The 72,089-nt window shown below is 38.1% G+C and overlaps 4 protein-coding genes and 2 pseudogenes across 6 annotated transcripts in view; 4 read left to right on the top strand and 2 right to left on the bottom strand.

Annotated features, from left to right (window-relative positions):
* Nucleotides 1–4,291: 4,291 nt before the first annotated feature.
* On the bottom strand, nucleotides 4,292–10,397 carry LOC133881973 (fructose-1,6-bisphosphatase, chloroplastic). Of its 2 annotated transcripts, XM_062321054.1 has the most exons (4): nucleotides 9,833–10,397; nucleotides 5,563–5,959; nucleotides 4,947–5,354; nucleotides 4,292–4,570 (listed from the first exon to the last, which is right to left on the bottom strand). In XM_062321054.1, exons 1-3 carry the CDS (start codon nucleotides 10,250–10,252, stop codon nucleotides 4,954–4,956), a joined length of 1,218 nt encoding a protein of 405 aa, XP_062177038.1. In that variant the 5' UTR covers nucleotides 10,253–10,397; the 3' UTR covers nucleotides 4,292–4,570; nucleotides 4,947–4,953. The 2 variants fall into 2 exon arrangements, with proteins under 2 accessions (XP_062177038.1, XP_062177037.1); XM_062321053.1 differs by lacking the exon at nucleotides 4,292–4,570 and having other exon boundaries at nucleotides 4,824–5,354.
* Nucleotides 10,398–32,020: 21,623 nt separating this feature from the next.
* LOC133882254 (putative UDP-rhamnose:rhamnosyltransferase 1) lies at nucleotides 32,021–35,020 on the top strand. Its single transcript, XM_062321380.1, has 2 exons — nucleotides 32,021–33,105; nucleotides 34,503–35,020. Exons 1-2 carry the CDS (start codon nucleotides 32,080–32,082, stop codon nucleotides 34,620–34,622), a joined length of 1,146 nt encoding a protein of 381 aa, XP_062177364.1. The 5' UTR covers nucleotides 32,021–32,079; the 3' UTR covers nucleotides 34,623–35,020.
* Nucleotides 35,021–44,003: 8,983 nt separating this feature from the next.
* LOC133881182 (uncharacterized) lies at nucleotides 44,004–44,678 on the top strand. The gene has a single exon (XM_062320131.1). The coding sequence runs from the start codon at nucleotides 44,004–44,006 to the stop codon at nucleotides 44,676–44,678; it is 675 nt and encodes a 224-aa protein (XP_062176115.1).
* A 4,694-nt stretch (nucleotides 44,679–49,372) lies between these two features.
* LOC133880970 (nicotinamidase 1-like) lies at nucleotides 49,373–52,555 on the top strand (annotated as a pseudogene).
* Nucleotides 52,556–59,167: 6,612 nt separating this feature from the next.
* LOC133882472 (large ribosomal subunit protein uL11x-like) lies at nucleotides 59,168–60,547 on the top strand (annotated as a pseudogene).
* An 11,472-nt stretch (nucleotides 60,548–72,019) lies between these two features.
* LOC133881628 (protein EXECUTER 1, chloroplastic) overlaps nucleotides 72,020–72,089 on the bottom strand; it is a 12,915-nt gene continuing 12,845 nt past the window's right edge. For both annotated transcript variants that reach the window (XM_062320594.1, XM_062320595.1), the window contains one exon: nucleotides 72,020–72,089. This exon is cut by the window's right edge. The gene's annotated coding sequence lies outside the window, so the exon portion shown is untranslated.

The raw sequence follows: 72,089 nt of genomic DNA, 5'->3' as shown, positions 1-72,089 counted from the left end.
GGATTCACTTGGGGTCTGTCTCTAGCCATTAATTGGAGTTCACTATCATCTTTCCATTCCATTTCTACATTCATCCCTATTTTTCATACATACAATCAGAAATCTCGCATCAATTGGTATCAGAGCCAACCGCCACGTTCCTTCTGCCATGGACAACCATCGTTGGGAACGATTAGAGAAGCAACTAAGATCTATGAAATCTGATCAAGAAGAGATGTTGACCCATATGCGTGTGGGACAAGAGAGTATGATGAAGCGAATGAAGGAGATATGTGTTGCAATGAAAAAATGTTTGAAGCGCACGCTATCACACGATGACCATTACTCCATCAAACCTCATGACCCAACCATTAAATCCTCACCATCACCACAAGCAGTCACGTTACCACACCCTTCCCTACTAGAAACTTTCATTGATTCTAGTTACCAACTAGTCAATCCGTCATCTTCACCACCCCGTAGCATCACACTCCTCCCCAGCAAGCCATTCACCACTTGCAGAACCAGCCTACCAAGACCCAAAGAACTACCCACGATCCAGTCACCTAGCACTAATCGCAGCTATCTGAAACCAGTGGAGCAGATTCCATGGCCACGATCAAGGATGTTGGATCAAAAAGACAAGATTTGTGCAGCGAGAACTGCTACACACTGGTCTATGATACACGTTCGGGTGTGCCATACATTCACCAAACTCATGGGCGTAAAAATGCATCCATCGGGTGAACGACCGCCTAGGAAGAGGATAAAGTATATTCAAGACATCTCCAAGTTCAAATCCACTTCTTGAGATTTCAAGATTTACTAGGACCTTGAGGACAAGGTCCAATTTAAGGGGAATAGAATGTTATGTAGGCAGGCCATCGACTGAAGGCAGTGGGAGCTCCACCATTTTTATGTTGTCTGCTAAATCTGGAGGTATGGAAGGCAACCTCTGAACGTTTCTTTGGGTGGAAAAGAAGGAAATCCGAATACCCTTTGCTGCTAACTTCTTGGATAACTCAAGAAATGGGATCATATGTCCAAATGCCATCCATGGGAACATCATAACATGGAATTGTTTGGAAGCCATGGAGAAGAGAAGAGGAGGAGAAAAGAAAACACAAGGCTGAACAAACACCCGCTACAATATTATATCGCAATTAAATTCTAAAAATTATTGGGCGTGTGAGATCAGACAGTACGGCATAGTGGAGATCCAAAGTAGCTATCATCTATCATTCGAGATGGGAATGGTGTTGGCTAAGTGCAAGATCAGACAGTATAGTGGAGATCCAAAGTAGGCTTTCGGAAGTTGTTACTGGGAGTGAGGACTTGCCTCTTTGAATGTCCAGAAATTTGGAAGCAATTAAGGATTAAGGACCCAGTTGTGGGTTGGTATAAAATTGTGTGGTTCTCCTTTGCTATTCCTCGTCACTCCTTTATTCTTTGGTTGGTTCTTAGAGATGCACTCAGTACCAAAGAAAGGATGTGCATGTGGGGTTTTGAGTGCCCTAGTGTTTGTTTGTTTTGCCAGGGACGACACGAAAACAGGGCACCATTGTTCTTCAACTGCAGTTTTAGTTGGCGGATTTGGAGAGCTTTAATGACTTATTGCTTGGTTCATGGTAACATCTCTAGATTAGAGGAAGTAATTGTACCCCAGATCAAATGGGAAGTGAGGTCAAGAATTCTGACCAAGTGTTCATGGCTGGAGTTTGCAGCCTTTAATGAGCATGTAGTTCTTGTTGAACGGAAGTTCAAAGTTCGGCTCAAGTTCCAACCAAGCATGAACACTCGTATGATTTAAAGGAGTCGAGTTTGAAAATGTGAAACTCGGCTCATCTCAACTCGACTACAGTTCTAAATGCGATCTTTTGCTTTCAACTACCAACCAAAAGTCAAAAGTTTGTGATCCAACGTTCAACTATACCCTCAAGGGGTGTATCATGTATGGATGTGGATAGTCCTCCAGGATCCTAAAAGATTACCTGTCTGGTTGCACTTGAGTTGAGGGAATCCAGATACTCAAGAGAATAACCACATTCCCTTGACCTTGAAAAGTTTTCTTTCTTTTAAATGACAAAAAGGCCCATATTTCCTTATTGATATGTTTTTATTAATAAGGCACTAAACATCTTCTCGTGCGTGCTAAGTGATTATTATTATTATTATTATTATTTTTTTTAACTTTACTTAAAAATTTCTAAGGATTTTGATCGTTGGATTTGTCGATGAAAAAGTATACGATAAGTCATGTTGTAGAAAATTGCAACTTCATGGATAATAGAAAGCTAAAAAGTAAGAATCTATGGACTTCCAATTTGACTAATTAAAAGGTAAAATAAGATTCCATTTTACGATTTGAGCGATAGATGATGATCAAATGCGAGTTACAGTTTTAGAATAACTACTATAAATCAAAAAGAATATATCAATAGAAAAATAATGTTAGTGATATACCAAAATGTTTTTACACATAATTAAGTCCGATTTTTTTTTTTTTTTTTTTCACTTTAAATATGATTATATGTTTATTCAATTTCTCACATACACAGGGTTAACTCTATTAATTAATATGTAATAGGTGACATTAGTCTCTAGGTGACGAAATTTTTAACTTTTTGATGCCACTACTTGTTTTTTTAAAAAAATTATTGAATATTGTTATGGTAATATATACGAGAAGAATTAGACTATGTAATAATTTTGTCATATATGATTATATTTTTTAATGCTACTTTTTGGGTTTAATTTTGACAATTTGTATACAAAAGTGAGGAACCATTTTATTCCGTAAAAAGGGAAATGAACCTGGTTTTATTTGGTTATAGATGAAAAACAAAGAAAAAAAAATCAAATAGTATAAACCGTTAATATATTGGGAAATTGAGGAAAAACTATGGTTTATTTATAGTTTTTTTTTTTTTTTTAATAAAATTTCAAATAATTTAATATAAAAGAGTCTTATGCACTTGAAGAAAGCAACTTAAGGATATTTTGGAAATAATAAATAATTTCTTCATGATGCCTATGAATAAACCAAACACGAAAATATCATATTTAGGAAAATGTAAACGCTCAAAGAAATGTTTGATTCTGCAAACCAAACGTTAAAATGTAGAAGGATTATGTTCCGAAACAATGTTGTGTAGGCCCCGAAATAAAATTAATAGTGAAAGTAACCACATAATTAAAGGTACGGATGCCAGGAACCCAAGCCACCATTAAAGGTAGTCAAAGGTGTGTACAGAGACCAGAAGACCTGAACACCAAATGTGTAACAAATACAAGCACAGAGACAACAGAGAGGGGTTACAAAAATAAAAGCGCAGAAATACACCAGATGAAAAATAAAAGCAAAAACAATAACACAACAACAATATCTAAATGGCGGGGGAGTAGGAGTTGGGTGTCCCTAGAGGCCGAAGGTGGCGTGTGTAGGCCACGCGCTTACTTTGGTGGACCTCTCTCCAACTGCAATTGCCACGGACAGCCGCGGACCACTAACGGCGGATGCGGGGGAAGGGAGAGACCCAGTTCAGTGCATGGAAGGGAACACCAAGCAGCTGTTTGTTGGAATCACAAAAGCCAAATCATTGACATAGTTTCTTAGACTAATCTTCACTGTTCTCCAAATATGGGTGAAGCCTTAGCTGCCCATTTGGCTATTTTGTTAGCATCCTCCTTACATCTTAAGAGATTCATCCTTGGGGTTGACTCACAAACAGTTATATTAGCCTTACAACAGCTAACTGTAGCAGGATTGGCACATCTCTAATACCATATATAAATCTATTGACTCTATCCCAACAGGTTCTTCATGGTCAGCCTGGAAGCTCTAACAGAAATGCAAACTTTTGTGCTCATTACGCAGCACTTTGGGCTGCAACCAAGTTCATTCCTGGCAACATTCCCACCTATCATTCTCCTATTTCCTCCGTTCCAATTGTTAGTGGCAAGGGCCCACCTTAGGCTTGTTTTTATTCCAATAAGATTTAGCTTCGGCTTTAGTTTAAACTCTAGCTTTGCTGAAGTTTCTTTTAAGTTTATATCTGCATTTGCTTCAGCTTTAGCTTCGGTATGTTTCCAACTTATCTATAAAAAAAATAATAAAAAAATAATAAAATAATAATAAAAAAAAAATTATATATAATTTTCAACTTTGGCATGGTTTTTCTTCTCATATTCTTAATATTGTTCAACAAACATAGCCTTAATCCCAAACACAATTAAAAATCAGGATCAAAACCATTAAATCTAAAAGCCCGAAAATTAATATAAAAACATAAAAAATTAACAAACAACAAAATTGGCCCCATATGATGTCCTATATAATCATGGCTCCTGTTTGATAATGGACAAAGCTTGCAAATATATGTCCAATTAGAATACTTTTACCACAGAAAACAAATCACATAGATCACAAGAGCACACTGTACACAATCTTCACATGCTCCTACTGCTCAGATGCTCTAAAACGAACAAGAAAATAGAGAGAAGACCATTATTTGACCATTAGAAGAAGCAGAAAGACATCTTCTAGGCTTCTATTGTTTCAAGTCTAAACTCTTCACGCTACTTCTAGTTCCTGGGAAGATGGGTATGAAGAATAGGGAAAAAAAAAAAAGAAAAAGAAAAAAGGGAAGATAGGAATTTCACTACTCTTGATAGTTTGGGTGGCGAGATATAAACATAATTGAAGATATACTATATTTTACATTTTTATCTTACAACTATTTCATAATGCTGACATGACAATTTAAACCAACTCTTGATTTTTTTTAACAAGGACTTATTTAAGGATTCGTTTGGATTGCCACATCACCATTGCGAGATAACTGTGAAACTAAAATGTAGTTTCTAGGATTACTTGTAAATTCTCTTTTCGAAAGATGGAGATCTTTAGCAACACAAAAGAACCCAAAGTTGATTTTTACCAAAAGCAATGGAATTTGGAGATTTACCACAGCGTCAAACTTCATAACCAGGATTTACTTTCTGTTGAACATCTCCATAGCTCTCCAACTCTTCCATATCTTCCAAACTTCCAAGAAATAGAGGAAGTCTTTGATGCAGCTTAACTGGTTGAATTGAAAGAATCCTTCTTTTACCATCAGAACCTCTGCCCCCAGCTTGCTCCACAAGAAAACTAAGAGGGTTTGCCTCATAAACTAAACGAAGATGATCCCTGGGATTCATTGCTACCCCTCCATACATTAGAGTTCGATGGAGATCAGCTACAAGAGAACATATATAACGGGCTGAGTACTTCTTGGGGTATCTACCTTTCCCTTGTCTCACAGTGTCAATATACCGCTTTAATCCTTCGGGCCAGTCAAAATATCGTGCATCATTTACTGAATAGATTTGTCCTGAAAATATTTCCAAGACAAGAGTAAAATCCACCAGATAATGCCATGTATTAAAAGAGTTTACCACACTAATGCAAATCAAATGGGTCACTCTAATAATTTCTATTATGTGCAAAGAAAAGTCATGGTTAATAGATACACTCAGGCTATGATAGCATATATTCATGCATTAGTAGCATGCACTTCACATGAACTTATTCATCATTACCTCGAGGAGGAATTTTAATGCTCGGATGTGTGAGGATGAAATCTCCGGTTGAATGATCCAAAGTAAATGCATGTGTTCCTGAACCAAAGCTGATGCAGAGTATTGTAGCTGATGAATACAAAACATACCCAGCAGCGACAAGCCTCGCTCCAGTTTGGAGAGAATTCAGCAAAGCCTTCTCCTCCTTGGGGAGATGATCCAGTTCCACAAGGCGGTTATAGATTCCAAAAATTGTTCCAGTTGGAATGGATGCATCAATATTTCGAGAACCATCAAGGGGATCCGTTACCACCACAAATGAACCATCATCAGTTAACCAGATCGGAGCATCATCTTCTTCTGAAGCCATGGCTGCAACTTTTCCAGAACTGCGAAGAGATGACAAAATGATTTCATTCTGCACAATGCAAAACAAGAAATATTGGCCTGTCATAGTTGTTTCTTCCTTTTTTTACCATTACTGGTGGTAGAAAACCTACTTGCTGTAGACAAGAGTTTTCTTTTTTGATAAGTAAATAGTACATTGAAAGGGCATAACAAGCAAAACAGGAAATATACAACAGGTTCCTTAGAAGTTACAGTCTATAATCTAAAAAATCCAAAAAAAGAGGTAAAAAAAGAAAAGAAAAGAAGAATACCGCCTATATCAGTCATCAAATCATACAAGAATATTAGGAAAATAAGCTTAAGCTTATTCCAGCAAAGCTCAATGCCATGACAAGTCTGGTTATCCCTTTCCTGGCAAATCCAGACAAGGAAAGCTGGACATTGGCAGATATTACTGCTTCCATGTTACCAAACCTCCCTTTCTGAGGTAAGCATTGTCAGAATATTTTCTTAATTGAGCTTCCATTGATTGTGAATTTTGGTTTGCTAAAAAAGGCTGGACACAACCTATAATGATAGGCCCAAGTGTTATTGAGTGATCACTGAGTTTTTTTTTTATCACTGAGTGATCTTTGAGTGATCACTGAGTTATTGGGCTTTATGCACCTTAGCTGAGTAGAATATCATTGTGAGCCATGAGTTGGTAAAATTCTTCAGTGTAATCTATCACACTTTTTGAATCATGGCGAAGGTTGTTAAATTGAGAATAGGCCATTTGAGCAAAGTACACTAGATGGAATATCTCTTTAAGCCAAGACTTCATTTTCACCCAAGAAGAAATCTTACGCTTGCCTTTGCAAAGTCTCATCTCATGGACTTTATCCCACCATGTCGAAGCATAACCATGAAGCCATTTTGCTACTAGCTTCACACGTTGATTCTTTGGTGTCACCTTGTAGTCAAATAATTTCTCAATGGCACTAAGCCACTCAAGAAACTCTCCGGGTTGAAGGAGACCATGGAACTCCGGTAAGTCAATCTTCAAAAAGTGCCAGAATCTCAATAGAATGTCCTTTCACCACAATCGGCAAAGGGATTCACATTGGGTTCGTCACTAGAAGACCCACGACTTGCTTCACCATGCTCACAATGAGCTGCTTGGCGTTCAAGTTGCAATGCAAGTTGCTCAACTTGTCTTCAAAGTGCTCGAAGTTCATCATCTCTTTCATCTATCAAGTCTCCCCTTCCTCTACCCCCTTGTGCAGCCATGAGAAAAAGTAAGGCAAGATGACCGAAAAGTGTAATTGGAAGCTTTGATACTAAATGATGAGGATTAGGTTTAGGAGGGAGAAAGGGCCAATGTATAACAGCAATCCACAAGCGAAAGAGAGGGAAAAGGGAGAAATGCTCAACTAAATTTCTATTACATAAAAAGAGAATGTTGATTTTCAATGTTGTTTTCCACTCTTCCTTCACATAGGGTATATATAATATTTCTAATATAAATTTTACTAAAACTTCCAAAACGTTCAATCTACTAGATAGTCTAAATTCACTCCAAAGATTTTGAAGGCCAATTTATGAGGTAGTTCAAAAACACAACCTACTAGGAGACAATACAATGTACTAATTTGCAAACATGAATCTAGATTTTTTTTTATAAGTAATTTTTAGTCTTCTTCCTCAAACCAAAGAAAGCTTTTAGTTTTCAATTTTATCCAACTAAACATCCACGTGACATGGTTGCCATGTTGTCACTAGATCAGATTTTAGGTGTCTTTGCATTATACTTTTGGAACTGGTTTGTTAAGCTATGAAATTTCCATAAGAAGCGGTTTTCTAGAAAGTACCCCTGATTCTAGGTAAATGATCCACCATACTTAGGGTGCCTTCTTCCTTTTAGTTTATGTAACGACCTAGAAAAAATGTTAGTCACATTTATGCTATCACTCCAAAAGGACTAGTCAATTTAGAGCTCCATAGAATCAATTATAAAGCTTAATCTCACCTAGTAAAGAACCAATGTAGGAATTAGCACCCATGAGTGCCTTTTATAATCCACTCACTCTATGCGGGTTACCAGTACCCCATATGTTTGTGGTCATGTATTGTGCAGTTATAGAATATGGTTGTGGCCACCTCTTATGTGACATAAGTGCACAATATATATATATATATATATATATATATATATATATATATATATATATATATATATATATATATATATATATATATATATATATATAAAGAGATGATGTTCTTGCAAAGGCTGAACCTGGATAATGATATTCTTTATTTATTTACACACCATTTTCCATGCTTAAGAAGTTATGGTAGTGTAGAAGTGCCCCTTCCCGGCTACTGCATCACTCCAATGCTTTGGGTACTATGGACCCTCTACTATCCATTGCAGCAAAGCCGTTTCACGAGCCCAAGGGGCGGGGGGGGGAGGGGGGGGGTTGGATAAAAATCTAAATTGGAACGCACAAGGCTTTCTAAAGCTCAATCCATTGCTAATCACAAAAGAGAATAGTAGGCCCATAGAAAGTGACTCCCATATCTCTAAGTAACCATCGCAACAAAATAATCTCTAATGTAGTATCAGCAAGAGCCCTTTATTGTATAATTCTTATATATACTTCGAATAATGAAGTGCCACATGAGTCTTATAGGGAACCATAGGATGTAAAAGAATAATTCTGTTGAAACTAATAGAAGTAGAATGCCCTCACATCCATCCATAGGAAGATAAACTGTCAATCTTGGGGTACAAAAGAGGGAGGCTAAGTCCTCTGACTCTCGTATTAAATCCTGCTTATTGGACTCAAGGAAGTCGAGAAGCTAAACCACTTAGACCGATCCAAGCAAAAGACACCCTCACAAGAACTAGAATATGGGAGCTATCAATTGAATGCCTACCTTCCCAACAAGCAATGGTTGAGCAGCAAGAAAATGGATACGCTAACAAGCAACGGATTGACATACTGCATGTTCCCATATCTGCCTGTAACTCCTCATGAACCTAAGAAACAACTTAACCAATCTAGAAATTGAGCGGCTAGCGCAGGTTATCATTCCAAGCACCAACAAGCCGATGCACATACAAACGAAAGACCAGACCAATGAACCGAAAGACTGCCTTTCCTACGTGTGCATGCTGTTGACTCCTCTACTTAATGGCATATTTCATTTTGAAACCTACTTAGCTATAATTTCTATTTCGTTTATACTCCCATGGGATATATAAACTGAAAAGCCCCTGCTTCTTCAGGCGGAACTCCTGGTTGTAGATAATTGGAGTTTCTGTCAGAACAACAAGCATGATTGGCTGATCTGGGCCAAACTCCATTACCATGTAACATCTTAAATACTCTATATGTATGTATCAAGAAACTTTTGAGTCTCCCAAGTCTATCATTCTTCTAAGCCAAACCGCAAAGTGTGACACAATAATGCAATCAGTCAATTTTTTTTATGATAAAAAACTCACTTTCTTGCATAGCTGAGTCCATGGGAGAAGCTTTCCAATATTTTCACAAGGGCATCAGTGTCTAATACAGGTTGATCCTGGAGACGCATTCCTTTTTGCTATGAGGGGAGCTATTCTAAATATAAAATCACTATGACGCTTACACAATTCATGTAGAAGCTATAGCTCGTCCAATCCTAGACGTCTAATTTCGTAATTATCAAATAGAAGATTTAATTAGCACCAAATCCAATTAGAGTGCGTATTTCATTAGGTACAAGAGATACCCAAACCCCTAAAGACCCTTAGCATAAAATAAAAAGCACTTCTTCCCAACTGAAATCCCAAATCGAAAACAAAATTCAAGCATCTATAAGACTACCAACCAATTGACCAAGCACATTAGACAATGTAAATAAAGAAGGATTAAAAAAAAAAAAAAAAAAAACCAAGAACAGTAAGTCAACTTACTGAGACGATATCAAGCGGTTTCGGAGCATCCCTACCAGAGCCACTGCTGCCGGCAACACTGGCCTGTTTCCCAAGACTGGAACTGAGAGGAGACGCCACCAGAGCTGCAATTCTCTTGCAAGCATACTGTATGTGATCAAGCAAGACCACCAGATCATCTCCCACGTCGATTCCTCCCTTACCCACATACTCTAGAAAAGTACAGAACCCATCATCAACCCCACTTGAAGCGCTACCCCCGACTTGTGATCTGACACCAAAACCAAATCCCCCAAGATGAGCCATTCTTCGTCTTCTACAGAAGAAGCTGTGTGGAAGAAGATGAGCTTTTGGTGGTAAAGGATGGATCTTTGGCAGGATGTAGCGGGATTTAGGCGGGAATATTTGAGATGAGTATAGAGGTATTGTGGGGATTTGCATGTTATTGGTATAAGCGGTTCGAAGGTTGGAAATTTAGAGACCGTGTCATTTGAGATGCAGGCCTGTTTGGGAGAGATTGGACTTTGAAAACAAACAAACACAACGGATAAGCTGATAGTCCCCCTCCCCCTGTAAAAAGTGGTTTTATATATATATATATATATATATATATATATATATATATATATATATATATATATAATTTCTTTTTTTAAAAAAAAAAAATATTTTGAGAAAGAATAGTAAGAAATAAAAATAATAATAATGTTTGTTCTGCTAGGCCAGAACGCTCGCTTCTCTCTCCAGACCAAAACTCATAGTTCTTTTCCGAGTGCTGACGACTCCCTCCCTTTCTACAACCCCTTTCTACTCTCCTTTGAAGCTCAAACTGCCTCTTCAAAGGTCCTTTATGCATTCCTGGAGGCATTATCCATCGTCTTTGGCAATTTTACCTTACTCCTCGGCCTCATCACTTCCATCTACCACTCGTCTCGTCTTTGTCCAGCTAGCACGCGTGGCCCACATGCACCTATGAGTAGATCTCACTCGCAAGCATGTGTCTCACACATGTCGACGCATGGAAAGCCTTTTGCTGCGCATGTTGCCTCCTGTCACCTCATTCGTTGTCTTCTGCCACTGCTACAAGTCTCTTTGGGTGGTCTTCTCTCATCTGGCCACTTTGAGTTGGAGCATGACCTCCATGCGCTAATGCGTGGGATCAAAGATAGCGGACTACCGTCGGTACCCCTTGCTGGTCTTGCTGTGTTGCTTTTCTTTTCTTTTTATTATTATTATTTTTTTTTTTGGGGGGGGTGGCTTTTTTATGTTATATTGTTGTTCTTAAATTTATGGCTTTCCCTTTCTTTATTTGTTTTTGCTTTCTCTGTTTCCCTTCAGGCGTTTAGGTAGGGTTGAAGGGTATCATAAGAGTTCAAATAGAGTTGAAGGGTCTTGTGACAGTCATGCCTCTATCCACGCCTTGTTTGACCTCTTTTTTGGCAGTCTAGTTTCTTGGTATTCGTGCCAAGAATCAATAGGGCCGCATTATTCATTTTATGCATTACCTTTCACTTTCTATTTTCTCTTATTGATTTGGTGCTTTTTGTTGGGTTGCCCAATTCTAATGTGTTGTTCTTAATTGTAATTTCTCTTTATTTACCAATATAAAAAATAACAAAAAAATAAAAAAAAGGAATAATAATAATGAAAAGAAATAAAGAAATAAAGGAAAAATAGCAATCAATCACAATTTTTTAAAGCATCTAGTTTAGCTCTTTATTGTTAGTTTTCTTTTCAAAATCATGTACAAAGCTCACAATAAAATCCCCTATTTGGTCGGCCTATGATGTCTTCTTCCATGTAAGTAGGGGTGGAAATGGGGCGGGGTGGATTTCTGCCATTTTTGCCCTCGCCTTGCAACCATGCGGGTTTAGAAAATCCCACCCGTGAACCACAAAAAATGAGTTATATCCGTGCAGGGTGGGTTGGTGCGGGGCGGATTGATGCCGCAGGGGGGGGGGGGGGGGTTCTACTAAACGCCAAGTAGAAAACCCTAGAATAACTTAAATCGCTTTGTTCACCTGGCTACCATTTTCAAAGTTATTTCTAGAAGTTAAACAACTGAAACTAAATGAGGAATTGGGGTTTTGAATTGCTACAAATGGAAACAGAGACACCCTAGAAATCAAGAGGAGAAGCTACAAATCAAATTCACTAAAACCATAGCATTTACAAAGCAATCCTCCAATCAAAAACCAGAACAAAACCACTAAACTCAAAGAGAAAAAAAAATCAAAGAACCATGAACGAAACATAAAATCAATGAGGAAAAAGAAGAGAAAAGAAGTTGACAACTTCTCAACGATTGATAAATCAGAAAGCACCAACAATTCCTCAGAAAGCACAGGGAAGGCAAGAGTGACTCACTCTGAGTGAGGGAGGGTGAAGATTGAAGAAGATGAAGAGCGGCGGGGTGAAGAAGACTCTGAACTTCAAAGGAGAAAAATGAAAACAAAGGGAGAGAACGACTGGGGCACAGGAGGTAAGGGCAATATGTTAGATTGTTAGGGTTTTTTTTTTTTTTTTTTTTTTTTTTTTCATACTTATAAGGATTGATGCAAGGCGAGGCGCCAGGGTTTTTTAAAAACACAACACGCGCCCCGTCCCGCCCTGCACGGGTTTACAAAAACCCAACCCATGCTCGCAAGTCTAAACAAAAAACCTTACCTGTGCGGATCGGATCAGGGCGGGGCATGCAGGTCGGATCGAGTCTTGTGATTTTTACTCACCCCTACATGTAAGATCACATAACCCAAGGAAGACTTGAAAATAAGAACGAGAGACACAGAGAATTAAGGTTGTTCGGCTTATGGCCTATGTCTACGCGTCAAAGCCTTTTGGCTACATTTTCCTTTGATTATTTGATAGTATACAAGCCTCTAGCTATTTCTAGAGAAAGAGTCTGAACGTTATACGCCTTTTCTACTTCTACATAGACAATAATAAATTTAATTTACACAAATAATCTTGTAACTCTTGTCTTTTGAGTGCTTGTAACTCTTGTCTCTTGAGCTCTTGTAACTCTTGTCTTAATACGCCACCACAAACTCAAAGGTAGATCAAGTACGTTGAGGTTTGATCTTGAACATCAAAGGGCTGAAAAAATGACTATGGCCTGAATTGGAACGTCGGCTGCTATGACCAGAACTTAGACTTCAGTGACTCGGGCCAGCATCGGCTACTATGGCCGGAACATGAACATTGGCTACTTTTTGGCTGGAATTAGGCAAACTATAGGCCTTAAATAGGGCACGTGGACCAAACATATGTTTCTTTGGGCATTTTTTTTTCAAGCAAAATGAGGTTATGCAAATATGCAATAGAAGGGACGCAACATTGAATTTGTGCTTATGCAATGGCAAAAGAAATAGAAAATTCCATAGGACCATTTGTAATCAATTCTGGCGTGAGCCAAAAAAGCTCTGATACCATGTGAGATTACATAATCTAGGGAAAAGTTGAAAATAAGAAAGAGAGACATAAATAATTAAGGTGGTTCGGCTTATGGCTTTTGTCCACACATCAAAGCGTTTTGGCTACATTTTTTCTTGATTATTTGATAGTATACAAGACTCTATTTCTAGATAAAGAGTTTGAACGTTACACATCTTTTCTACTTCTACACTAACAATAATGAATTTAATTTACACAAACAACCTTATAACTCTTGTCTATTGAGTGTTTATAACTCTTTTATCTTAAGCTCTTGTAACTCTTGTCTCAATATTCCACACTCTCTAGAAGAACATATTGGTCGCGGATATGGGTTTCCAACTATTCCTTCCTTGTGAGTCTCTGACCCTTATCTCTCTTCAATTTAAAAGTAAACTTTTTGTTTCTCTGTCTATGTCTCTACCTCGATCTCAATCGTCCAAACAAACTGAATAGAGGAGAGTCTCCCTGTTGGATTAGCATCGTCTACAATTATCTCCCATTCTCATTTTTTATTGAATACATTTGGATATCCTTTGTATACAAAACAAACATACAGAGGACCTTTGATTTTCTGGCCTATAGTGAACGTTAGGTGGATCAATTTGATTGTAGGTGACCGTTGGGTGGATTGATTTGGTTGGAATTCTTTTTTATAGTCTTTTTTTAGGGGTTCGCAAACTGCTATCGGGTTTAGGATTTTGTCAATTTGTATGTGAGTGTTTTGAGTAATTCTATTAATCACCCCATCCCCTCCTATCCCCTAATCTCATGTGGCGTGGTACCCACAACTAAAATCTTCTCATACACCAAATGTTGTGAGAACCACGCTATATAGATTGAGGAGATGAAACATGAAGGGGGTAATGTATAGTATTACTTGAATGTTTTTTGTGGTTTAATCATTATGCCCTTATCATTTTGTATATGACTTTCCATAAGTAGTATCCCCGTATACTTGACTCACTTGAGTCATCCTATGAAAATCCTTACATTTTACTATTTTAGTTATGCCTTTTATCACACTTTTAACCACCACCCTAGAATTTATATTCTCTTAGTCCCTATTCTTATAAAAGGAGTAATCCTAAGAACTAACCTTTTGAATGGTGATTTTAAAAGTCATCAATTTTAGGAAGATAAAAAGATGGTTCCTAGCTTATAAAAGACAGATGTAGTAATGAGGTCGTTACCCATTTTGTAGACCTCACCGAGGAGTAATGCTAAAAGAATGACTCATGTCCTTTCTAAAGTCTTAATAAAATTGATGCGACTTTTATCACCATTAGATCAAAATCCAATATGGCATTAAATGAGCCAAGTTTGGGCGAGTATTGCTTGTCAAAGCTTGGCTCATTTAAAATTTTCACGGACTCGAGCTCGAGCCAAGCTCAAGACGAGTATTAAAATTTGAGTCTCCCCCACCCTTCTAGCCAAAGCTACCGTCGAAATTCACCTAGTTTCAAGTAGATGAGAATCGAGAGAGAGAGAGAGAGAGAGAGAGAGAGAGAGAGAGAGAGAGAGAGAGAGAGAGACCCATAAACCACCCCACCTCTCTAGCCAAAGTTGTCGCCGGAATTCATGGAGCCACCGTTGAAATACACCGAAAAAGAGTGTGATGCCGGCCGTGAGTGAGATTGAAAGTGGAGGAGGCATAAAACTCTAGCAAGGTAAGGATTTTCCCTTTGATTGTTCTGATTTGAGAAATTTGATTTAGGGTTTTGTTGATTGGATTTTCTTTGGGTTGTTGATTGTTGTTGAGATGGGGTTCATGGTCGATTGTATGATGGCTGATTTGGGTGAGAAATCTTAAATTGGTTTTCTTGTTTGGTTGGGTTGTTCTTCTATGGGGTTCGATGTCCATTAGAGCTTCCACATCTAGGTTTGCATAAGCTTTGGAGTGAAACAAGTGAAGGATGAAGAGGTAGATAATGAAATGTACAACAATTATAATAGGTTTCACCATTGTTGTCTGCAAGTTGAGAGAGAGGGAGAGAGAAACCGGACCTACAAGGGGTGGTGGCCTTTGCCCATATCTAGCCAAACCAGTGGTAGGTCGGGCGTCAATGAAAAGAAGAAAGATCCGGTCATTAGTGGTGAGGGTGGAGCCGGCCGCTGCAGTTGCTGGTGGCTAGGAACAGGTTGTTGGTTTCAAATCTGGCTAAACCATAATAGGAAAAGACAAAAGTGCCCCAATTTGATGATGGATTGGCTGCTTTCATCTCTATTCTATTTGGTGTGTTTACCTAATGTGTTAAAGTTTTATTGGAGACTGTAAAAAGAGAGTTTTACAGATATTTCGGATAAAAGGGGCTCTCTTGAATTCAATAACATTAATAAAAACTTTTAACTTCCAAACCAACAAATTGAGGGCAACTTTGTAATAAAAACTCAAAGTTACTTTTGTTGGCATGTGTGATGACACACATGGCTTGGTTCAAGAGAAGAGGATTGCATCCCTTTTTATAGATTACTTGGGCAATGAATTCTCCTTACTCTTTTTATGTGTGACTACAAAGCTTTGGCTCAATAAGAGAGACTTGCATCCCTTTTATAGATTACTTAGGTGGGGAATTCTTCTTACTTTTTCCACGTGGGACAACCGACCAAGCCAATTATTCTTGTGAGGGGTGTGTATTTGTTTTTATTTTATTGGTGTGTGACTTTTGTGAGCAAGCAAATACAAAGAAGATCCAAAAGAATTTATTTTTATTAATAATAGCAAAAAAAAAAAAAAGTTTAATACACATGGTTAATATATAAAATTGACTTTAATAATAAAAAAAATGTTTATTATATATATATATATATGGTTTATTATCTGAGGTTTTTTTTTTAATATATATATATATATTAACCAATTAAATCTATATATAAATATAACTAAGCCAATTAACTAGCTAGTTAACTAAGTTTAATACACACAATACACTAGTTAACTATAAATAACTATACACTACATGACTACATTCTTAATATTTTAACTACAAGATATTTAGTGTTAACACTAAATGTCCGTATGAGACAATGACAACAGGAGGTGGGTTGTTTAGTGTAATAGTGTTATAAGTATATATTATATACTTATAACATATAACATAAATTATTGAATATACTTATGTCATTTACTTATATGTTTATAGTGTGCGTGTGTGTGTATAAACTATTGTTATTTAATTTATCCTTATATATTTATAATATATATAATTGATTATTGTTACTTGATAAGTAATATACTATATAAGCTATTTTTATTAATATATACATGTAAATATTTATTAATAAATATTAATAACTATTAGTATATATATATATATATATATATATATATATATATATATATATATATAAAGAAATGTTTGGTTTCATTTTCTTGCACATCTCTTGTTCAAGAAAGAGAAAGGCAAGAGAATGACACCAACGCATTTCTTCAACTATACATAGATCATTCTATTGTATGGTTTTTACATTTAGAGAAAGAGAGATCGATGTTACACATTCATCTCTTATCCATTTTTTCCTTATCCATTTTGTAAATCCATCATTAAATCTGTAGAATAATTCTAGACGTCATACTTATGTCCCTCTAATAATGATGTGGCTTTTAAAATCACAATTTGATCAAAATTCAATAATGATTAATTACAAGTCCAATAGTGATTTTAAAAGGCACATCATTATTTGAGAGACATGAGTATGACGTCTAGAATTACTGGAATATGTAGGACCACATCTTGGTTTTATTTAATGGTAGATTTGCCTATTTCTTATATAGGAAGCGTTACAAGTATTTGCAGTGTAGAATTCATTTGACTATAAATATTTGCACTGTTAATATGTAATTGGTTACATTCTGTGGGACAAAATTATTTCTATGTAATGATGCTTTTTATATAGGGAAACATAATTTAGGTTCCCTTGCAACTGTCTGGACGACGTGATATTCCTTCCGGACGCTCAACTGTCCAAGCATCATCTGTTCGGCGATGAGAACTTTCCGTCCGAACCTTCCTCTATGTCGAAAAGCTTTGAACCTTTCTAGCTGGCATCCGTCCAAATGTTTCAGCAGTACGTCCGGACGCCACTCAGTGCTTGATCAACTATGAGATTTCTTTCCAAAAGATAGATATAGGAAGACAGCTGCAACCGTTCGAACGATGTGGATTCCGGTCCGGACGCGCTCATCCATAAGGCAAGTCATGCATTCAAAATCAAGACGTCCGGACACCAGTCTTCATGGTCCGAACGCTCGAGCTACTCATATGGAAATTGCGTGCATCAGATCAACCGTCCGGACGACCATTCCTATAGTTCGGACGGGCGAAGCCTTAGTATGGAAATTGTGTGCAGCTAAGGTGCAACCGTCCGTACGACAAGGCAACACTGTCTGGACGTGGCTCATTTCAGAAAATAATTTCAGCGAAATTTGAATAGCCGATCACACAGTTGTCCGTCCGGAAGCCCTATGTCTACCGTCCGGACGACGCCTAGGTATTTCAAGCCAGGCACTCATTTGAACCTGCAGCCTATAAATAGAGACCCCTAAGCTTGAGAATTGCAAGAATTCGATATTGAATTTCATAATGCTTAGAGAGTTATATTTTAGAGTTATTGTGCTGAGTTTATCTCTCTTAAGCTGTTGCTGCTATGTGTTGTTGCTGAGCTGAATTGAAGTCTATCTTAGGGGTTGACCCTAAGGTAAAGGATTCCATTGAAGACCCCTTTAAGTAGGAGACTTGGTTGGAAGGCATTCGTGTTGGGTTACACATCAAAGTTCAAGGTACGACCACTGCATAAGATTATGTGAGTGCTACTGCTTTGTAACTAGTCTTGTTTTCTGAATAATGGATATCCTGGGTTTGGCTGCCCCGAAGTGGTTTTTCTCTTGATTGAGTTTCTACTTCGTTAACAAAATTCTTCTGTCATTTCAATTCTGTACTTGGATTATTTTGTTAACACATTGTGCACACACACACGGTGAATACAGAAGCCATTTATTTATCAATTGGTATCAGAGCTTGGTACACTCTGTTAGATTCAATTCTTGAGTTTTATCTTTCCTTTAACTTTTACTTGTTTTTCAACATCTCAAAATCTTAATATTGTTCCTGCCTTTGATGGTACGAACCATGGCTATTGGAAAGCTCGTATGCGGTTCTTTTTAAAATCTATTGACTGTTGGAATATTGTTGAAACTGGTTGGACCAAGCCAACGGATACAACTCTCGAACTAGTCACTAAAAAATCCGCACGACTTTCCAATGATAAAGCCCTCCATGCTCTTTGCCAAGCGCTTGCACCATCTGAATTCGCAAGAATCTCAAACAGTGAATCCACTAAAGAGGCGTGGCAAATTGTAGAAACAACATATGAAGGCACTAAACTTGTTAAATCTGCCAAATTTCAAATGTTGATTTCTAAATTTGAAGAAATTAAGATGTTGGAGGATGAGACATTCGGAGAGTTTTACTCCAAAATGAGTGACCTAAGAAACTCAATGATGAGTCTTGGGAAAACCGTCTCGGATGTAAAACTTTTCCGTAAAATTATAAGATCTTTGTCTGAGCGTTTCAGAATCAACGTAACTACAATTGAAGAAAGCAAAGACTTGGAAGAGATGAAGATTGAACAGTTGGTTGGGTCTCTTCAAACTTATGAGCTGTCCTTGCCCCCGGTCAAAAAGTAAAAAACCATTGCCCTGAAAGCTTCCAAGAAGAAGGTAGAAGTCTCATTTGGAGACGACTCTGAGGATGAAGAAAAAGCTGTGGCCATGCTGGCTGTTGTGCAAATTTATTTAACTTGCAAGTGCACGAATCATTTGCAATAAAGGGTTTTGCAAGTGCGAGGTCGATCGACAAGGAATTGCGTTGTAAAAATTCATTTCTATTTAAACTTATTCTATCTTAACCTAGTTCCAAATCTATTTATTTATTTATTTTTTGGTTTTAGCATGCAAAATATCAAACTAAAATTAAAATTGATATAGAACAAATGATAAAAAGTACTAAGGTTTTAGAATTCGTTTAACCAAATCAAATAACACACTCTTGTATTTTATTCATACCCCCGATTAACATTTAAACTTTGTTCATTACTCAAGTTCCCTAACAATGTATGTTAAAACATTTAATGAATCTCACTCAAAGATAAATCACAACGAATACCCATTTGAAATCAAATCATCCATTGTATCCGTTTGATAAACAAATCACAAATGGATATCCTTTTTCAATCAAATAAATCGATGTATCCATCAGTTGAAACACATTAAATATCCAACATTTTAATCAATAAACATTCAATCCAAAGACATAAATCAATAAAATGAATGGGACCTGAATAACATTTTAATAAACATTGGATTGTACAAATAGCATAACAAGAATGTATGTGTTATCAATGGTGAGGTTTCATCATCAACCTTAGTTGAGGATTTTAGCCTCCCATGACTTGAAACAACACACTAACTTGAATTAAAAACATATACATTAAAAGAAACTATGAATGAGTACTTAATAAAGAAAAGCTTACAAGTAGTTAATGTGTGAAGAAATCATTAAAAAAAAAAAAGAACACTTCAGAATTGCTACACTAAAAGAGAACACGCGTGAACAGGAGTTGAGGCTCTAGTCACGTACGTCCGGTTCACTTTAAACAAAAAAAAAAAAAAAAAAAACAAGGCTGGGTCATGCTGGAAAGAAAAGGAACAAGAATATAAAAACAAAAACCACTGAACTACTCTATGTTTACAAAAGAAGAAAGAAAAAGAAAACACAACTGCTAAGAGAAGAGGCAAACCAGCGTGAACTGGAGATACCCCCAGTCACGTCTGGCCTTATTATTATTATTATTATTTTTAAGAAAAGAACAGAATAAGAAAAAAGAAAAAGAAAAATAACAGAATCAGAACTTGCAACATAAAATTGAAATGAGAACAAAACTAGCGTGAACTGGAGATACCATCCAGTCACAATGTGATTTTTTTTTTTTTTTTTTTTTTTTACACAGGAAAAGAACTCTGGGTTGCAAAATAAAAAGAACAGAACAAGAAACTAGCTTGCAAAATGAAAAGAACTGAACTTGCAAAATAAAACTAAATAGAAACTTGTAAAGAAAATGAAATCATAACAAAACCAGCATGAACTGGAGCTACCATCCAGTCACGTTTTGGACTGCGTTTTTCTACCACTACTGGTGTCTCTTGGTTTTTATAAGGAAAAGATAGGTTTGAAACACTAGCTGAAAAGTGGCGCCTCTCCCCCTCTCTAACATCTCCTTCCTTCTTGTTTTTCCTAGCTGGCCGAAAGGGGACAAGTTGGGTCTCATTTTTTTCTTGCTTGCAAAAAAGTTCTGGGTGTTGCCTTCCTAAAGAGAGAAAATTTGTTTCTTCCTATATTTGTTTTACCTTTTTGTTGACCGAAAACTTCATCTCATTAAAGATTGCTGCTGCAGAGTAGGCTCCATGTTTCCTGGTGTAAGTTCCCTTAAATCACGTGATTTCAATGCTGTAGGTCTTCAAGGATTCGGTGCATCACTCTAAACAAATTTTTCTCCAGTTCACGTGCTGCTAGGTTTAGCTTGCACCTTTTAAACAACCTATAGGTCCTTGCCTTCTTAATTAAAGGTGCCTCCATGTTTTGTCTCCATGTTTTGTTTTATATATATATAGATTACATTTTTGTCTCAACTATTGACATCATAAAAGTCAATAACGATTCAAATTAATCACAATGAAAATGAGTCAAACTGAGACGATTTTTTTTTTTTTCGCTTCTTTGCAATTTTTCTTAAAAATCATCATTTTCTCTCAATGACCTGTAAAACACTGAGACACCAAAACTAACCACAAATATTAGAAATAACAAAACTAAAGGCTTAACAAATGCAAATTAAGGGGTCCAAATATACAATATTTTGGACACATCACTTTTAAAAATTTCGGAAGATTAATGAGAAATGAGCGGTTCAAGAAGAAATTTTCCGAAAAGATAAAGAAGGCCCCCAGAAAATCTGAACCAAAGGAAGCTGAGAAGAATATCCTAGAGGCCCAAGATGTTTGAATGCTTAGGGTTTGGGCATATCCGGGCTAACTGTTGGAACCTCAAGCAGGGAAAGGGGAAGGCATATAACATAACTCTCAGTGATGAGTCCAAAGAAGCAGAAGCTTTTGAGCAAGAGAAATTTCTAGCATTAGTGGCTCCTCATGTAGAAGAGGAAGATTCTTACTCAGAGCACAGTGATGATGGGGAAGAACTCAAGGAGGCTTATAAAACCCTCTATGTAGAGTTCGAAAAGCTGAGGGAAGCTTGCAAGCAGCACATTCATGATCTGAACAGTTTACAGACTGAGAAGAGTTCATTGTTGCTCAAGGTACATAAGCTAGAGAAGCTGCTAGGACACAACTACAATTGGAGAGAGTCACCAATGAAAAGTTGACTCACATACTATCAATCCAGAAGAGCCCAATTGACAAAACTGGTCTCGGGTATGTAGCTCCTCCTTCTGATATTCCCTATACTTCCAAGACTATCTTTGTTAAGCCTATAGTCCCCGAGCCTCCACCCACAATTGAGGATAAAAGGAAGGACAAAATCAATGGAGATGTTTTGGCTACTCAGAAGCTACCGCTCATCAGAAGATCTCCCATATGTCACCACTGCGGACTAAGTGGGCATGTTCGACCCTAGTGCTCCCTCCTCAAAGCTCAGAGAGCAAAGGTCAAGAAAGAAGTGCCCAGACAAGCAAATTACGACACCAGACCTCTGGCCCAATATCAGACTCCATGGCATCAGGCTCTTTATCATGCTCCATGGAAACAAGCTCCAAGGCATCAGGCTTCCCAATATCAAGCCCCTTGGCATAATGCACCACGGCACTAAGCTCCTCAGCATCAGCGGACTCAGCAGTTATTTGTACCTGCCAATCATAGTGGCAAATCCAAGCACTTTAAAAAGCCGCAGAAGATGGAAGATGATCTATACTGCAATGAGCCACCTATTTGGATGCAAAGCATGATGCAGTGAATGGATCAACAGATTAAGTCTTGCCAACAACCACCCATAAGAAGGCAGGCTTGGGTCAGGAAGAAGGAAGACATTCACCCCATGAGGGGGAATGGACTCACCTAGTCGGTGAAGGTACTCATGCCTAGGATTTGGTACCTAATCCTAAGGCATCAGGTTTGATTGCTTGATCTTTTATTTGCTATATCTTGTGCTTACTGTGCAATCTTGGAACCACTGTTATTTGTCCCCTATTTTTCTTGAGAGAATATTGTAGGTACTATCTGGGGAAGATAGAAAAAGCATGTCGGGCGACTTTTTTCTGTATTGGCAACTTTGAGCCTTCACAAGTTTGATCTTGCCTTGCTTATTTTATGATGTTATTTCCATATAAGCATGTTTTTTTTGTTTTTTATTTTTTTAAAAAAATGAAAAAAAAAATTGGGGGAGAAAATGCAAGGAATTTTATTTTTCTTTTCTTGGCATGTCAAATATTGCATGTATTTTTGCCTGATATCTCAGTTCAATGTGCATTAATTGACTTTGTTTAGATATGATTGAGAGTTTATGACTATATATCTGCTAAGTTTTTCCCGTGATTGTAAAAGCTGGATAGTTACTTTCCTCATGCGATGAAAATGTGCACTTTCCAAGACTCCCCTAAGATACATCTTTTCCTCTCTGACTTTTTACTTTTGAAAATTCTAAATAAGAGAGATGTTTTTGATAAGATGGCCAAATTGACCAACATGCTAGTTGAACCTAGAGCCTAAAAATTCTAGCATTTTGTTTGGGCTGCAACACCAACAAGAATCAAGTAGTAATTCTTCAGTTTTTTTTGCTATATGCTTATATTCACTGCTTCTATATTGAGTTAGCTTCATGTTTTGTCCTTCATGGTGCAAGTAAAAACTTTACCTTGTCCTTCATGGTACAAGTAAAACAATTAGGTGCTGCATCTTAGGAGGAGTATATCATATGAGGGTGGTTAGGCCCTAGTACTTTATAAAGTTTGACTTTTGACTGATCTTTCATTGATTTTCTCTCTTGTCTAGAAAATCTGGTTGCTTTTTGTCATATTAGTGAAATTCATACCTTTTGAGAAAAGTCTTCACACACATACACACGCATTGCATGAGTTGAGTAATCTATTTAAATTTTCTGTCTACAAGAAAATTTTGTGCTGATTGAACTCTGAACTCTCTTTTATATCTCTGCATAGTTTTTAGATGCTATTTGACTGTTTTATCAGTTGACTATACATGCGTGTTCTCAAGCTGACATTAGGAAAAATATTTTTTCTGCAATTTTTCCTTCAGTTTTTGTTTTTCAGCGTGAAGCGTCCGGACAGTCTCTTCATGCATTCGGACGGGTGCGGCACAGGTGGCTAGACGGTAAGGTTACACGTCCGGACGCACGTGGCCTGTTGCATGCTTATGTGTCAACGCTCGTCCGAACGGGTTAGTGAACTGTTCGGACTGGGACCCCACAGGTTATATGTCATGGATCCAACCTTAGCCCCCGCATACTCTCATTTTCTCTTGAGATTTTCTTGCATATTTTGTCTTTTTGTGAGCTTTTCTTGTGGATTAGTGCATTATCTCGACCTATTTTGTCCATTTGTACATCTTTCTCATCTCTCCAGGTACTTTATCAATTATTGTTATTCTTTTCAGTAATTTATTAACTGTTAGAATATTGAATCTTTTGGGGAATGTTTTTGAGATTATAAAATGCATATTTACGATATCTGCTGTATTGGGATCATTTGTTTTTGGCATTATTTTGGACTATATTGGGACATTTCCTGATTGTAACTTTTGAAAAGTCCATTTTACTGCCGTTATAATGTTGGATTTTCTTTTGGAACTAACAAGAATCTAACCTTTTTGAGATTATTTTTGGCAAATCTTGTTGGTTATTTTTGCATAAACATGTCTACTGGCAGTCCACAACGTAAAGTCTGACATAGGACAGAAGGAGATTTGGTAGCTCTAGGAGCCAAAATTATGAACAGAATTGTCATTACCGAACGGAACGTGGTTCGTGTAGACATCATGGTGGCCCTCTAGACAGCATTCACGATATCATCCAAACCTACCACTAGGGATATCTTCACAACTGTACATGTGTTGTGCTCACCAGGCTAGTCAGATTGTTTTATGCCAATCTTGAGGTCGTGCAAGATGATGATCCCGGGTTGGTTCTTCTGTCCTCTATGGACGGGCATACTATTGCTATTGATCCTCAGATCATCAGTCAATTCATCGAGGTGCCTGTGCTCCAGATCTCTGGCAGTCCATACAATGAGGTGGTATTACCTCATTCTTTGGATGATCTCAGAGACTTTTCCATGTTGTCCCTCAGGGAGAGGAGTGCGACACTACCATCAGGATTGGTACCCTATCTGCCCCACACCGCATGCTTGCCAAGATTGTCCAGCACAACTTCTGGCCCGTTGTTAGGTGCAGTGATCTGATATTGAAGAGGGCTTAGTTTGTATATGCCATTTGTCTTCGCTTGCCTTTCTACTTGTGTAAGCATATTTTGGGAGTAATTCTAGAGGCTCGTGATGAGAGCAATACTGATCTCCCTTTTGGCTACCTGTTCACTTAGATTATTTTACAGTCAGGCATCGATGTCACTGGAGAGCCAAAAATGAAGATTTAGGATCCCATCAGCAAGCAGACGCTGATGAAGTCTAAAACCCAGTTGAGGCGTGATGATTTGGATGATGTTCTACAGCCCTCTCTTATCCATGTAGCAGTACTTGATATGGCATCCTCTTCTCAGACTACTCCACCTCTACAGGATGATGCCAGCTATGCTCAGATATTGGAGGCTTTGGCTGCACTTCAGAGTGGCATGAGCTCTATGCATTTGGCACTTTCTTCTATGCAGCAGGAGGTTCACTTGATCAACCTCCATGTGGAGCAAAGCCAGCTGGACATCTAGGAGTGTCTTAGGCATCATCATCCATCCAGCAGTGATGATGAGGACGATGCACCTATGGCTGATGCATCTTGATTTTATTTTTTTTTGCTTTGTGCGTTTGGTTGTATTTTGAGACAATTTTGGCTGAGTTTTTTGAATAATCTGCTAAACACTTTAAACTCTTGAATATTATTACTCTGTTTACCCTTGTCCTTCTAAGACATTTAGAGGGAGTAATTGTTGTGTGATTTATCTCATTACTCTATTTTACCGTTTGTCCCTTTGTGAGAAAAATGGGGAGTAATTTTTTATTTGGACCAGGATTGTATTTTTAACCGGTCAAGTGATTTTTGCCCCAGAATGGCCAAATGAGGAGTTTGTTAGTATGTAATTGGCTACATTATGTTGGACAAAATCACTTCTATATAATGATGCTTTTTATACAGGGAAGCTTAATCTCGGTTCCCTTGCAACCGTTCGGACGCTCAACTGTCCAAGCATCATTCTTCCAAACGACGAGAACTTTCCGTTCGGACCTTCCTTTGTGTCAAGAAGCTTCGAATCGTTCCAACTTGCATCCGTTTGGACGTTTCAGCAACACGTCTGGACGCCACTCAGTGCTCGATCAGCTATGGGATTTTATTTCAAAACACAGATATGGGAAGACAGCTGCAACTGTTCGGACGATGTGGATTCCCTTCCGGACGCACTCATCCATAAGGCAAGTCGTGCATTCAAAATCAAGACGTCTGAACGCCAGTCTTCATGTTCCAGATGTGCGAGCTACTCGTATGAAAATTGCGTGCGTCAGATCAACTATCCGAACGACCATTCCTATGGTCCGGACGAGTGAAGCCTTAATATGAAAATTGCGTGCAGCTAAGGTGCGACCGTCTGGACAACAGGGAAACACCGTCTGGACGAGGCTCATTTCAGGAAAGAATATCAGCGAAATTTGGAAAGCCGATCGCATAGTTGTCCGTCCGGACGCCCTATGTCTACCGTCTGGAAGACGCTTAGGTATTTCAAGCCAGACGCTCATTTGAACCTATAGCCTATAAATAGAAGTCCCTAGGCTTGAGAATTGCAAGAATTCGGTGTTGAATTCCATTGTGCTTAGAGAGTTATATTTTAGAGTTATTGTGCTGAGTTTGTCTCTCTTAAGCCGTTGCCGTTGTGTGTTGTTGCTGCGCTGAATTGAAGTCTATCTTAGGGGTTGGTCCTAAGGTAAAGGATTCCATTGAAGACCCCTTCAAGTAGGAGACTTGGTTGGCAGGCGTTCGTGTTGGGTTACACGTCAAAGTTCAAGGTACGACCACTGCATAAGGTTATGTGAGTGCTACTGCTTTGTAACTAGTCTTGTGTTCTGAATAGTGGATATCCTGGGTTTGGCTGCCTCGAAGTGCTTTTTTCCTTGATTGAGTTTCCACTTCGTTAACAAAATTCTTTTGTCATTTCAATTTTGTACTTAGATTATTTTGTTAACACATTATGCACACACACACGGTGAATATATAAATCATTTATTTTCATGCACAATGAGAAAAAGCGGGTCTCCGCATTTTGTAAGAAAAATTGTGGTTGAAAAATACATGCGTCTTGGTCGAATTGCAAAAAAAAAAAAAAAAAATTCCAGATCAAGACTTTACTGGAAGATCATAATTGTGGCAGCCACTACTACAACAAGTGGTTATCAATCAAGTGGGCTGCACATCGATCTTTGGACAGTTTTTGGGACCAAAGAGATTTTAAAGCCAATGCATTGAAGGAAATGATAAGAAAGGATTACAATGTTGAGCTAACATTGTTGTGCTGCCACCGTGCGAAGAAAATGGCATTGGACATTTTGGATGGGAGAAATGGCGAGCAATACAAACACACCAGAGAGTATGCCAGTGCATTACTGCTATGGAATTTGGGTAGCTTAGCATACATTCACAGGGATGGAATGTTCTTCCAGCGGATGTATGTTTTGTTGGTACGTGGCCTATAAGCAAGGCTTCTTGGCTGGATGTAGGCCAATGATTTGTGTTGATGTTTGTTTTATGAAGGAAAAACTGGATGGGCAGCTGCATGCAGCCATTGCTCGAGATGCAAATGACGATATTTTCTTGATAGCATATGCAATATGCGAGACTGAAAACAGGGACACATGGACGTGGTTCTTGAGACTACTGTTGGAGGATATTAGGTATTCATAGGAGCATATGTGGTCATTCATGTCCAATAGGCAGAAGGTAATATTTAATGCAATTGTCTTACAAGCATTTAAATATAACCAAAATTATTTTAACATGTTTTTTTTTTTTTTTTTTGCTAAAATAGGGGCTGCTTAATGCTTTGGAAGATTTGATGCATGGTATGGAGTACAGATATTGTGTCAAACATTTGCATGCAAACTTCAAGGGCAAAGGATTTAAGGGAAAAGAGTTTAAGGATGCATTGTGGGGTGCATCTAGGGCACCTAATGAGATATAATTCAAGTACTACCTCTCTGTGATTAGAGGTATGGACCAAAGAGCATACAATTATATTGAGAAAGTAGACCCAAGGATGTGGTCAAGCCATGCATTCAGAACCAGTAGTTGTGGTGACATATTGCTAAACAACATTGCTGAAAGTTTCAATGCGTGGGTGTTGGAAGCAAGAGAAAAGCCGATTCCTGACTTGCTTGGAGATTATAAGGTAGCAACTTATAAATAGGTTCAATCAGAAAAGGGTTGGAGCAGAAAATTCAAAGAATGTAATTTGCCCTAAGATCGTGAAGAAGTTGGAGAGAAACAAGGCATATGCTAGGAACTACATCTATCAATGGAGTAATGGTTTGCAGTTTGAGGTTGACCACAATCACGAGGCTACATACAAAATGTCTTATGCCTTTGATATTAATCCCATGTCTGGACCTAATGAGTGGCCTGTTGACCATGATATGAATCCTATAGAGCCATCTATACCAAAGAAACAAAGCTATAGGCCAAGAAAGGTCAGAAAAAGATGAGCTAATGAGAATGAGCCAGATGAAAATGTTAATGTCACTCGCAAAGGGTATGATGTTTGCTGTGGAAACTGTGGTCAAAAGGGCCACATTGCTAGGAGTTGCCGCCAACCAGAAAATCCCAATAGGAAGAAATATGCCAAAAGGGTTAGGAAGCTGAAGCTAATTGTTGTGATTTTTTTCTTTTCCTTTATTTAATAACCATAATTTGATTTACAATTGAATGTTATAATTATGTCATTGACGTGTTTGTTTATATTATGTGACAGGGAGGCCCCTCAGAGACTGTTACCCCCATAGAACAACTAAAAACACAGGAACAGTTGGTCAACAATCAAGGGACATCCAACAGACTTCAAGCAAATTGAGAAGAAAGAGACAAAGGCGGGTCTTTGAACTATACAGGGAGAAATCAAAGGTGAGCTTCTCATCAAGTTTATAATGGACCTACTGTCGTGTGGATCATATTTTAATGCCTTTTTTTAATTTGTTGATGGTGTTGCAGCCTGGGGGATCATAACCAGTGGAGCAAATTCAAAGAGGATCACAGGAAGATGTGGAAATTGATACACAATCACAACCAGTACAGTCGAGGACAACTCAATAGGGATTTCAGTTGTAAACTGTTGGATACATTAACAAACCCTCAACTTTTGTAATGTAATGTGTTTGAGACATTAACATGTGAAGTGGTGCAGCCAATAGTATGTAACTTTTGATGTGTAGATAGGGTTGAATTGTTGTCAATTGTTAAACAGGTTATTTTGGGTTTTGATCATTTTTTGAACATGTGAAGTGATGCAGCCAATAGTATGTAACTTTTGATGTATAAATAGGGTTGAATTGTTGTCAATTGTTAAACAAGTTATTTTGATATTTGGTCATTTTTTGAAAATGTGAAGTGGTGCAACCAATAGTATGTAACTTTTGAAGTATAGATGGGGTTGAATTGTTGTCATTGTTAAATATGTTATTTTGATATTTGGTCATTTTTTGAACATGTGAAGTGGTGCAGCTAATAGTATGTAACTTTTGATGTATAGATAGAGTTGAATTGTTGTCAATTGTTAAACATGCATCAATAGTATGTAACTTTTGATGTATAGATAGGGTTGAATTGTTGTCAATTGTTAAACATGTTATTTTGATATTTGGTCATTTTTTGAACATGTGAAGTGGTGCAGCCAATAGTATGTAACTTTTGATGTATATATAGGGTTGAATTGTTGTCAATTGTTAAACATGTACCAATAGTATGTAAGTTTTGATGGGTTGAATTGTTGACAATTGTTAAACATGTTATTTTGATATTTGGTCATTTTTTGAACATGTGAAGTGGTGCAGCTAGTAGTTGAGCTAACACTTTTGATATATAGATAGGGTTGAATTGTTGTCAATTGTTAAATAGGTTATTATGGGTTTTGGTAACTTTTTTAACATATGAAACCAATAGTATGTAACTTTTGATGTATAAATAAGGTTGAATTGTTGTCAATTGTTAAACAAGTTATTTTGATACACAACAGGCATACCAAACATACCAAATATTGATTGTGTACCAAGGTACCATTTGTGATACACAATATGAAACCAATGTACCATTTGTGATACTGTATGTAACTACAGGGAGAAAAACATAAAAGGAATTAAACCATAGGGGGGGAAAATTTGAAGTTGTAGACATTAACATTTCGTCAGTATATGTTTATGTAAGCGATGCAATTTTTTGTTTATGTAAGTGAAACAATTTTTGGTTTATGTAAAAGATACAATTGTATGAAACTTTTGATTTATAGATTGTTAAACATATTATTTTAGGTTGTCAATTGTTAAGCAAGTTATTTTGATACACAACAGGCAAACCAAACATGGCAAATATTGATTGTGTACCAAGGTACCATTTGTGTTACACAATATGAAACCTAGGTACCATTTGTAATACTGTATGAAACATAGGGGGCTAAATATAAAAGGAATTAAACCACAGGGGGAAATTTTTTTATGTGTAAGACATTAACATTTGGTCATTTTTTTTGTTTATGTAAGCAAAACAATTTTTCATTTATGTAAGTGATAGAATTGTATGAAACTTTTGATGTATATATATTGTTGAATTATGCAATTTTTTGTTTATGTAGGCGAAACAATTTTTGGTTTATGTAAGGGATACAATTGAATGAAACTCTTGATGTATAGATTGTTAAACATATTATTTTGGGTTGTCAATTGTTAAGCATGTTATTTTGATATACAACAGGCATACTAAAGTTTGATTTTGTACCATTTGTGATACAAAATATTAAATCACGGTACCATTTGTGATATTTAATGAAACCACATGGAGCAAAACATGAGAATGAAAATGAAAGGAATAAAACCACAGGGGGTTCAAACTTACATAATTGACATATATATGTCAAACTACTTCATCAAACAAAGTCATTTAATAAGTGCAACACAAGCAACCAATAACATAGTAAACCATGACAACAAAAAAGTATACATAAGAAATTTCTCTCTTGCCCTATAGATGCCATTTTCCTTCTCTAGACACGTGATGATTTTCATGTGTTTATCATCCCCCTTCTGCAAGTGCTTAACCCTTTCTATGCAGCTGTCATTTTATTCCCCAAGTCTTTAATCCTTGCCATGCATCTGTCATTTTCATCTTTCAAGTCATTAACCTTCTTCGTCATCTTAGCTAAGACCTCCACACCCTTTGCACAAGTTGGTTTGTCCAGCTATTTGAAAAATCGACATGCAGTTTTTGTCTGTATGTTGGAGTATAACAAGCTAGTCAGTAAGAACTCATTCAAATTATTTAGTGGAAGCACTTCAATCATAAAACTACTCACTCTTGAATCGTAGGTGGCACAACCCCAAAATCACTTTTCAAGGTTTTCCCTAGTCCAGGAGGTCTTCAATGATGCTGATAAATCGCAAAAACATACATAGGACATCTCAACACAACCCATCGACGAAGATCTAGACGATGACTTCAATTGATTCAAAATAAAATAAAAAATTAGTCGATCATAACTCCAAATAAAACAAATTTAAACATGGGTTAAGAACACACCTTGTCTAAACCATGGAAAACTTCATTCCTTTTCGAATCTCATAGGTGACTTGATGTCATTTGTCCGATTGTGACTTAGCTTCTGGTTTTGATTCATCTATGGGAGTTTGGCCAGAAGTAAAGCTGGTATTGTCCACGGGAAGCTAAATCGGCCTAATCTGCTTCTGCTTCTGCGTTTGGTTTGGCGAGAAACGGTCATACCAGAGTTGGTTAGGGTTTGATGATTGTCGGCATTTTGGGGGAATGTCGACGGAAGTACAACTGCTATCGTCCACTAGAAGCTAAGTTAAACTGATCTGCTTCAGTTTCTGCATTTGGTTTGGGGAGAAACGGTCATACCAAATTTGGTTAGGGTTCAACGATTTTAGGAATTTGGGGGAAATAGGGCAAGGAAGACAACACTGGTTAAGAAAAGAAATATACGTGGATTTTCAACATGTAAATTATGTGGAATTGATTTAACACGTAGGATGTATTATGTGGCATCTGGGACAGGTGTTGCGTTTTTAAGGGTGTTTAGTGGCGCTAACGTGGACAATTGTTAGTTTTTGGATAGAAATTTGGACGGAGGTACCATCTCCGTCTTTAGTCAAAGCCTGGGTGCCATCTGTGATATAAATTAAAGCACATGAAACGAAAAATAAAATAGTCAAATCACATAGAGCAATACCCTATTTTATCCTTTAATTTAAAATCAAACTTTTTTATGTGCAAAATCACACATCCAATAATTTTTAGAATTTAATTACACTATAAGATTGTAGTGGGTGTTTGTTCACCCTTGTGTTTTCTTTTCTATCTCCTCATATCTTCTCTTCTCTTCTTCATGGCTTCCAAACAATTCCATGTTATGATGTTCCCATGGATGGCATTCGGCCATATGATCCCATTTCTTGAGTTATCCAAAAAGTCAGCAGCAAAGGGTATTCGGATTTCCTTCCTTTCCACCCAAAGAAACGTTAAGAGGTTGCCTTCCATACATCCAGATATAGCAGACAACATAAAAATGGTGGAGCTCCCACCGCTGTCAGTCGATGGCTTGCCGGAAAACTGTGAGGCTACCGTCGACTTGCAAGGCGAGCAGATTCCGTATCTGAAGAAGGCCTGTGATGGGTTAAAGGCACCAATTGAAAAGCTAATGCAAAAGGATCCCCCAGACTTCATTCTATTTGATATCATCCAGAGCTGGATCCCTAGAACTGCCGCTAAATTTGGTGTGCCTTGTGTCCTTTTCAGTGCGTTTTCTGCTTGTGCATTAGCCTTCGCAGGGCCACCTGCTGAGCTGAAGTCCCTCAACCAACGAACAAAACCTGAAGATTTCACGGTGCCACCAAAATGGATTCATTTCCCTTCTCTTGTCTCCTACAGGCCTGATCAGGCGGCAGCATATTTACAACATTTTTACTCCCCTGACATAACTGGCTTGACAACCGGCCAACGCGTCGCTACAACTCTAGAAGGCTGCGACTTTGTTGCAGTAAGAAGCTGCCTGGAGTTCGAAAGAGCATATCTCCATGTCCTTGAAGAACTCTTACGGAAGCCAGTTTTGCCTGTCGGATTACTCCCTCCAAGGTCTGTGAAGAACAATCATGTCGACCCCAACTTTTCTGCTACTTTCAACTGGCTGGAAAAACAGAGACCAAAGTCTGTGGTTTTTGTTGGATTCGGCACTGAGTACAAAATGCCCGTTGAACGAGTTCATGAATTGGCAGACGGGCTTGAACTCTCTAAGCTTCCTTTTCTATGGATTCTTAGAAATCCCGATGGACTAGGTAGCTCGGAACTATTGCCTGGTGGGTTTTTGGATCGAATCTCTGACAAAGGCATGGTTTCTCTTGGTTGGGCTCCACAGGTACCCTTTACCTCAATTTTATTATTATTATTTTTATTTTTTGAAGTCTATAAAAAATTTAAGCTTCCCTAAAAAAGTGAGTTTAATTATTTAATTATCACTTCGTTTAAGGCCAAGGATAGGCTAATTAAACTTTATTTTAATAAATGAGATCCGACACGAAAAACATTTAATTAAAATGAGAAGTAAATGATAGAAAGAAATTAGTTTGAACTCAGAACTTTTATTATGATCTTACAGATTTAATGGTTGATTTAAAAAAAAAAAAAAAAAAAGAAGATATATGAGCAATGTACAAAAGATGTACATGTAACATGTCTTAATATTATAAGGAGAATGTTAGCATATTAGATCATTATTGTATTACTATATTTGTGATAGAATATTTTCATAATATTTTTAAGCTAATATTTACCACCATATTAGATAGTGTAAATATTTTAGGAATATTTTGTAATTATGTAATTATTGTATTTTCTTTGTTTCTTGGCCTCATTCAACTATAAGAAATATGTTTGGTTTCATTTTCTTGCACATCTCTTATACGGAACAAGAGATGTGCAAATCCACCATTAAATCTATGAAACTATATGTGGGTTTCTACATATTCAATAGTAGATTTGCAAAAGAAATAGGCAAGAGAATGTCGACACCAACACGTTTCTTCAACTATACATAGATCATTCTATTGTATGGTATTTACATTTAGAGAGAGAGATCGATGTTACACATCATCTCTTGTCCATTTTTTACTTGTCCCTTTTGTAAATCTATCATTGAATTTATAGAATAATTTTAGACGTCATACTTATGTCCCTCTAATAATGATGTGGCTTTTAAAATTATAATTTGATCAAAATTCAATAATGATCAATCACAAGTCCGGTAGTAATTTTAAAAGCCACATCATTATTTAAGGGACATGAGTATGACGTATAGAATTACTCAAATATGTGGGATCACATGTTGATTCTATGTGGTCTCACATATTTAAGAGTAATGCTAGAAATTCCTCTTGTGTCAGTTTGCTGTCCCTCCAAAAATGAGGTGGCTTGCAAAATTACCATTAGAGTACTTGTGAGTGATCACTATTGAATTTTGATCAAATGGTAATTTTAAAAGCCACCTCATTTTGGAAGAGACATAAAAGTGACACATGAGAGACTTTTAGAATTGCTTCATATATATATATATATATATATATATATATTTAATTGTAGATTTGCCTATTTCTTGTATAAAAAATTGACAAAAGATGAAAACCAAACATTTCTCTTTAAAAAAATACAAGCCTCATCCCTAAAATTCAGTTTTATTTAGCTTGTCTTCTTCTTCTTCTTCTTCTTCTTCTTCTTTTTTTTTTTTTTTTTTTTTTTTTTTTTTTTTTTTTTTTTCAGATTGAAATTTTGGCCCACCCTGCAATTGGAGGGTGTCTCTTCCACGCCGGGTGGGGTTCTATTATCGAGTTGCTTGGCTTTGGACATCCACAAATTCTGATGCCCATGGTGGCGGACTAGAATCTGAATGCTAAGCTATTAGTCGAGAAGGGTATTGGCCTTGAGGTTCAGATCAACAAAGATGGCTCGTTCGACCGAGATGCCATTGCCAAGTCCACGAGGCAGGTGATGGTAGACACAGAAGGAGAGGCACTAAGACTGAAGGCAGCTCAGATTCAAGGAGTTTTTGCCAACTAGGACCTTCATGAGAACTACGTAAACAATCTCATTCAATTCATGACCTCTTATAAGAAAAAAGAAAAGGATCATCAAAAGCCTATAGAAAGATGCTAACAAGTAAGAGGATGTATATGTTTAAGTTGTTGTTTAGAGGTTATAAATTTGAGATATGATGTGTTTACAATCTTTGTACAAGAGTTTGCATACGAGTATATTTGAGTCACATGATATATATGTAATTAAGGGTGTGTATATTGTAGATTATTTATTTATAAACTAAATGCCATTGTTTACGTTATTGACTACGAAAACTTTAATGAAAACTACCAATTCACAGAGTAGCCGTTATTGTAAACATACGGTAGAAATAACGGAATTGGCTCATTGTAAAAACCCAAGTAGTTTTATACTACTGAGTTGGTGACCTCATATTACAACTCTAACAACTTTTTTTTCAATCTAACCATTAGATTTGTTTTCTTACATGTGGGTCATACATATCCAATGGTTGATCTTAAAAAAAGTTTGTTGGAGTTATACAAAAGTTGTATAAAAGTTATAAATGTATCATATCTCTATAAATTGTGGTCATGCATCTTCAATTTCGCATTGCCAAGAAAAGATGCTTCTATATCATTTTATTAGAATTATTTATCTTCAAAAGCCAAATTTATAATTTTTTTTTTTTTGGAAAAAAAACTAGAAAAAATAAAAACTAATTTTATAAATTTAATATTTAATAATAAACGTTATTTTCACCTACATATATGCATGATTATTTTGGGTACTTAAATGTGGTATGAAATGTATTATATAGATTTTGTTAGATCAGAATCCTCTCAAATTATTTGTTCAAATTTGAGAGAATTCAGACAGGTGATTATAAGAGACCACATATGGGACCCACCTAACTAAATAAAAATTGGTTACCCAACCACTTATCCGGCTAACTGGGTCAAATCAGTGGTCTCTTATAATCAACTTCTTGAATTTTTTCAAATTCAAACAAATAATTTGAAAGAATCCTAATTCAATTTTATTTGGGTAACATTTGTAGAAAAATCACGTTGGCAATTAATACTACTTGAAATGGGCCATCCATATTCTATTCACTTATTGGATTCTCAAGAAAGGGGTCATACCACAGGATAAGAAATTTCAAAGAAACTTGAGGGATCCTGATCCCATAGGGATTCAATATGTGATTTACTATATTCTTTCTCTTTCTTTTTCTTTTTATAAATTGCAAGTGCTCTCTCAAGCTAAGTTCGATTAAGCCATACTCTGACCAATCCTCATCAAGACATTAGTGAGACTCAAGGCAGTTAATACTAATTAGGCTTAGGGATTCTCATTACTAGAATTGAAATCTAGCCCTAGTACTTGACTAATAACATGAAAATTATCTTGAGCCTACTGAACTACGTACCACCATTAATGATTCTACATTCATTCACTTATTGGATTCACGCATAAATCACCTATTATATGGGATAACAGTGCTCTCTAGAATATGACGTTGAGATTGTGTTGTAGAAATCGAGGTTACGTCGCTCATTTTTTCGTAAACTACGTACAATGTTCCCCATACCATATTGACACTAGTCTCGCTTGAATTACGATTCCCGGTAATTACTTGTTTGAATTACTAATAATTTAAGTCAGTAATGGAAGAGAAGTTATATAGTAATACTTATTTATTCAAATAAACTTTAGAATATCCAACCATATACTCAAATAAATAAATCTCATATAAAATCTCTTCCATTATGGATCTAAATTACTAGTTATTCAAATAGGATAATTGCCGTCTTTAAAGCCATGCACGATGTTCTCATCCCATTGCCTTCGGCTTGTTTAATTTTTACTCGACCTCGAGCCGAGCCCAAAACAAGTATCAATATCTGAACTTAAGCTCAACTTGCACAAGAAAATTCTTGTGCTCGCTCGAATTCAGCTCATATATATCCGAGTCACTTGAGCCACTTGGCTTGGTTGGCACAAATTTTTTTGTTTTCCTGACTTATAGCTGAACTTAGCTGAGTGACCAAGCCGATTCTTCTTGACAGTTCTTGTTAAATTTTTATCTTCATCTCACCACTGAAATTTCAAATGGCTGACGTAGATAATAAAATTACTTTTTTTTCTTTAAAAAAAAAAAATACTCCATAACAGTTTTCTTTCATTTTTTTTTATATTATTAAAATATTATTTTTTTACTTTTATTTTAATTAAAAGTAGAAAAGAAAAGATAAAGTAGGAGAGATACTATATTTTGTGATTAAACAAATAAATGAGAATGCTACAGTATTTTCCTATGCATTGAGAAGCACAGAAGCTGCTGTAGATGGCTTTTTATCAAAATTCTCTAAATTTTAGAAAATAAAGCCCCTATAACTGTGAATGCTCTTAGACTGAACACTAAGGGTATTTTAGTGATTTTAAATGGCATGGCCTTATGAGCCTAACTCACAAAGTCAGATTCATCCGCGTTTTAAATAAGCCTGAGGTGGGAGTCTCTGTTTCTTTTCTAGATGTGGGACAAGCATGCTTTATATTATTTATAAGCCTCCAAACTGATGCCTCTGCCTTCGACGTGAGGCATCCTCTCCTATTTTCACATCCGTTTTTTTTTTTTTTTTTTGCTCAGGAAAAAATAAAAATTTTGGCATAAAAAGTTATTTGAACCATAAGCTCTTACAAGAGATGTTTTGACGTTGGATTTATATAGATTTTTCCTGTGTGAATTCCTAATAGTAATAGCCCACTACTGTAAGAGGTCTTCATTAAATCTTTAATTGATGAGAAGTAGTGAATATATATAATTAATATATAGAGACTATTGTTACTTAATAAGTTATATATATATATATATATATATATATATATATATATATATATATATATATATATATATATATATTCAAATCGTTATATGAGTTTGTTTAAGAATGTTAGCCGAGCCGAGCCGAGTTTTATACGGGTATGTATCGTTTAATAATCGAGCTTATTTTCATGTTCACACGCGGCCCATTTAATAATCGAGTTTAAAATTCTACGTTTTTTTTTTTTTAAAAAAAAGCACTCTTACCTATGGTTTGAAAATGCATATTTTAAATCGCAATTTTTAAAAACACGGTTCCAAACAATTTATGTTATGAGATTTGGTTTAAAATCACACTAATTATCTACGAAATCACAATCTCAAATGCATTCTAAATAGTGTTAGAAATCACTTATTGACAAATTAATCATCATTAATTGAAACAATTAGAACTTTCTTTGAGGGGCTCCACCGACTTGGAGAAACCCCTTCAAAAAGACAAATAATATTAATACATACTTTTTTGTACACACTTTATATACACACTTACATATAATGTGAGACTGTACATGTAAGACCCATCTTATATGTTCAATTACGGGTGAGCATAAGGTGCCGGGGGGGGTGGGGGCACTGTTTTCCCCCCTTTTTGGCTCGGTCCCACTAGCACCCCTGGGGGTTCCTTAAAGTGGACCTGTAAACCGCACAGAAAATGAAGAATCCATGCAATGGGGGGCAGGGCGAATTTTCTCATAAACAAGCTGGCAACCAAACAAATCAACGATTTTCTCATGAACCAAACAAAACATAGAAAAATTTAAGCAACAGAGAAACACCAACCTATGGTCCAGCGAGGAACGGAGGACACAATCGCAATCGACTAGTTCGAACGGTGATGCCACGCCTGGGCTCTCCATGGTCGCCATTCCGCAAACCCTAGAAGAACTGAAGAACCAAAAGAAGAAGAATAAGTGGAGGAGTGAGTGAGAAAGATCAAGAGCCAATGTGTCTAGAGAGATGGATGAAGGAGATGAGGAAAATGAAAGAAGATTCTAGAGAGAGACCGAGAGCTAGCCTAAATGCACCGTATGCGTGGCCTGTGGGAGTTGTTCTCAATTTGTTCTTAACTTATTTATTTCCACCCTTTCCTAAACGCACCGTATCAATATGTAGCCTGATTTAATGATTTATCAAACGACCAAACGCACGGTTTGGAGTGGGTGAGTTGTTAACAGCTGCAGTCTGCTTGTAAAACACTTTGAAATGTATCTTTGCATTCGTTTTTTTTTTTTTTTTTTTGAAAATGTATCTCAGCCTTTAGATTACCCACATGGCTTCGTCTCTTTCTTTTCCTTTCAAAGTTTCAGGTTTCAGTGTGTTTCATCGTTTCAAACTTTCAGGTTTCGTCTCTTCTTTTCCTTTCATCTTCTTTTGATCTTTTTGCAAATCTCAGCCGCTGTCCAGGCCCGTCCTCCTCCAGTCCTCCTCAAAGCCAAAGAATCCAAAGCTAGTATTACTAATGAAGATGAAGAAAGCGTGACTTGTGAGGGACAGCCGGAGTTGCCGGACAGGGGGGGTTAGGGTTTTTTATTTTTAGGTGTTTTAGGTTTATGCAGTGCGGTGCGGAGCAGGGATCCGGTGTTGAAAAAATCATAAACCCGTGCCTCACCCCTCCTCGCACGATTTGACAAAAATCCAAACCGTGTCCGCAAATATCAATGTAAAAATCAGTAAGGGCGATGAGGGGTGATGCGGTTCATGCGGGTCAGTGCAATTTTGAGATCGTACATGTAAGACCCATCTTATATGTTCAATACCCACACCATACAAAAATATTTGATCAAAATGTGTACAAAAAAAAAAAAGCAATCCCTATAAAAATAGGCTTATGCCGCTGTTTACGGCGAGCACACGGTATTCTATAGTAAAAATTCACCGCACCACTACGTGTTTTGAAGATTCAATGAAATTCCTTATTTGTAGTAGCAGCTCTATCCACTAATACTCACATTTTTAGCAGTGTGGGACAACGCTTCTTGCACATATATTGTACTCCCTCCCCCCTCTCCGGCCGTCCATCTCTCCCGGATTTTTCAAAAAGTGCCAAGCATTTTCTCGATCCGACCATCTCTCACGTTGGTTCTTCTTCATCGGTGCGGAGACAGTGGCCGGCGACCAACTCAGCCCATCTCTCTCTCGTTTGTTCATCACCGACGATAAGATTAGACTATCACCAACTAATTTTTGGATCTTTGCAAGAATTCACGTTTTTTTTTTTTTTTTTTTTTTTGAAAATTTTGCCTTGTTCTATTGCTCCTGGATGTTGGCCGTTTGCTGGAGGATGTGAATTTTGTTTTTTTTGTTATTCTATTGCTTCTGGGTTTTCGCAAGTTTTCACTTTTTCTATCTTATTTTGTTTGAATTTCAATTATTGTTTATGGGTTTGTCTTAGTTTGTTGAAAGTTGATTCGTTTGGATTTGATAGAGTGCAAATTTAGTCTATTCTCAGAGCTTTTTTAAGGGAAATGTAGTGTTGCCTTTGTTAATTGCATTGCTTTTAGTGTTGATTGTATATTGCGTTCTGCAGATTTGTTCCAGTTTGGGGTGAAGTTTTGGTTTAAATTTTATGTTTTGTTTTGAATGTTAAGGGTTTCATATTACCAAAGTATACTTGGGTTGTGGGTTTTATAAGCCTTGTGCAAATCTCTTCTCTTAATGTGCCTTTTGTGGAAGAGTAAGGCTTAATGGACTTTATCATGGCATTAGAGTTTCAGAGCCTTGGACAATGTTGGGCCTTCTCTCCTGTTGTACACGTGTTTGGACAATAGTGCCACATGTGAGGGGATGTGTTAAGAGTCTCACATTGTCAATGTATACTTGGGTTGCGGGTTTTATAAGCTTTAAGTAAACCTCTTCCCTTAGAGCATTTGTACTGAAGTCGTCAAAATTTAACTAAATTTTGACTAAAATTATTTTTTGTTATTTAAGCTACCTAGTTTTCAAAAGCTCTAAATACCAAACTTTCTAAATATTTTCTACTTTAAAATAAATACTATTTTTTTTATTAATCTTTCCACCAACCAACCAACTAAAAGACCCTGGCCCGTCTAGAATCGACTTCCACCGAACCCAACCCCACTTCCACCGGACCCAATCTTTGACGACCAACGACTTCACGACCGATGGAGGCTCGACGGCTAGCTGTTCATCGCAAATCGACTTCTTCCACGGCCGACTTTTCATTACGAACTGGCTTCTTTGGCAACCAGTGGAAGCTCAACCTTCTCTGCTTCTAGATCCACCAGAACCAGCTTTCCATGACGACCAGCTTCTTCAACGGCCGGCATCTTCTCGATTGATTTTGCCCTAAATCGGTTTTGGCACAGCTGGCATCTTCTCGATCAATTTTGCTCTAAATCGGTTTTGCCCTCGACCAGCTTTCCACCTCTGTGACCAACGACCTTTTCCCGCGAAATGGAATAAAAAATTGTAAAATAACAAGAGACGATCGACGAAATCCTCATCTCATCAGATGAGGGTTTCTGACAATCCTCAATTTGACAATAGAGACAACGAGCTCGTTGGAGACGTGATTTTGAGCAAAATCATTTGATTTTGGTGATTTTGTCTCTTTGATGACTTCACTACAAATGCTCTTAAGGTGTCTTTTGTGGAAGAATAAGGTTCAATGAACTTTATCATTGCATTGGGTCGAAAATGGGTGAGAAATCTTAGATTTTTTTTTTTGGTCCTCTGTGTTGGTCATGAAGTTTTTTGGGTCCTCTGTTTTGCCTATTATTCTAGATTTGGTTCACAAATCTCTTCGTGATGACTTGCATGCTTAACTAGGCAGTCTAGGCTGAAAAGTTTGTAAATGGTTTTTTTTAATGTGAGGGAACCTAAAGTTGTAGTTCAAACAACTAGTGAAATTGATATTCTTGATGATAGGTATAGATGGAGGCAGGGCCGGCTGGGGCCTTAGGCGAATTAGGCGGCGGCCTAAGGCCCCCAATTTAATAAGGCCTCCAAAAAACAATATTAATAAATTTTTATTGTTATTTTTTTTTTTAAAAAAAAAAAAGTCTTAATTGCCATTAATATACATTAATAAGGCCCCAAAATATGGTAAAGATAAAATTAATAAAGGCATTAATATAATGTAGGGCCCAATTTAATAATGCCCCCAATTACGAAATATCAATAAAGATTTATTTCTAAAAAAAAAAAAAAAAAAAATCGAAGGCCTTAATTAAAAAAAGAAGATGGAAAGTCTCCTTAAAAAAATAATGAAGAAAGAAAAAAAAAGAAAGAAAAAAAAAAAAGAATTAAGTTAACTGTCCCAACGTTCAAATTTGGCATGCACACTGGTACTAGTAGAGTCATGAATGGAAGGAATGAATGTCGGCCAATGAAAAATATAGAATGAAAAAGAAAAATTAAATGCTAAGAAGAAAGATGAAAAGTCTCTTTCAAAAAATAAGACTTAATGAAGTCCAATTACTGTACGTCCAACGTTTCTTAAGTGATAAGTCCAACGTTCAAGACTTCAATTTTTCTAGAATAATATAAAACAAATAAATAAATGCTAAGAAGTAAGAAGATGAAAAGTCTCTAATTAAGTTTCCATTTCAGATCATTCTCTATATAAGTTTTCAATTTTTTAATCTCAATTTTCCTATTCAAGCCGATTTTATTCGAATTTGAATTTCTCTCTTCTTCTCCATTTTTATTTTTTCCTTATAACTTACTATTCAAGTCCTTAAAATCATTTCATATATGATCAGTGAAAAAAAAAAAAGGTTTGTTACTAAAAACTCAATCAATCAGCTGCATTAACTTTTTTATTTAATTTTAAGAAATAATTTTACATCAATTTGCCTTTCTTTGTGTAGGTTAAAAGTGTTAGATAATTCTATCATAAAGATTAAAGTGACTTCAAGCTTTGACAAATCAGGTTTTATCGTCCTATTTTTTTAATTTATTTTTATTATAGTCATAATATATGTATTTTTTTTTTTTGGTTATAAATCGTGTTTATTTAATTTGTAAATACTTTTAGTTATAGATGCCTACTAGAAAATATGCTTGTGGATATGAAAAACTAAAAAAAAAAAAAAAAAGTAGAAAAATTTATTGAATCTAAAAAAGGGTATTTAAATAAATTTGTTATTAGCACTAAACAAAATATAAATGATAATTTAGTTGAAAAATACATAAATGAACAAGAAATTCATGAAAAAGAGTTAGAAGATAATGAAATAATACAACAAAAAGATGACACTGAAAATAATGATATTGACGTTCAATTATGTAATACAACAATTCTTGAATATAAAAATTTAATTAGTAATTTTGCATCTCAAAAAGTGAGAAGAATGAATTTTGAATAAAAATATAATTTTAAATTAAATAATATTTAATTTATATTTAATTTTAAATAAAATGCCTCACTTAAACTTCTCGCCTAAAGCCCCTAAATATATCGAGCCGGCCAGATGGAGGAAATATATATAGACAGAAAGTAGTAAAGGGAAATCCAAATGCCAGGTAGAACTGCACTCCTGCAACCTTCCACTACATATTTCAAACATTACTTTAAACTTGTAGATTTCTTGATCTCTGTAAGAAGGCCAAGATTTATGCAAGGTAATGTGGTTGAAAAAATCTTAAAGAAGGATGGGTTTTAATCAAAGTACAAGACATTCTTTTGAAAACGATGCAAATATGCCCCCAAAAGAATTGTTTGCTTAGCTGTTGGAAATTAAATGTCATTTGAATCTTGGCTGCTAACTCTGCAATTTTCTCTTATCTGCAGGAGCTAATACAAATGTTGTAGAACCCAGCTGGGGGAGTAGGATTTTAAGGGTACAGAAATCAACGTCATGCCTACATGGATCAAACACAACTCTCAGATGGTGTGTTCTCTAGGGCCAAGGAAGAACCAATAAAACACACACACATCCATAATTTAAAAAGGAAAACCTAATCCTAATGGAAAAGGAAAACTAAAACATACATGCATAAATAAAATAATGTTGAATACTAAACTTAATTTTTAATAACATTTATTTGAGTCTTTTCTTATTCTTGTAAGTTACTAATTAAGTGACTTGAAGAGGTTGTGTCTTTTGAGTTTTCAAGAGTTATTTTACATAGGAGTTACATGGGAGTTATTTGAGATGTAAATGAATGGAGTTAATGTGAAGAAGTTAGAAGAGTCATTTGTATCCTATAAATATCCATGTAAGCAAGTTATTTTGAATTAAGTTGAATAAAAGTATACAAAGTCCTCTATCAATTTATTGTCTCTCTTCCTTTTCATTCTCTCTCTTAGTGTATGTGTGGTTTCCAATTTCCAACAAACTGGTATCAAAGCACAGCTTATTGATCCTAGAGAAATGGCCAATTCAACCTTTCCATTTCAAATCCCTCACCTTTCCAAAGACAATTTTGATAATTGGTGCATTCATATGAAGGCATTGCTTGGATCACAAGATACTTGGGAGATTGTAGAAAAAGGCTACCGTGAGCCTAGTGACGAAGCTCCTTTGAGTCCTAATCAAAGAGAGGCTTTGCAGAAACTTCGAAAAAATGATCAACAAGCTCTCACCCTTATTTATCAATGTTTGGATGAGGCTATGTTCGAGAAGGTAGCGAATGCAACCACCTCCAAGCAAGCATGGGAGATTCTCACAAACTCTCATCAAGGAGTTGATAAAGTGAAGGAAGTTCGCCTTCAAACGTTAAGAGGCGAATTTGAAGTTTTACGAATGAAAGAATCCGAGTCGATTGCGGATTATTTTTCAAGGGTGTTGGCCATAGTAAATCAAATGAAGAGATATGGAGAAAGATTGGAGGATGTTCGTGTCATTGAAAAGATCCTTCGTTCCTTGCAACAAAGATTTGACTATATCATTGTTGCTATTGAAGAGTCAAAAGATTTAGAAACCATGAGTATTGATCAACTCATGGGATCTCTTCAAGCCCATGAAGAAAGGCTCAACAAGAAGAAAGAAGAGCCATTGGAACAAGTTCTTGCTACAAAGATTTGTTTCAAAGATAAGGAAGAATAACAGGAAATGAGTCAAAGAGGACAAGGTCAAGAACGTGTACATGGACGTGGACGAGGCCGTGGCCGTGGTAGAGGAAGAGGAAGAGGCAGACGTAATAGTTTCAATTACGAAGAGAGAGGTCAAGCATCAAGAGGACGAGGACGAGGAAATAATTTGAAGCAATATGGAAGAAGGTATGATAAATCTCAAGTTAAATGTTATAATTGCAAAAAATATGGTCATTATGCTTGGGAGTGTAGAAGCCATACTAACAATGTTGAAGAGAAAGTTAATTATGCTGAAAATGAGGAAGCGGAGCCCACTTTATTGCTAGCTTATAAAGGAGAAGAAAGAGGAGAGAATAACTCGTGGTATCTTGATAATGCGGCAAGCAACCATATGTGTGGAGACAAAAACAAGTTTGTGGAGCTTGATGAATCGGTGAGCGAAAATGTTACTTTTGGAGACTTATCTAAAGTTCCAATAAAAGGGAAAGGTACAATCTTAATTCGCTTGAAAAATGGAGAAACATCAAATGTTTATTTTGATAAAAGGGAAAGGTACAATCTTACAAATGTTTATTTTGTTCCAAGTATGAAAAGTAATATTTTGAGCTTGGGACAACTCTTGGAAAAAGACTATGAAATTCATATGAAAAATCGTAGTCTTTTACTAAGAGATGACAAGAAGAATTTGATAGCCAAAGTTCCCATGACAAGCAATAGAATGTTTTTATTAAATATTCAAACGATGTGGCTAAATGTCTCAAGACTTGTTTAAAAGATTCATCTTGGCTTTGGCATTTGAGGTTTGGACATGAAAATTTTGGCGGATTAAAATTGTTGGCACAAAAGAAGATGGTGAATAGCTTGCCTTCCATTAATCAACCGGATTAACTTTGCGAAGAAAGTCTTGTTGGTAAACAATTTCGGAAAAGCTTTCCAAAAGAATCTACTACAAGAGCAAATTAATGAGCCGCTTCAACTTGTTCATGCGAATGTTTGTGGACCAATTAAGCCATCTTCATTCGGTACAAACCGTTACTTCCTCCTTTTCATTGATGACTTTAGTAGAAAAACTTGGGTCTATTTTTTGCAGGAAAAGTCTCAAGTCTTTGAAGTTTTCAAAAAATTCAAAGTCTTTGTAAAAAAACAAAGTGGTTATTGTATTAAATCCTTGAGATCCGATAGAGGAGGCGAATTCACATCTAATGAATTTAAAGAATTTTGTGAAGCAAATGGAATTCGTCGTCCTTTAACGGTTCCGAGATCGCCACAACAAAATGGTGCTGTTGAAAGAAAAAATAGGACAATTCTAAATATGGCTCGAAGCATGTTGAAGACAAAGAGAATGCCTAAAGAATTTTGGGCAGAAGCTGTTGATTGTGCTGTATATTTATCAAACCGTTGTCCTACAGAAAGCGTATGGAACAAGACACCACAAGAAGCATGGAGCGGAAGAAAGCCAATTGTCTCTCATTTGCGAGTTTTTGGAAGCATTGGCTATACACACGTACCGGATCAAGAGCGGTCCAAGCTTGATGATAAAAGTAAGAGGTATATTTTCATTGGCTATGACTCAAGTTCTAAAGGCTACAAGCTTTACAATCGAAATTCCGGCAAAATGGTGGTTAGTAGAGATGTGGAGTTTGATGAAGAAGATTTTTGGGATTGGAGCACTCAAGAGGAAGAAAAATATGATTTCTTTCCTTTTCTTGAAGAAGAAGAAGAGTCAAGAAACGAAGAGGTTACTACACCTTCTCCATCACCAACAAATTCTAGTACACCGTCGTCATCATCTTCGAGAGGAAGTTCTCGTGAAATGCCACCACACATGAGAAGTCTCCAAGAACTCTATGAGGTAATAGAGAATTTAAATGATGATTATTGTCATTTTGCGAATTGTGAACCAATAGGTTTTGAAGAAGCGGTGAAAGATGAAAAATGGAGAAATGCTATGGATGAAGAAATCAAAGCAATTGAAAAGAACAACACATGGGAGTTGACGACTATTCCAAAAGAACAAAAACCCATTGGAGTGAAGTGGGTTTTCAAGGCAAAGAAGAATGCTAAATGAGAAATCGAGAGATATAAAGCAAGGTTGGTTGCCAAGGGTTATAGTCAACGACCCGGCATTGATTATGGTGAAGTTTTTGCTCCTGTTGCACGGTTGGAAACCTTAAGGATGGTGATTTCTCTTGCGGCTCAAAATAAGTGGAAGATTTATCAAATGGATGTAAAATCCGCTTTCTTGAATGGAATTCTTGAAGAAGAAATTTATGTTGAACAACCTATGGGCTATGTCATCAAAGGGGATGAGGAGAAAGTCTTGAAGTTGAAAAAGGCGTTGTATGGCTTAAAACAAGCACTAAGGGCATGGAATAGTAGAATTGATAACTACTTTCAAAAGAATGTCTTCACCAAATGTCCTCATGAATATGCTCTTTATGCTAAGGTGTGTGAAAATGGAAATATTTTGCTTGTTTGCTTGTATGTGGATGATTTAATTTTTACAGGCAACAATCCAAGTATGTTCAAGGATTTCAAGAAAGCAATGACTCAAGAATTCGAAATGACAGATATTGGCCTCATGTCCTATTATCTTGGAATTGAAGTAAAGCAAATGGAGAAAGGAATTTTTATTTCTCAAGGAAGTTTCGCAAGGGAAATGCTAAAAAAGTTCAAGATGAACAATTGCAAACATGTTAGCACTCCGGTAGAATGTGAGATTAAATTGTCAAAGCACGAAGAAGGAGAAAGGGTGGATCCAACAATCTTCAAGAGTTTAGTTGGAAGTTTGAGATATTTGACATGCACAAGGCCGGATATTCTCTATGGAGTTGGGCTTGTTAGTCGCTATATGGAATCACCTACTACAACTCATTTCAAGGCGGCTAAAAGAATTCTTCACTATGTCAAAGGTACAATTGATTTTGGTCCACTTTATCCATCCTCTAATGAATTTAAACTTGTGGGTTACAGTGATAGTGATTGGAGTGGAGATGTAGATGATAGAAAGAGCACAACTGGATTTGTTTTTTATTTGGGGAGTTCGGCATTTACTTGGAGTTCTAAAAAGCAACCAATTGTGACACTTTCAACATGTGAAGCTGAATATGTTGCCGCTACATCAAGTGTTTGTCATGCAATTTGGTTGAGGAAATTGTTGAAAGAGCTACACATGCCACAAGAGGATGCTACGAAAATTTTTCTTGACAACAAGTCAGCAATTGCATTGGCGAAAAATCCGGTATTCCATGATCGGAGCAAACACATCGACACGAGGTATCATTTTATTAGAAAGTGCATTGTCAAGAAGGAGGTACAACTCAAGTTTGTGAAGACTCATGATCAAGTTACGGATATTTTTACAAAGACCCTAAAGAAGGAGATTTTTAGCAAGCTACGAGCATTACTTGGAGTCACTGGAAATTAAGTTTAAAAGGGGATGTTGAATACTAAACTTAATTTTTAATAACATTTATTTGAGTCTTTTCTTATTCTTGTAAGTTACTAATTAAGTGACTTGAAGAGGTTGTGTTTTTTGAGTTTTCAAGAGTTATTTTACATAGGAGTTACATGAGAGTTATTTGAGATGTAAATGAATGGAGTTAATGTGAAGAAGTTAGAAGGGTCATTTGTATCCTATAAATATCCATGTAAGCAAGTTATTTTGAATTAAGTTGAATAAAAGTATACAAAGTCCTCTATCAATTTATTGTCTCTCTTCCTTTTCATTCTCTCTTTTAGTGTATGTCTGGTTTCCAATTTCCAACAAATAACACTACATCACAATGCTTTTTCTTTTTGGAAAAATAAAAATAAAAATGAGAAATTTTTGTGTATTTTGGCACCTAGTGGTGACATTAAAAGCTGCTGATAATTGAGAACATGACATTGAGATTTTTGATAATTCGAGATTACGATTACAAAACTCTTAACAACAATTCGGGGGTAAGTGAAGTTTAGAAAACTGTCACTCATCGTACATACAAATAAGGGTCCGAGAGAAAATTACTACATGACAATAGCTTTAGCAGTTTGAAAAGTTAATTTTCAAAGATGATCAATATTGAAGCAAACTTGTATCCAGCCGAAACTCGAATACTGAACAAAACATGTAGAAACACGAAACTAAGCAAAATAGACATGAAATGGCATATATTAATAACTTTGAATAGCACCCTTGGGCATGCAGTCGGATAAGGTCGAAGCAAAACTCCTTGAAAATTACCTCCTACTCCTTGGGTATATCATCAATCACCAAAATGGGGCAAAAAAATCCGGTCAGGATGGAGTATACGAAGAAGTCACTCAAAGTCTAGGCTGCCCAAACCTGGCCTACTCACAAAAGCATATTGGCAAGTATATCCACATGGCAAGCCAAACATTTTACACTACCTATTTGAGCAGCCCATTTAACCTTTTCCTTTGTACTATTGTTGATGTTTGATGTTTTTTCTAATCTAAACCAAGAAACTTGGAAGTAGAGTTGTCTTTGCATCAATACGATGAAAATTTGCTTGGACATATGTCCATGTTTCTATCCCCTGAATAGATCTTTTCTTCACTTTTTCGACCAAGAGAAAGAAAGACAGTATATATATATATATATAGGCATGTATGCATGTATGATATCTTGGTCACACGTACTATTACTCTTCTCTTGGTTGATATACATGATCTGTGAAGTGTATTAAGTTACTGGAAATTTTAATGGCTTCTCCGACAGTTGATCTTTTGAAGAGTTTGATTCCTCTTGAGCAGGAGATAGTGGTTCTATCCGAAGATGTTGTGACTGGTCTTGCTCTTGTGGACATCGTCAATGGTTTCTGCACTGTTGGTGCTGCAAACCTGGTACTTTAAAATCATAGTATATGTTTTGAATCTTTTTGTTTTGCGTTGAATTATGAGAGAAATTTATCTTTAGGGCTAGCCCTCGTTATGCTCAATTTTGTGATTACGTCATAAAAATTACTTAAAACATGTCATATCATCCGGTATGAAAATGATGTTAAGAGTAACATTACTAATGATTGAGAGTTTACGGAGTGTGCATGCATGTTTTGTGTTTTCAAGCGCCAAGAGAGCCGGCCGATATCCAGATTTCAAGAATGATCAATGAATCAGAAAGGCTAGCCAGACTGTTCTGTGAGAAGAAATGGCCTATTATGGCATTTATTGATTCTCATGATCCTGACAAACCTGAGGAACCATATCTTCCTCATTCTATTAAGGGCACCGATGAGACAAATTTGGTTCCTTGTACGTATTTTTACTTGATTATTTCTGTTTTGTCTTTCCGAATTGTTGAGATTTGTGTATGAATCTAAAGAGAGAATAGTGAAAGCATTAGAGAGTAAAGAAATAGAAATTTTACGTGATTCGATCTATGATCTACGTTTACAGGGTAAAACCCAAAGGGCTACATTGTGCTCTTATTAACTTGATTGTTTATAATACAAATATCTCTATTTATAAGGTTTAGAATAAACACTAATATAGTAATCAAATCATAGTGATTTGATTACAATTTACCGTAAATAGAGAATATTACAATATCAATCAAATATGGAATATATTTTTCGTATATTCTAACACAAATGCATTAAAACAAGGGTCCTAATTAATTCCTTGCTTATTTCTTCATATGCAAGTACATAAAAAAAAAACATGGCAAATCTTTGCAGCTTTTTTGTTCTTACTTTGCATGCTTCAAACCCATCCCACTAATTTGAACACAGCTTTTGTATGTTTAAACCATGCTGTGGGAATTAAACTAATTAAGAACGTAACCTATTTGGAATTGCAATAGGGAGCTTAGAAACTGTTTTTAGTACTTAAAAATGTCTATCAGTCAAAAAAAATGTTGGTTTGGTAAAATTTTTATTCTAAAAAAAACTCAAAACCGCGTTGTGGAGAAACTTGAAAATGAGGTTTTTTTCTTTTCTTTTTTTTTCCTAAAAAATTCTTTCAGGATTTTTCTATAAACAAAAACTGTATTTTCTAATGAAATCCCAAATATTATCCTATCTTCCAAGTGCTATTTGCTCTCTTTCTCTCTCTCTCTCTCTCTCTCTCTCCCTCTCTCTCTCATTTTGGTTTCTACCATGCACTAAACTGAAGCTCTTCGATGGTTAGAGAATGAAGCTAATGTAACAATCAGGCACAAAGACTGCTTTGATGCATACTTGGGTTCAATTGAGAATGATGGTTCAAACGTTTTTTGTGAACTGGGTGAAGAAGAATCAGATCAAAGCTGTAAGTGCATGCTTCAAAGAGATTCTCACAGGAATATATATATATATATTTCCTCCTAATTAATTATTTAATTTTGTTAAACATGATGGATTTTTTGTTTATGGCTTGTCTTGGTGAAGATATTAGTTGTAGGGATATGCACAGATATCTGTGTGATGGACTTCGTTTCCTCTACATTATCGGCAAGAAACCGTGGATTTCTTACACCTCTAGAGATTGTGGCGGTGTATTCCAGTGGATGCGCTACATTCGATGTTCCTCTCCACGTTGCCAGAAACACCCAAGGACTTTTTGCTCATCCCCAGGTAATTAATACTAGGGGTAATTACATTTTCCCCCCATCAACTACCAGCCATTGTCAACATGCCCCCATGAACTGACACTTCGACCAAAAGAGAGCATCCAACTACCATCGTTACCCACTTTGCCCCCATCCGTCAGAAGATTCTGTTAACTTGGATGGAATATTCCATTTTTTGGTGTTAATTTTTGTTTAAAGACCAAAATGCCCTCTACAGTAATTAATAAAAAAATATTAAAATTAATATATTTTTTTGTTTTAAAAAAAAAAAAAAAAATTAATCTAAGGGTGGCACCCTTTTTCAGTTTTTTTTTTTTTAAAATATTAATTTTAATATTTTTTTATTAATTACTGTAGAGGGCATTTTGGTCTTTGTGTGAATTAGACTGACGGATGGGGGCAAAGTGGGTAACGATGGTAGTTGAATGCTCTCTTTTGGTCGATATGTCAGTTCATGGGGGCATGGCTGGTAGTTGATGGGGAAAAAAGGTAATTACCCCTTAATACTAAGATGGTCTTCATGGTTGCCTTTAACATACTAAGATTATTACATAAACGTTTTCTTAATTATAGTTAAGGTGACAATTCGGTCCGAATCGTGTCAAAACATTAGTATAAGATTATATAAGTAAATCATAACTCGACTCACTTAATTAAACAGATTAGATCCTTCAGCCCTAACCCATTAATTCGTGTTAAGTTCGTGGCTTGTGTCAAAATTTGCCGGCTCGATCTAAATGTCATGTGTGCATGAGTATAAGAGTATATAGATCAACCCTTAACCCAACCTATTTAATTAAATGGGTCGGACCATTTAACCATTATTAGTCTTACTCAAATTATTTTCTCATAGAAAACGAGAAATTTGAGACTTATATAAACATTGGCCATTTCTTATATATGCATGCAGAATTTACAATACTATCTGTTAGGGGGGAGAATCGCTAAGAGTCCATCAAGAGAAGTACATTAATATACATATTTGGATACTACTCTAGCCCAAAAGCTTAAGCTAATGTGCTTGGATCCACTTAAGTATATTAACTATTATTTTTCGTTATACCTTTTCAACGTGGGACACAATACTCACACGCACGTACGTGCACTCATAACATATACCGACAAGGTTAAAAAAAACCTGTGTTCTCTCATATATATGCTATACGTCACTATATTTAATACAAAAAATGAATGAATAGAAAGCCCTTGTCAAAGTCTCAAAGATGTTCTTGTGTTACTTGCAGGAGTTCATGCATCATGTTGGCCTGTACATGGCCAAAGAAAGGGGAGCAAAAATAGCAAGTGAAATTTCATTTGATGCACCAAAGAAGCCATAAGCCAGTGTGTTTACTCTTCTGAATAAAGTTGTGTGCAGAATTACTAGTACATTGGGATGTGCTTGAAAAACAGAAATTGTGTAAGAAATATGGAAGGTGTGTATATATTCATCCAAAAAAAAAAAAAATAAAGAAAATATATATGGAAGGTGTTGATCTTAATATATAACTAGGGAAGAACGTGAAAAATCGCTCCATGAATATTTTTTATTGAGAAAACTGAAAAATACAAAATCTGTGCAGCCAAGCCATCCATCCTTATTAAGCTTAAATAGAAATAGGGTTGCATCCCTGAAAGTAAAAATTACAAAAAATCCTCATTGCAAGTTTGATCTATCGAACATTAATTTCAATTGATCAAGGAAAAAAAAACATCGCATTCTCAGTCGAAGGAAGCTCTTTGGAATTTGTATTGGTGGACCTCGTCACTTCGATCAATCGAACTTCCTAAAACAAATTTTTGTATTTCTAATAATAAATCTTCACATGCCTTTTATTTATTTTCTTCAACTCATTCTCCATAAAAGTTTCCCAAAAATAATCATATACCTTGACCACATAAAACCAAATTCTCCTCTTAACTTGTCGAAGCCAACATTACGATTTTGGTTAGGAAAACTTGATAGGAAATTTTCAACGAAAATCAATTCTCAAGACCCAATTGAAGTATTTCACTCTTTGAACTTTCATCACACATTATGTGTATCCCAATTTTTGTTAACATCTTGATCATATGACAAAAAACTTACCTCCACAAGATATTCATTATTGACCTCGGTATCATAGATTAGGTGGAGAATTCCAATTCATTGAACATTGAAAATGATCTTCAAATTCCTCTTCATGTTGGAACTCTTCATCGACGCTATCCTCGTCATCCTCCTCCACGAAACGCTGATTTGATTGACTGCAACAACCATTTGCAACGAACATGGTGGAAAATTGATCAGCCAGTGCCTCGAATCAATTGCCAAACTACCAAACACGATCCACAAACCAACCAAATTGTTCCTTCATTTGCTGCAAACATAGACTATCAGTTGCTCATCATGTGCTGCCTCATCGTGTTCATACACATTACCAATAGTTGCATGTCTTCCTTCACGTGCTCCTTTGCGTGCCACGATAGGAAAGTAGCTTGGCTTTGATACCAATTGATGTACGATGGTGTAGTAAAAAGCTAAATCTACAAGCACAATAACTCACAATTCTACTCAAAATTTGATGCAATGTGACATCATAGGTCATAAAGATAATTCAACAAGAGATTCGCAACACTTCTCGAAACCTAGATTCTATCAAATGTTTGATACAACATAAGAGAAACTCAACTATGAGTAGTTCTTATTGATAAACTGATCAAAAACAAATTCAACTCCTTTATTTCAATGCAAGCTACATATTTATGGTAGCAAGATTACATGCGGCCAAAGGAAAACTAATCCAAAAAGGAAAAGGACAATTAAAACAAATCAAAGTTATATTCGGAGAAATTGGTAATAGATTCTCCAACAAATTTATTATTAAAAAAAGAAAAATCCACTCTTCTGGAAGCTTCATCATTAATGCGCTAGATTCTCAGATTTTGTTTTTCACGTGCTAATCGATTTCTCGATCGGCTATTGATTCACGGATCGCTGCTCTTGATCTTGATCCCCGATTGCCTATAGATTCAAGGATCGCTTCTCCAGGTTTCGATCCCTAATCGCTTATAGATTCATGGATCGCTTCTTTCAGTTTCGATCCCTGATTGCCTATTGATTTACGAAGTGCTTCTTTCGGTCTTGATCGCTTCTTCCCCGATCGCCTCTCATTCGATTGCATTTCATCCGATCTCTCTTCAGAAATATTGTTCAAGACAATACTTACATCTACTCCTATCTTCCTTAGGAAATTACACGTGTCTCAATCTACATCATCCTCCCCAAGTTGGATAGAATTCGCCCTCAAATTCAAGTCCTCATCGGAAGAGTCACTAGTGAAAGGAATCCGATGCTTAACATTGAAAACGCCAGATGTTCGAATGTTGCTCGAGAGTTTCAGTCAATAAGCATTAGAATTGATCTTCTCAATAATCTCGACTAAGCCAATCTTGCGGGAAGCTAACTTATTATACTCTCCCACCGGAAAGCGATATTTAGTTAAGATACCCACACGAAATCTCCTTCGCCGAATTCTACAGCTCTCCTCTTTTTATCCACACTAGCTTTGTACTTCGGAGTGGATTCTTGCAAATTCTAAGTAATCATCTGATGGAGCTTTTGTATTTGAGGAATTAAATCTCCAGCCTTAGCATGTACTCGCTTCAAGTCAGGAATAGGTGCCAAGTCAATCGATGCTTGAGGATTAACTCCATAAATAATGTTGGAAGGACTATGCCTTGTACTCCGATTAGTTGACCTGTTATAGGCAAATTTAGTTTAAAACAACTTATGATCCCAAGATTTGAGATATTCGCCAACTAAACTCCGAAGCAAAGCTCCCAACGAGCGATTGACGACCTCTGTTTGTCCATCGGTTTGAAGATGATAGGCACTACTAAAATCAAGCTTCGTATTGGCCATTCTCCATAAGCATTGCCAAAAATGACTCAAGAATTGCCTATCCCGATCGGAAACTATGGACAATGGTAACCCGTGAAGTCGATTGACCTCTTGGAAATACAACTGAGCTACATTAATAGCATCAGGCATTTTCTTGCAGGCAATAAAATGAACCATCTTAGAAAATCGATCAACCACAACAATGATAGAATCATTATCCTTTTGTGTCCTTAGTAATCCCAACACAAAATCCATACTCATGTTAGTTCAGGGATCCTCCAGCATAGGAAATGGCATATATAACCCTGCATTAGTAGCAGTTCCCTCAAATACTTGGCAAATTTGACAGCCACTTACAAATCGCTCAATTTCTTTCCGCATACTTGGCCAATAGAACTGATCGGACACCAGTTTGAATGTCTTGTCCCGACCCATAAGCCCTTCCTTATGAGTTCTTGGATGATTCTCAATCTCAAGCTATCCTCAGGAACACAAAGTTGAGTTCCTTTAAAGAGAAATCCATCACGGAGGCGATAATCACTTTGATTCTCGATCACCTCGTTGTTGAGGAGGGGACTAAAAAATGGGTCAATACATAATGCATATTTTACAAACTCAAAATCAAGTACCTTCGTCTTCATTGAAGTTAGTAGTAGTGTTTCCGACTGAGAGCATCCACCACTTTGTTCAGGACTCTAAATTTATGTTTGATCGCGAATGAGAATTGCTACACATAAGCAGCCCATCTAACATGTCTCGAGGAAAGTTTAGTCTGACTATTAAGGTGATTCGACGCCTCATGATCCGAATACAAGATGAACTCATTATAGGCGAGGTCTGAACTCTAATGCTTCAAGGATTGTACTAATGCATAAAATTCCACATCATAAGTGTTGTAGTTGAGCTTTGATCCGCTCAGATTCTCACTGAAATAAGCTACCGGTCTCCCACCCTGACTCAACACCGCACCAATACCAACCTTCGATGCGTCACAATGTAACTCGCAAGGTTGAATAAAATTTGGTAATACAAGCAATGGTGTTGTGGTCAGCTTCACCTTCAGGCATTTGGGTAGGGTTGAAGGGTATCACGAAGGTCATGCCCATATCTGAGTCCCTTTCTTTGGGGGTTCAGATAGGGTTGATGGGACTTGTGACAATCATGCCTCTATTCACGCCCTGTTTGACCTCCTTTTTTGGCAGTCTCGTTTCTTAGTGTTCGTGTCAAGAATCAATTAGGCCGCATCATTCATTTTATGCATTACCTTTTACTTTCGACTTTCTCTTATTGATTTGGTGCTTCTTGTTCGGTTGCCCAACCATAATGTGTTGTTCTTAGTTATAATTTCTCTTTATTTACCAATATATATAAAAAAATAAATAAAATAAATAAAATAAAAGAAGAAGAAGAATGAAAAGAATAAAGAAATAAAGGAAAAATAGCAACCAATCACAATTTTATTTTATTTTACTTTTTTTTCCTTTCTTTTTTTTTTTTTTTTTTTTTCAAAATCATGTACAAAGCTCACAATAAAATCCCCTATTTGGTCGGCCTATAATGTCTTCTTCCATGTAAGATCACATAATCTAGGGAAGATTTGAAAATAAGAAAGAGAGACATAGAGAATCAAGGTGGTTTGGCTTATGGCCTATGTCCACACGTCAAAGTCTTTTGGCTACATTTTCCCTTGATTATTTGATAGTATACAAGACTCTATTTTTAGAGAGAGAATTTGAATGTTACACGTCTTTCCAACTTTTACACTAACAATAATGAATTTAATTTACACAAACAATCTTGTAACTCTTGTCTCTTGAATGCTTATAATTCTTGTCTCAATACGCCACTACAAACTCAACGGTAGATCAAGTACGTTGAGGTTCGATCTTGAACATCAAAGGATTGAAAAAATGATTGTGGCCTGAATTGGAACGTTGACTGCTATGATCAGGACTTAGACTTCAACAATTCGGGCCGGCATCAGCTATTATGGCCAGAACATGAATATCCACTACTTTTTGGCTGGGATTAGGCAAACTATAGGCCTTAAATAGGCCACATGGGCTAAAAATATGCTTCTTTGGGCTTTTTTTTTTCAAGCAAAATGAGGTTATGCAAATATGCAATAGGAGAGATGCAACACTGATTTGTGCTTATGCGATGGTAGAAGAAATAGAAAATTCCACAAGACCATTTGTAATCAATTCTGGCGTCAGCCAAAAAAGCTCCGATACCATGTGAGATCACATAATCTAGAGAAGAGTTGAGAATAAGAAAGAGAGACAAAGAATTAAGGTGGTTCAGCTTATGGCCTACGTCCACACGTTAAAGCCTTTTGGTTACATTTTTCCTTGATTCTTTGATTGTATACAAGACTCTATTTACAGATAAATAGTCTGAACATTACACGTCTTTTTTATTTCTACATTAACAACAATGAATTTAATTTACACAAACAATCTTGTATTTCTTGTCTATTGAATGTTTGTAACTATTGTCTCTTAAACTCTTATAATTCTTGTCTCAATATTCCACACTCTCTCGAAGAACATATTGGTCGCGGATATGGGTTTCCAACTATTCCTTTCTTGTGAGTCTCTGACCCTTCTCTCTCTTCTATTTAAAGGTAGTAGGAGCAAGTAAAAAAGATTGAGAAATAGTAAACTTTTTGTTTCTCTGTCTCTGTCTCTACCTCAGTTTCAATTGTCCAAACAAACTGAATAGAGAAGAGTCTCCCTGTCGGATTAGGATCATCTACAATTGTCCCCCTTTCTCATTTTTTATTGAATGCATTTGGACATCCTTTGAATACAAAACAAACATATAGGGAACCTTTGATTTTCTAGCCTATTGTGACCGTTGGGTGGATCAATTTGATTGTAGGTGACCGCTGGGTAGATTGATTTGGTTGGATTTTTTTTTTATGGCCTTTTTTTTGGGGTTCACAAACTGTTGTCGAGTTTAGGATTTTGTTAATTCAGATGTGAGTATTTTGAGTAATTCTATTCATCACTCCATCCACTCCCATCCCCCAATCTCATGTGGAGTGGTACCCACGACTAAAAAATCTTATCATACACCAAATGTTGTGAGGACCACGCCATATGAGATTGAGGAGATGAATCATGAAGAGGGTGATGTATAGTATTACTATGTTTTTTGTGGTTTAATCATTATGCCCTTATCATTTTGTATATGACTTTCCATAAGTAGTATCCCTACATACTTGACTCACTTGAGTCATCCTACGAAAATCCTAACATTTTACTATTTTAGCTATGCCACTTATCACAATTTTAACCACCACCGTATAATTTATATTCTCTTAGTCCCTATTCTTATAAAAGGAGTAATCCTAAGAACCAACTCTTCGAATGATAATTTTAAAAGTCATATCAATTTTAGGAAGATAAAAAAATAGTTCATAGCTTCTAAAAGACAGATGTAGCAATGAGGATGTTGCCCATTTTGTAGACCTCACTGTGAAGTAATGCTAGAAGAATGGCTCATGTTCTTTCTTAACTCCTAATAAAATTGATATGACTTTTAAATTCATTATTTGATCAAAATCCAATAATGATATATCACATATCCAATTGTGATTTTAAAAATCACATCAATTTAGAAAGAATTCAAAAAAAAAAAATTAATTTTCTTTTTAGTATTACTCCTCACCGAATAATGTTTTGTTTTTTTCATGCTCAAGTAAGGAGAATTAAGTGTTTGAGATCACTGATTGACAAATTAATTGTTATTAATTGAAGGGTAAATGTCTAATAAATCCCAAAGTCAACAATTTGAAATCAGTTTCTCACTTTTTAAAAATTAATTTTTACAACTTAAGTTTTTCGCAAATTTGAAATCGGTACTTCCGTGAATTTTCCATCCAATTTTTTGACTTATGTCAGTGCCACGTCAGCCTTTTTGCCGCATCATCTTAAAAATATTATTTTTAATTATATTATAAATTTAAAAAAATTAATTTTTTTTTTATTTAAAAAAAAAATGAAAAAGGGAGGGCAGCCACCCCCTTGGGGAGGAGGGTGGCCTGCGAGCCACCCCGCCAATAATGCCTCCAAAGTTCGACCCCTCTAAGGTGGTGTACGTCTTCGTCTAAGTCACCCGGAGGCAAGGTGGGCCCGGCGAGTTCACTCGACCCCAAGATCGGGCCGCTGGGTCTCTCTCCGAAGAAAATCGAAGAGGACATAGCAAAGGAGACAGCCAAGGACTGGAAGGGCCTGCAAGTGACGGTGAAGCACACCGTGCAGAACCGCCAAGCCAAGGTCTCGGTGGTCCCATCTGTCGCGGCGCTCGTCATCAAGCTCCTGAAGGAGCCCGAGCGCGACCGCAAGAAGACAAAAAAATTAAGCATAGCGGGAACATATCATTCGACGACGTCATCGAGATCGCCAGGGTAATGCGCCCCAGAGGCCCAGATCCATGGCCAAGGAGCTCTCCGGCACTGTCAAGGAGATCCTTGTACGGTTGAACCTTGCCTCCACTTTTCTGCACAACCCGTCCGCGTGGCAAGCTCCATTCCCGGTGCTTTTGCTGATGGATCTCAGACCTTTTAGTGCTTGCTGTGCGCTCGATTTCGTCCGTTGAAGTCCTGCTCTGATTCTGCGCGCGTTACGGGCCGATATCGTGTTGCACTCCTTCATATCCGACACCGACGTCCGCGAGCTCGATTGGGATTTTAGCCACAGGAATTTCCGCCAGTTTCGACGTCACGAAGAAGCTCCTCGCCAGAAATCCTTCTGGCTCTACCTCGCCACCCTCGCCCCATAGGGAAGGCAGCGAGCCACCGCAGAGGTGGCGTCGGCCACCTCTGGGAATGGCTCGCAGGCCACCCCTTCCCCAAGCCTTATCCCATTCGTATGTCCAAGTCCAAGCACCAATTTTATTCCAAAGGGCCTCTTAAGCCCAATTCCATAACCAAGTTCAGGTCTGACCCGGTTCCAGAGACGTCGGAGACTTCAACAAAGGATACGCCGGAGGTTCCACCGACAGTTGGTCTGGTCTCGGGGACATCAAAGACTTTGACGAAGAATATGACGGAGGCTTCTCCGATGGTTGGTCTGATCCTGGAGATTTCGGTGGGGGTCTCTGTTGGGTCTCCCCAGACGAGTTCTGGTGTCGCCGATGTTCCCTAGACAGCAAGGTCGTCGTAGGCATTCTTCCAGATAACACCAGGATCTTAGATTTCGGCATCTTCTACTGTGGTGGCTTGACCCAGTAATCAAGGGAACCCAAAACCGGCGTAGAGTCTTCTGCGGCGTGGCTTTCTCAACCCTCTATCCCCGCCGGTTGCTATAGGTCTGAGCAAGGAAGGTTCTGTAATGAACTTTCTTTGTTTTTGGATTTTGTTTGTGTATTTTGTAATCTAAAAGATAGAGAAAAGAATGGAAATTGAATGAAGAATACGTAGACTATTGTATTGAAGATAGAATAGGCTGATTCGAGCTCAGCCAAAGCTCCAAGAATGGATGATTCGAGCTCACCCAAAAAGGCTCCAAGACTACAATTCATAAGAAAACACTTCAACACTTTCGATAACCTTTCTTTCTCATACATTGGGCTTTTTATACTCTCAACCTACATCTGCTAACTAACTAACAAAAGCTCAACTATTTAACTAACAAAAGTCTAAAGTCTTATTATTTCAATTATATCTGTTAATGCTGATTTTTACCCAGTGACGTGGCGTGATCAGAGACGTCCCTTCTTCTATGTGCTGGCCTGCAAAACAAGAAAGACCCGCCGGGGGTTGGCCGGCGGAGCCTCCTCCGACGATCAAGTCAGTCCAGTGTCTAGAGAAGAGGGAGAAGGAGAAAGTCAGAGAGAGAGAGAGAGAGAGAGATAAAATGGCTCTTGAGAGAATAATAGATCCTGATACTCCCTTTCATACTCATACATGTTATATGTCCGTTTTACCCCTGTCAAGCATAATATTCCATGTAAAGTCCAATATCATCTCTGACCGGATTGGAGGGGACAGATATTTCTCCAACAATTACCCCCCAATTCTCCTATCTTTATCATAAAGGTAGAGAGAATTTACCCAATGGAGCCTCTATAATCCGACCAATCCCACCGACCATTCTTCATCCAATCCACGTAGTGCTCTCCTCGGATCCTGGGAAAACTCAAGTGTTTCTTCTACTGCCGCACTACGCGGCTCCAAGCCATTTACGGCAGGCAATCGAGAATTTATTTCCGTCATAAATTCACCATCAGTTAGGCGCACCTAACACCCCGTAAATCGTGCATGTAGTGATCATTATTGTTTTTCTATATATTCGCACTTTCCTTCGCTGGAATGTCGTTGGCCTTGAGAGTGCCCATTTGAGTAGATCTTCCTTTCCCTGAGATAGGATTTTCCCTTTCATTCTTTTTGAATTCTCCAGATCTTCTCGCAATACTCCTCGTTCCTGGTACGGTCCTCACGACTGAGCATATTCACCAATTCGTCATGGATGGCCCTGGAGTATTCACTCTTCACGACGGTTTTACTGAATGTGCGATCTCCGGCTTTAGACACACAAGGGTGTGTGAACTCCGGCCTCACGCCAACCTGTTCCTGTCCAGCCTGCAGGAATCGTGTAACACCCCAACTTCGCCCTGACAGCTCACGAGAGCTCAACCATTCAAGCTGTACTTGAACTTTGCGCGGGTGAACCCTTCAAAATTTTCAGACAATTCATCTTTGTAGCCAGATGACTGCCCTTCACAGTGTTCCTTCGGGGTTGTCCGTTCTTCTTGTCTTCATGCATGTGTGTACCATGAGTAAATCAAATAAAATCTTCTTGGCAACATGAATTTCAAATCAATCTTCAATAATATCTTCGGACTACCACCGAAATGGACGTCTCATAAATCATAAAATTATGTCCGCACAACATTGTGTCGAGTATTTGCATCGTGCTACCCCGGACAGTAATTCTGATAGCACTTTTAACATATCCATCGCTCTCAATAGCCATAAATCCATCGCCGGACCGTCAACTTCCTCCGGTAGATGGATGTCCGCTGGCCGGCATTTCTGAAGTCCGGGACTATTGGGGGCACTGTGTCCCTTTCTGTTTCTTCAAAGAAGAGGCAATCACTCCGATTTCTTTACTCGACTTCTAGATTGTTAGACCGAAAATCCCTTATCTTTGGCATAACCCCCAACTCAAATAATTTCTGGGAAGTCGATTTCGGCCTGACGCCGGCAACTTTACTTTCAGGACGGTCTCCTTTGACTTCCTTACCCGAGGTCGACTTTGCTAAGGCCTCATGTTCTCCATCACCCCCCTGTCCTCAACCAGGAGGGGTGTCCCCGTCCGAGATATCGGATATTCCTCATCACCCCCCTGTCCTCAACCAGGAGGGTGTCACTGTCCGAGACATCTCGGACATTCTCGTCCCGTTTTTATCTGGTGCCGGCTGAGTCGTGTGACTGAGTGGCACAGTCCCCGACCACGATGGTCTAGCATAGGGGTAACAGCCACTAAAGAGTTGGAATGCTATCATAGATCTTGAGCGTTGTGCGGGGTTTCTCTTCTTAAATCATGGGCTTAGCCCGTCAATCCTTCTGCTTGTCTGAGATATATTTCGAACACAGACGGCAGTTCCGGGGTCTCCACCCTCCTTTCTTTCAAGCATTTCCCTGGGACTGCGACGAGAGATAACAGTGCGATAAAAGGTCGAGACTCCGGGAACGACCTCCCTTAGTGAGTGCCCTCTACGTTCGGAAGGTCGGTCGGACCCATAGCCGCTTCTCGGCCCTATAGATGCTGCAAATATTTTTATTACTCTCGGCTCGGGTTCTCTACTTTTCCCAAATTCATGCTACAAACATGCAAGCATGTCCACACCGCCAGGCCCACTGGAGCCTGGTCAATTGCGCAGTCGTGATCTCTATGTCAGAGGTGCTCAAGGGGTCCGTTTCGGGTAGGTAGGGTAATCGAGACCCAAGAAGGGTACCTCGATTCACAATTTGGAGTCTGCCCGCTCAAATCGACAAAGTCTATGCAGATTTTGCAGGTTTTCCTTCTACTCTGTATCCGGAGAGGAATGGCGCCCGAGGTTGTCCCCGAGCCACCCTCCTCTATCCGAGTGCAAAGACATAGTTTTTCGCCTGAAGGAGGTCAGCCATCATAATTATTCTTATTTCATCATATGTTTTCCGGGGATTACACCGGTCTCCTTGTCCGAGGTGAGTCTCCACTCCAACCAAATATGAGGTTTACTCGCTACTTCGTCTCCAACTTAACGGATCCAGTCTCCAAGGAGCCGATGTTCGGTTTATCCCTTTATCCAACGGGGGACGTTTTGTCTGAGAAGGGTTTTTTAGTTTCCTCATCCGAGGAGGACCCCCTTATCCAAGGAGGAACAATCCACGAAACATCCCATTCCCTTTTCGTGTTATCCTACCATAGGAGTTCAAATATCAATGACGTCCCGGGAGCAAAGTCTGTCGTAGGGGACGTTTCCCTAGCTCGATTTGTTAAAGGGGTTCACTCCCCGTCCTCGAGGGTTTCCGAGCAACAAATGGTCTTGAAGATGGGAAATCATAATTTCCCACGCTGAATCCGTTATCGCTAATCTACAGCACTCGGTAGATCAGCTTCTCTGGCGTTCTTAGCAATCATTTCAATGTTATCCGTGGACGGACTTGCTCCTGTTTGAATTCCTGGATTCGTGAGAGCTATCCGAAGGTCGGGATGTAGGCATTTCAGCCTTACCCAATAAAAGGTTTCCTCACAACTCATGGATGGGATTCGCATTGTTAGGCAGGGAGGTGGCATCCAGGATTACCTCTTTATTCAAGAGAGATTCACTATCCCAACCCGACACTACCCTCCATTCTTCAGAGGAAGACAGTCTCAGACTGCACCCTTTTCAACTTTATATAGGCGATATGCCCAACGTCAACATTTTTCTCATCTCCTTATCCGAAAAAAGAGTCTTCTATTCAAGAAAGAACTCTACGAGTATTCTCCCGGGATTTCCTCGGGAGGCATTCCTCCTTTTATGCATATATGAACATAGACCTAGCAACGCAGGTCGTCATCGGCTACAATTTCTTTCTTAGTTCTGAATAGACGGGGGACGACAGTCAACCCCGGAAAATAATACTGTTCGCCCGGAAATATCCCCAGCAAATATTCAATAATCGAATAGATTAATAGCTTGGATGGGGGAGGATTGCTAAGCATCCGGACTTTCCTCATCACCCCCCTGTCCTCTACCAAGAGGGGCGGTCCATTGTCCGAGATCTGACTTTCCTCATCACCCCCCTGTCCTCGACCAAGAGGGGCAGTCCATTGTCCGAGATCGGACTTTCCTCTTTTTGTGCATATATGCGTATAGACCCGACAACGCAGGCCATCATCGGGACTAAGCTATCTCTTCCATTAGCCCATTGAAATTTCCCGAGATTAATAAATCTGAGGGAGTCCTGCTAGCGGAGATGAGCTGTCTTCCCTTGATGATTTGCCATAGGGGTTACATTCCTTATTTTGATTTTTGACGAGGTTGTGTTCCCCGTAATATAATCCGTGATATAATCTTCTTGCAATTGCAATTTTAGAGAAAATTTCTATCTGTCAGAATTTCTTTCTCAATTTTCGGTCTGCCTCGGAAATGTACCCCACGAACATTCAATAATCAATCCCCCAATCTCTTACCCCCCCAAAGCACTCCGGTCTGAGTAGATCTGACCTGAGTGATTTGTCCCAAGAAGACAGATCTGAGCAGTCTGCATGGCGACACGAGTGCTCGGATGGGGGAGGATTGCTAAGCACCTGGGTTCGCCGTCACCCCCTGTCTTCAAGCAAGAGGGGTGTCCTTGTCCGAGATCGGATGTTTTTCCCTCTGTCCAAATCCGAGGGGAGGGGTTCATCCCATTCCCCTGAAATTAATCCAGATTTTTACCGACATTCCGAGGATATTTACCGAGGTTGTTTCTCCTCGCCAGATTTTTTACCGAGGTTATTTCTCCTCGTCCCTTATATTATTCCGATGATGTTCTCGGAAGTTAATGTCATCAGAAATGTTGACGGGATTTTATGTATTAAATATTCGATAACCAATCTCCCAAGCTCTTGGGGGCCAAGTCCGAGATCGGACATTCTCCCGTTAGTCCCCTATTAAGGGCGGGCTCCTTTCCACCCCCCTGTCCATAACCAGGAGGGGGCCAAGTCCGAGATCGGACATTCTCCCGTTAGTCCCCTATTAAGGGCGGGCTCCTTTCCACCCTCCTGTCTATAACCAGGAGGGGGCCAAGTCCGGGGTCGGACATTCTCCCGTTGGTCCCCTATTAAGGGCGGGCTCCTGATTTTTTAACGAGGTTATTACTCCTCTCATCCTTTTTTTTTTAAAGAGGTCATCTCCTCGAATCCCTTGTTTTTTAAGGAGGTCACATCCTCGAATCCCTTGTTTTTTAACGAGGTCACGTCCTCGAATTCCTTGTTTTTTAACTAGGTCACGTCCTCGAATCCCTTGTTTTTTAACGAGGTCACGTCCTCGAATCCCTTGTTTTTTAACGAGGTCACGTCCTCGAATCCCTTGTTTTTTGACGAGGTCACGTCCTCGAATCCCTTAAACAATGCTCTCGGAATGTAACTTCGAGAGCTTTCCTTTTCGCTTTATTTGTTTGCATAATAAAAACAAAGCTCCTGCAAAAGTGCTATAGAAAAAGATCAATAAATCCAATGGAAGATTATCAAGATGAGATCAATTCCCGTCTCTACCGTAAGAGCTCAAAAACCTGCTCCCTATATTTGGTTCCAGGAAAATAGCTTCTGTTGCTAAAAGATTGGAGCTATCGTAACTTCTCCCGAATTCCCAAAGGAAGACAGTCTTTGGCTATATCATTTCAACAAATAAATTTAGCTAAACATTTTTTGGCTCTTTCTTTCCTGAGCTCAAATATTTGTTAAGGGTAAGCTAATACAGAAGTGTATGTCTAGCATTTACTCATGAAATCAGGATATTATTAAAAATTTCCACAATTGTCCTCTGTAGGAGCACAATAATTAACCAATCACTAGCCTTTGTCTTCAGCTGGGGTGACCGTTTTGGGTCTAACACCCCGAAATTATTTCCCATGGATTTTTTCATAAGATATCTATCCATACTATAAGTGTCTAATTTCTGTAATTTAATCAGAATAAAGAGAAACAGAGAAAGAAAGACTTATCTCATTTGTCCGGGTGAGGCAGTTAACAGTTTAATGTCACGAGCTTACCTGGGGGTCATCTGAGCAGGAGGTTTCTGTGTTTACCGATAGCACGAGGCTTCCGGGTCCACCCAACTACCCACGATTTCTGAACAACGATTCCCAACCCTTGTAGGGCTCAACCAAAAGTCCACAACCATCCTTTCCTGTGCCTAGATCCTGGATGACTTCATCAGGGGTCAGAAGTCTGTGTCCGGTGGAGAGGGCCTGACTAGAAAGCCACTGTGGTTTTAGGAACCCGGACTTTCTTTCCCCATATTTCCCGTCTCCACCCATGGTGAACTCTGGATGCACACCCAAACGGGGATGGTTTTCACGGTAGGCTCCCTTTGTTAGATATCATGTGTAGAACCCGTAACTTGTTAAGACTCATTTATCGGGTAGCTCTCGTCATTATCAAGTTAGCACTTTCTAATCCATATACAAAAATATCGAGTGTAGAGCTTCTTGCACAAGAGAGTGCATTTGGCATTTGCTCTTGTTTGATCTCGAAAATCCGGACTTGCGAGTCAGCTACCTGCTATTCTACTAATCCACGGAATGTGACCAAGACAACACGGGGTTTTATAGCTATTTTCGCTTTTCAACGAGGTGCAACTTTTTGACCATATATTTATTATTTGAGCTTTCCAGAAGCTCCCGTACTTGTATTTGTTGTCTCCATAATGACTGTTGAGACGCTCATATACTCCCTGCCGGGTTCTGCCTTAGTCCGATGGAAATTACAGTTTCTGATCCTTAGTGACCACCGGACATGTCCGAGACGGAAAGGACCACAAGAGTCAGTCGTGACCTCAGAAATGATCCCGGAACCGATCTCGTACAGAGTCTTGGAAATGACTTCGGAACTGTTCTCGGACATGTTCGTTCGAAGGTTCCTCATCGCCAACTACCATGAATTTTGCTGTCCTGGGTCCACTCGTTCTGGCACTGACTTCCAAATATTTTGGTTCTTCAACATGTTGGCAACCCGCCGTTTACAAACGTTCAATGTATGCTGAATTACTGCCCGATCCAACTACGTAGCTTGCATGTGCTGAAGATCCGGGGATTATAGTGTGGGGGCCAGGTGCAGTCGGGATATCTTTGCTTATTCGCGAGCTTCTGTGACATGCTGTTAAGAGCGTCGCCCAACGTCCAAACTCAGTAAAGTCATGTTGGCCTGGTAATTAGCGGTCCAAGTGTTCCTGGCAAGTAGAACCTCCGGCCGATGATCGGTACGTCACCATGTTCTTAGAGGTTTATAACCTCAAACCTCTAACAACCGCCCATCTAAGGAAGATAAAAACATGTGGTAGGCTTAGGAAAGTTAGAGGACCATTCTGGTCATGGTGTGCTCCTTCCGCAGGGACCTAAATGTCATTCCATTAATGATCCTGCACTACTGAGCTTGGCTGTGCTGCATTTCGTTTCTCGGATCTGGTCTCCTTCGCCAAGGCTGGGCAGCTTCTTCGAGCAACCTTGGAACCCAGAAGGATTCAGTCGTTCCCTGCTTCTTTTAAACCATATTGACCGCATCCCTTCTTTCAAATTAGCTTTCCCCATACGAATTATCCCAAGAACTTTTCTGGGCAGTGATATATGTCTATCCTCGGACCACTTGAAGTGTGAGCTACCTTCTCAAAGGCTTCAAATTGGAAACAGCTTGGTTGAAGCCATTGGGTCCCCTCTATCCTTAACGCCTTTGACTCCAGGAAAGTTCGTCGTCCTAGACTGAGGAAGCTTCTGAGTCCTCGGCATTCCGATGTCAAATCGTCTCCGACCAAATTCAATCTTGGGCCTCAAACCCGACTCACCTTTGCATGGCCCACACTACATAAAAGTTTTTTTTTTTTTTTTTACCCGGTAGGGCGCCATGGCCCGGACTTCCACAGGCAGGCCTTTCATAGGGGTCTACAGGAGCATCCAAGAGTTCGGGGACCTCGGCCCTCCCTCTATGGTGTTGTAGTTCTCGAATTAGAAACGACGAGCAACGACGCCGAAGCATCCACCCAGACTTTGGAACATACAGCAAGTCCCTGAATTTTACCCAGGACCGATTCTCTTACCTTGTCGTCTGGTTGGTCGTGGTTAAGATATATTTGCTTGTTCGTGAGCTTCCCTGGCTGTGTGAAATATGGGTCCGCATGGGTCCCACAACTGGCTCAAGATTATTTCACACACAGAGTAAGACTTGCCTATTATGGCTCTTTAGCAATAACCATACAGGTCTTTGACGCCCAACCAATCTTCCTGAATTCCAGGTACTAAAGATGGCACCTTCGCCTAAAGATCCAGGCTTGGAGGTAGAAATCCAAGCTTTAAGCGTGACTGCCATGGAGTGTTCTGGATTGAGCTGATCTCTCCGAACTTGAAGACCTTTCTGACCTCCCTCTCTCCTCTAGTACCCTGGGCCTTTTCATTTCTGGACTTGCTGATCGTGAAGGCGTTCCCACTAGCCTTGATTCCCTTCCATCTACAAGATACAACCCATTGTGCCAGTCTGCCAGTACTATTTTGGAACCTTTTCCCCACCGTGACAAGCTTTTCGAAATAACGTCCGGGGAAAGGGACCTGATCAAGGGGAAAGGACTCCGGACAGGTACTCAAGTAAGGATAGCGTCTACGTTAGAACTCGGCTATCTTGTTGCTGCTCATACTCGGTAATTAATCTTCCCGGACTTATCCTGACCATCCTTGTCACTTTAACCCTGCAGCTCTCGTTACCCCTCGGACCTCTGACCACCTTTCAGCAACTTCTACCACGTTCATATAACGTGCTTATTCTGGGAGTGATTGGCCTTGATCTGAAACTGGATCTCGGCTAAATACTTCGAGAAACCTAAAGACTTAAACCCAATGTTGTTCGTAAGACACCATCACTCCTACAACTGAAAAGTAAAACAAGGATACGACCCTCTGCCGATGGGACCCTGAATCTTCGGTGGGATGAGTCTTCCTTATGTGAAACCCTCACGCCTAATCATTATTCCTCAAATTCAACTTATTGTCAAGGCCACGCACAGAGATGGCTGTCAATAACGTGGCACGATGACACCATTTCACCATGATGTGATGCATTTTGTCTAATTCGCATGGCCCCTAAACTGAATCACGTGGGGACGTCGGACATCTTTGACAAGCCCGGAACTCCCTTAAACCAGCCTAGTCTTTATTTCTCCTAATGAGCACGTGCCTCACAGGAGCCCCTCAAAGAAGTCTTCCGAGGTCCACTGAAGGCAGTATGGAGATTTCATCCTTACCATTTATGAGGTGCAATTCGCAGTGTTGCCGATCAAGCAACGAGTCTTGCCTTCTGACCGTGGTGGTCACTTCAATTTAAAATCCATTCTGACATCTACACAAGAACCAATAAAGCAACATTTATTTCTCCCACAGCTTTCCTGCAGCTTGATACGTGGCCACTTCTCCTTTTTTCATTTTCTGATGAAGCCGCTTCTAACATAATGTCCATGACAAATAAGCTAAATATTAAAATTTTGCTCCACACACGTGCAAAACTTGTCATCAACTGCACCTGGTGCCAAACTCAAACAAATCTAGAGAGTTTCTCATCTCTTCTGCAAGGAGCCTTCTCCTTCCATCAAAATCCACAACATACAAAAGCATGAATGAACAACTGAACCGAGTCATGACAAAATAAAGGACTTATCTAATGTGCCTACAATGCTATTTGCCAACTTGGGGTGATAACCACATATCTGCGAATTCATGGCTGTAGATTTGGCGAAGGTAAGCTCTATTTTCCGACGTTGCCGTCGTCAAAGAGCCATACCCGAATAGATTTTCATAAAATCACAGCATGTGGGTATAAACACACTGCTCTTAAATTCAGATCTGTCAAACAAAATCAAACCCCAAATCCACTCCATCGGCTCTCTCTTCTTTAACAAAGGGTGTTTCTGATCACCAGTCACCGTTCCGGATTTTTGTTCTGGTAGGAGCGACCACGTCGTTCCCACAGACGGCGCCAATTGTTAATGCTGATTTTTACCCAGTGACGTGGCGTGATCAGAGACGTCCCTTCTTCTATGTGCTGGCCTGCAAAACAAGAAAGACCCGCCGGGGGTTGGCCAACGAAGCCTCCTCCGACGATCAAGTCAGTCCAGTGTCTAGAGAAGAGGGAGAAGGAGAAAGTCAGAGAGAGAGAGAGAGAGAGATAAAATGGCTCTTGAGAGAATAATAGATCCTGATACTCCCTTTCATACTCATATATGTTATATGTCCGTTTTACCTCTGTCAAGCATAATATTCCATGTAAAGTCCAATATCATCTCTGACCGGATTGGAGGGGACAAATATTTCCCCAACAATATCCTTTATACTATTATATCCCTTACAGGTTCAAGTATGTCCCCTCCATCCGCTCCTATGATTAGGGTCTCTGGTGTAGACTTGAATATTGGGTTGGCTCCGGGAAGGCTTCCTAGGCCGAAGGATTCGCCAGTTGTCATGGTTGAAGGGCTTCGGGCTATTGACAACCTCTAAACCCGTGAAATGCTATAACCGCAAGATAAGGGATAGCATATTTTTGAAAGTGGAAGGTAGCTTGATCGTCGAGGCAGCGTCGACGTTTTGTGCCCTGCCTCTCTCTTCTGGTGCAGTGACAAGCTTGGTCCAGTCCCAAAAGTGGCCAATTGGATTCAATCCATCTTCAGAGTTGGTGGATAGTGAAGAGGAAGACAGTTTTCTAAAGTAGGAAAGACCTTACCCTTTGGGTGATTTCCCCCCGCCACCCGTTTGAACTGGACTTTGATGGGGGATCTATGTGAGGGGATCGATCTCACCTTAGATGTTACCCTCGGTAGGTAAAGAGTAGAAGGGAGCTTCTAAACTTAATGATCCATCAACTATATGCTAAGGGAGCATCCTCTAAGCCGGGGGACATGTAAGACTCACCTTCCAACGTTGAGTACCGAGGGGGGGGGGGGAGGGGGGTGTTTGGGCTTTGTTGTTTTGCAGGTTTTGGATTTGAGGCATGTCGGGTGAGTGGATTTGTGGGTGTTCTTGATGTATCGTTTGGATTTCTTCGACTCGTTTGGAGCCTTTTTTGTATACTGTATGAGTCCTTAAGAGTGCCTTACACTTTTTTTATAAATTTCATTACTTAAAAATAAAATTAGTAATAAACTAGTTCAAATCTCCCCTTTTTTCTCCCGCATTTGCATTTTGAACTTGAAAGGATCTAATTAGTGTTATTTGAGGGGTAAAGTTGTCCAAATAAATGTAAAAAGACAATTTTGTCCCTCAAATAAAACTAACTGAATCTAGGATCCTTGTCTTCCCTCCCCTCCCCTCCCCCGGGGTAAAAAATTACTTTAAAAAAAATAAAAACAGGGATGGTAGTTCCCGATTACAAATTCTGGCTAATAAACTCAATTGATAAAACTTTTGGAATATATACATATTCTTCGCAAATAAATAACTTGCATTTTCAACAGTATATCCATGAGAAATTCCTTAACTGAGACATCTCTTGACCTTTAATTAATCTGATGAACAAGACTACCAAGGAAAAACCACAAATCTAATAGTTAAAATGTTGGTCCTATAAAGTTATTCAATGTGTAAAGCTAAACTGGAATCCATAAAACTAAGAATCAAAAACACTTCTTTGCCAGCATATAGCATGCTTTCCGAAATGGTGAGACCTTTGTAACAAACAAACAAACAAACGTTCAATTATTCACCAAAGAAAGTAAATGGTGTACTTCTAATATCAATTATGAAAAAAAAAAAAATTATCATTACATGGCACTTGAAT

This window comes from Alnus glutinosa, chromosome 11 (assembly GCF_958979055.1).
Source record: "Alnus glutinosa chromosome 11, dhAlnGlut1.1, whole genome shotgun sequence".
Lineage (NCBI taxonomy): Eukaryota > Viridiplantae > Streptophyta > Magnoliopsida > Fagales > Betulaceae > Alnus > Alnus glutinosa.
This window is presented reverse-complemented; position numbering and strand designations above follow the sequence as displayed.

Excerpts from the sequence above, each read along its gene's own strand:
- LOC133882254 (XM_062321380.1), top strand. The coding sequence starts at position 32,080 with ATGGCTTCCAAACAATTCCATGTTATGATGTTCCCATGGATGGCATTC. Across the intron at positions 33,106-34,502 it reads CTCTTGGTTGGGCTCCACAG|ATTGAAATTTTGGCCCACCC; the intron begins GTACCCTTTACC and ends TTTTTTTTTCAG.
- LOC133881182 (XM_062320131.1), top strand. The coding sequence starts at position 44,004 with ATGGCCAATTCAACCTTTCCATTTCAAATCCCTCACCTTTCCAAAGAC.
- LOC133881973 (XM_062321054.1), bottom strand. The coding sequence starts at position 10,252 with ATGCAAATCCCCACAATACCTCTATACTCATCTCAAATATTCCCGCCT. Across the intron at positions 5,960-9,832 it reads AACCGCTTGATATCGTCTCA|AATGAAATCATTTTGTCATC; the intron begins GTAAGTTGACTT and ends TGCATTGTGCAG. Across the intron at positions 5,355-5,562 it reads CATTAAAATTCCTCCTCGAG|GACAAATCTATTCAGTAAAT; the intron begins GTAATGATGAAT and ends AAATATTTTCAG.